This window comes from Solanum pennellii, chromosome 3 (assembly GCF_001406875.1).
Source record: "Solanum pennellii chromosome 3, SPENNV200".
Classification (NCBI taxonomy): Eukaryota; Viridiplantae; Streptophyta; class Magnoliopsida; order Solanales; family Solanaceae; genus Solanum; species Solanum pennellii.
The window spans coordinates 70641048-70707971 of NC_028639.1; the positions used below are offsets into that span (position 1 = coordinate 70641048).

Here is a 66924-nt window from a genome sequence, read left to right on the forward strand (position 1 = left end):
TAACTAATACGAATTCACATGAAAAGAATACTAAAAGGGCAAAATGTTTCTATTAATGATCTATAGTTAACTAAACAACTTTTAGTTAAGCTAGAAATCATATTATCCTTTTTTTCTTAAAAATCATATTATCCTTCTACATCCATCAAATGTTTTTATCATTTAATCAATTGTGTTGTATAAAATCAAGATTAATTTTTCCACCATTTATAGACTATTTTGTCAGAGAGAAGTGGGTACCAAGATAAGAAAAGTATAAGTCTTCTCATTTAATCAATTGTGTTGTATTAGATCACAATGAATATGTCATTGGAATGAACATATTAAAGTTTAGAGTTAAAAAGAGAGAAAAAATTGTTAAAAATTTCAAAAAAAGTATATTAATTATTTTTTTTTTAATCAAAAGGGTAGAAACGCTTTTGACGGACAACTTTATTTTGACAAAATTGATGAGATTACATAAAAATCGCTGTTTTAACAATAATTTTATCAATTTTTTTTCTTTTAAACATCGGTGCCTCTACAGCGCTTTTCAACAACTAAAAAATGTGATTTTTTTTTTGTTAAACCGCTAACCGGGCAGCGATAATCATAACTTTTTTTAAAAATTTTGAACACATTGCTGCCTCGAAGAAAGCAGCAATTTTTGTAAAAAAAATCAGCAATTTTTTTAAAGTAAAAAGCAATTGGACAGACTTGGTACACTTTCTTCGCTTTGGGTGTATATATCGCTGTCATAACGGTGATTTTAAGTAAAAAAAATAATTTGGAAGAAATCGCTGTAAGTGCATCAATTTTCATATTTTTAGTTAAGTAATGGAGTCAACTTTGTCAAAAGAAAATTGTTCATAACGAAGTGTTTTTACTCTTCTGGTTAAAAAAAATTGATGTACCCTTTAAAAATTATTGACATTTTTTTTTGCCCTTTTGACTCCGATTATAACTTCTTAATTTCATGTAAGAAGCGAATCTATCTTAAGTAAAATACTATGATACAAAAATAATTTATAGTCAATTATTCATAAATACTTATTAATTTAAAAATAAATATGAATGGCTATGGATCAAAATTATGAACATAAAAAACTTTTAAATCCGCTGTCATCTAATGTGTTTTATCGAGTTAAGCCATGTGTTAGCGATCTCGTACATGAAAATGTCGAGTTTTTCCTCATGTTGTGTATATAGTATACTCATTAATTATTGATTGAATGAAATTAAGTTAACTAATGAGTATATTTTTTTTTTAAAGTTCATATTTTTTTTCCCTTAATTACTTGTTTAATTTTTTAATTGTTTTTTATTTATTTATTTTGATAAATTATAAAACAAAAAAATTTTCAATTATTATATTTTCAATTAATTAATTTTGAAAAAGGTAGAAGTTCTTAAATCTTAAATTATTAATTCACTTATTTCATATTTAATAAGGATATAATAATAAACTCACTCTGTCAATCATTATTTTCTTAATAGGTCTGTCAATTCAAAAGTGAACAAATTATTTATAACATAGAATGTAAGGATGATGATTAAATTACTAAATTAAGCCCGTACTTAGTGACAAGATTATACTCAACTCCGTTCACTTCTTCACGATTTCTCTTTTAGAATTAAACAATTAGAACTTTGACTTATATTTTGTGATGTATTTTTCATCATATTGATATGCAAAAGAATTATAATTTGTATTTTTTTAGTATAATTTTGAATATACAATTTTTTTTGTTAAAAATATCAAACAAATGTAATCTAATTTAACTTTTAAAATTAATCAAGTTTAATTTTTACAAAATGTAATACGATAATTAAAAGCTTATGGTGGAAGTAGTTAAGATTTTGAATTTTTAACGTTGTCTGTGTTGCGCTGTGTGCTTCATAATTTTGGCTTCATCTGAATATTTTACATAAGCCAAAAATTGACATAATGCATTTAACGGTTATAGACTATAGTCTCTAGTCAAATATATTACTATTCTTTTTTTTAAAATTATTTCTGTACTTGTCTATATTTGACTAAGAACATGTCTTAAAGATATATAATTTATTTTGTTATATTATTTTTAATTATTATAAACTATTTAAACATTAAAAAAGAATAATATTACTACTAATAAAAAAATAATAATTTGTTTCTTGATTTAAAAAAAATAAATATTCATCTCTAGTATGATGAAGTAAAGGTGGACCAGACATAAATACAGAGTGACTAAAATATCTTCACTTTATATTTGTCATTCGTACTCTTTTTAAGAAAAATATCAATTAATTTAATGTTATTGACAAGTAAAATGATTTGAAAGGATTTATTAAGGTATTTTACGAAATTATTTTATTTTATATTTATGGATAACTTATTTCATACTATTTATATTAAAATAATAGAATAAAATAACTATGAAACAAACTCAAAAACAGAAAAAATATATCCTGTTCATTTTTAATTATCATAATTTTCTTTTATAGAGTTAAACAGTACTCTCTCTGTTTAATTGTCATACATTTCATTTTTAGAGTCGAACTATAAAAACTTTGACTTACATTTAGGATATATTTTTTCATCATATTGATATGTAAAAAATTGCTACATAGTACTTTTCATATAGTTTTTGAATAACTAAATTTTTGTTTAAAAATCAAATTAATGTAATCTAATTTAACTTTAAAAATAAGTCAAATTGACTTTCGAAAAGCGTAACATGACAAACAAAAGTGAATAACGGAAGTGATAATTTTGCTAACGTTTAATTATGTATTTTTTCATCATATTATGTCAAAAATTTAGAATCTATAATACTTTTCACGTAATATTTGAATATCCAATTATTTTTCATTTAAAATATCTTAATGATGTAATCTAAGTTAATCAAACTGACTTTTAAAAAAATGCAACATAATATAAAATATTTCAAAATTATTATTTTCATTCCGCGAATCAAATAAAGGACTAATTATCAACGCAACAACCGAGTAGAGAGAGGAAGAATCTAATCTTCTAACAAGTCTTAATTAAAAAAAAAAAAAAAAGAGTATTAAAAGACTTTTCACTTTCTTTTATACTTATAAATAAAGATGGCGAAGAATTTAGGACAAAAAATAAACTAAAGCTCACTAAAAAACTAAAACTCGCGTTTTCTTTCTCTCCTCTCTGCAGCATCAGGTATTTTTTCATTACATTCTTCTCTCAAATTGGTGTTTTTTGCTCATTCTCAGTCATTTTTCAGTTTCGATTTCTCATTGGATCGAAATTCCCCTATTTACAGCCAATTTGTCGATCGAAATTACTATTATTAGTATTTTTTAATGGTTTATAATCAGGTTTTCTCTTGTTCACGTGAACCCATACTCCTCTCTCTAGACCATATATAGTAATGCGATATTTTTTTTTATATAAATAAAATACTTAATTATAAATGAGTGAGGATCTATAAATTTAAAAAAATTTTAAGAATCAACTTTATATGTTAAATCCATCTTTTTTTTTTGGTAATAGTACATTCATTCGGTTGAAATTGTATATATATAGCAGTTGAATATTTTTGTAATAGATGATTTTTACTGTGAAGGGTGAGAAGATGGCGGCGAACTCGTCCCCACAACCGCAGTTTATGACAAGCCCTGCAAATAAGACCCATTCGAATCAGCCATTAATTGATGATATTGAATATGATCAAATTGTTGTACCCGATGTCAGTTTTCTCTCCATCTTTTTTCTCACTCACACTGTATTTTGTGTCCTTTTCTGTTTTTTTTTGTCTTATGTTAATTTAACTTTTTTTATTATTTTATTTGATATAATAAGCTAGTGTATTTGTTTGGCTAAATCTGTCTCCACAACTTCAAGTTTATGAAATCACAATTTAAAAAACTTGTTTCAAACTAGAGCTAAATATAATAAATCTGTCATATACTACTGTCAACTAGAGCTATGAACAGGTAATGTTTATTAGAGAAAATCGAGTTATTATTACTTTTTTTTAATATAGATATATTTTTTTTATTTTATTTTTGTATTGTGAGTTTAATTTTTGATTTCAGATGTTGGATATTTCCTTAATTTTTTAGTTTGCTTAGTTTTGGGAAAAATTGTAGGACTGGTAGATGAAAAATTGGATCAAATTTTAAGTTGGAAAGTTTGGGTTTCGTGATTTTCTTTTAAATACCTGTGTTTTCATGGATCCAACTATTAGGTTCGTGGGTTTGTGGTTCGTGCCTAAAGCAACTACCTTTGGTGTATATATAAGATTTCGAAACCACTTTTGTTATACTATTTCTGAGTTAGCGATTTATTTTCATCTGTTTGTTACTCTGTTTTAGCTATTAGTCAATTACCAGCTCCAAAAGGTTTTACAGTTATCTGACTTCTCTCTCCTATATTATTTTTAAAATGATATTTTACCTCCATAATTCATGTATTATTTTGTAGCTACTAACGATTCGTAGTTATTTATTACTTAGTCGAGGCGGATGAGTTCATTTTTTAAGATTCTTAGTATTTACTCGATATGATTATGAAAGTTTTGAGTTCACATCTATTATTTGTTTATAATTTTATTGAATTTTTATTCAAATTTTATGCTCCGATTTCAAAGTATAGGGTTTAGATGAACCTGGTACCGCAAGGGTGGATGCACCCATGCTACTGAACTCACTGATAAAAGATCTCTCAATTTGATGATGAGCATGTACAAAATCTGGTTCATTGTGACAATGTGTGGCTAGATTTTACTGGAGTATCTGTCATAATTCGTTTGAGCTCGTTTTGAATGTTGAACTTCTGACTTTACTACCCGCCAATGTGATGAGTAATCAGTTGAGTGATTTTGTTTCTTATATAACGGAGAATGAAAGCTGGTAATACTAACTTCTGTAACACGTTGTCTCCCCTCATAACATGTCTAGCTCTTCAAAGTATCTGTGCTACTATTATTCATCAGTTACAGCTGGAATACATTTCTTCATTTTTGTTGGAGTAAGTTTTTATGTGAAATTCCTGATGTGAATTGATTAATGTATGTTCTAATATTTGCAGAAGAAAAGCTGGAAGAACATATTCTCATATATCGGTCCTGGTTTCCTTGTTTCTATTGCCTATATCGATCCTGGAAATTGTAAGTCTTGGTAATGAATTTGGATTTACTGATCACATTTACTTCTGTATGTAACTGTTTTATCTCTGAACAATGTGTCTTGCAGTTCAAACTGATTTACAAGCTGGGGCTCAGTACAAATATGGGGTGTGTATCTGCTTTGCTCTGTTCTTCTTAATCTAGCATGCATGTGTCTAGAGTAAATTTACAATTATCTAACAAAACTTGTACATGTTCCACAGTTGCTTTGGATAATTTTACTGGCGTCCTTTGCCGCTCTTGTGATCCAATCCCTGGCAGCAAATCTTGGGGTTGTTACAGGTTCATGATTTTTGATTATTCGATCTTCTTATCATTCTAAAAAGCATAAGAGTGATGATATTGATGTGCTCCTGGCTTCATTACAGGAAAGCATCTAGCGGAGCATTGTAGAAAGGAGTATGCAAAGGTGCCAAATTTCATCTTATGGGTCATAGCTGAAATTGCTATTGTGGCGTGTGATATTCCTGAGGGTAAGTCATAAGTGTTCCTCGACAAGTGAAGACTTCAAATCTTTCTTGATACTATCTCATAAGAGACATCTATCTTTTCAAAGCAAGCATAGTAGTAAGAGGTTTAATATAGTCCTGTCAGCTCTACCTTGGTTTGTAACAAGTTTGTTCGTCACTTATTATGCAGCATGCACGAGACAATGTGTAATTAGAACGTGCAAACTTCAAATAATCAAGAAAAAGGAGAATACTCTCTCATGTTGAAGTTAATTAAACTATTTTCTTCAGCTATAGCAATGACAGAATTAACTTGCACAACATACGTCGATTCTATACTACCTGTGCTGCAAAATTAGTTGTAGATTATCAAAAGCTAGATAGAACTGAATAGCTTAGGGTTTTCATGTTGAAGTTGAACTTCTGTTGAGTTTTTTCTTAATTCCAATGTTCTTTCAATTGTGCAGTCATTGGGACAGCGTTTGCTTTAAACATGCTCTTCAAAATACCAATATGGTGTGGCGTGCTTATCACAGGGCTGAGTACCTTGACTCTACTTCTATTGCAACAATATGGGGTATGTTTGTATCATTCACTTCGAAAACCTATGCTTGAATAAATTGGTTATGAATGGTCAACAGTTATTGGAACAGAGAGTCTATCTATCTATATATTTAAAAACACGAAGCTCCTAAGAGAAATGTCGTTCGCCTTCTTTACCTTGTCAAAGACAATCTTTTCTTATCGAACTAGGTGTGAATTCTTAATATTTAGTACTTCAAATTGTACATTAACTCTTTTTTAAAATAGTACAGCAAATTTTTTTATTCTCCAAAAGTTGGAACCATTTTTTCAGAAATTAAGTTGACAGTGATCTATCGATTCTAATTACGCGATAATTAGAAAACAGTTTTATATGCCTTTTCTTTTGGCAATAAATTGACATTTATTATAGTCACCAGTAAATATTTACAAAGACAGTCAATCAAACCTGTTTGCTCATCACAAATATCCAGTGCAACTATACAAGTCCACCAATACACTCGGTTTACTATGCTATAGAAGGAATATGAGTAATGAGTTTCGCCTTTCTCCTAACTCGTATGCACATGTTTGTTTTTAGCTCATGTACCACTGCTTCCTTATTCCTGTTCTTTTTGTTGAAAATTCTGGCATTTCTTTCCCCTCATGTACCATGTATCACAGCTGCGAAGCATGCCTTGAGCAGAGCCTTTCTTGGGGTACTTGACTTGCATGCTTGTTGTATCCAGCAGCATTCTTGTTCCCACGTCAGTATGGTCCTTTGCCAGTGCAACCAAAGTAGTATTCCTTCCCACACTTCAGTGTAATACACACAGTCAAAGAATAGGTGAGGCAAGGTCTCAAGGTGACATCCACATAAAACACAATCTCCAGTAATTTGCATGCCCCATTTGAGTAAGACATCCTCGGTCTTAATCTTCCATGAAGTGCTACCCATGATGTAAACACTTGTTTGGGGCAGGCAACCGAGTGACAAACTAGGCTTCTCCATTCTACATTAGCTACATCTCCTCTAATTCTTTTATATGCCTCTGAAATGTGGATGCCCAAAACTTCCTCATATTTAGTATCGTCCTCACCATCCATGATGATTGTTTAGGAAGGTCCACAGTAAAACCATTTCGCCTTTTTATGCAGTACATGTGGATCCAGGTGATCCAGAGTTTTTCCTTCTGTTGACTTAAAGCCCAAAGTAATTTGCAAAGTGCTGCTTGATTCTAGATTCACATATTGATGATGTTCAGTCCTCCCGTTTCTTTGGTAAGCATATTTTATCCCATGCCATAAGAGCTGGCTTGATGATTTGTGCTTCTCCTGACCATAAGTAGCTTCTACATTGTAGCCTCTACTTGTTTAATAATCTTCTGGGGAGCAGAAATAGTTGTGACCAATAAGCTTGCATTCCCATCAAGACTGCTCTAATTAGCTGAATTCTTCTGGCATATAAGACCCTTCTAGCCATCCATGAAGTAATTTTAGCAGTTATCCATCAATTATCTTCGGTGAGTTGTAGATAAAGGCATACCCATGGTGGCAGTACGGTTCAATGTGAACAGGCTGTTCCAAGTTTTCTTCCCATCTGTATTTGCATTTTCCCCCAAATTTAGTTGTTGAGCAACTCCTTTCTTAGGACCTGAAGGTTGGGTTTCTGGCTCATCTTCCTGCACCCCTTGGGTAATTTCCTTCATGTTTCCATAGCTTGTGGACCCAGATTCAATAACAGTTAATATAACTTCTCTGAATACGTACATTCTCAGTACTCATCCCATTTCCTCGATTGTGTATAAGTGATTCCTCATCTACTGGAGTTCCCCTTATTTCGGTCGCAGTGATTGAGGGACTCAACTCGAAACCACTGTCTATCTTTTACCCCGCAGAAGGGGCACATGCTGTAGCCTTTGCATCGATCAGCACATCTTTTCGTGGCCTACCTCGACCTCTTTTCGCCATGAGAATGGGTTTTGGTGCAAGTTAGCAAAGGGAGCTATCGTGCACCGAGAGCATTGTTTCCACGAAATTTTGAAGTTGAGTTACTGTACGCCTAATTTAAGTTAAGTCATCATTATGTTCAAATTAAACATATTAGATTTAGCTACGGTGGCAATATAATGACATTTTCATCATTTGATTTTTTTTTGCATTTATTTTAATTTTAGCATTATTTTTCAAAAGATCAGTTTGTTTTGTTTATCTATTTTTTATTGATTAACGTGGTACACATGTGCAACACATGTAGATTAAAACTAGTTTAAAACAAATGTCTTTGTATCTATCCTTCTGTCATTTATTCATCTGACAGTGAAGTGTACTAACATTACAGGTTCGGACACTTGAATTCTTTATTGCGTTCCTGGTACTTACTGTAGCAATATGCTTCTTTGTGGAGCTTGGATATGCAAAACCGGACTCCTCAGAAGTTCTCCAGGGGCTTTTCGTTCCTCAACTCAAAGGGACTGGTGCTACTAAGCTTGCTATTTCACTTCTGGGTGCTATGGTTATGCCGTAAGTGTATATGGATGTTCTCTGTATTTTTTTTTTTGGATAATCATTTTACTATTGTCATGCTGATAATTTTCACTTTCTGCAGCCACAATCTTTTCCTCCATTCAGCCCTGGTGCTTTCCAGGAAAATTCCTCGATCCGTCAATGGCATCAAAGTATGTTTAATAATGAAAAACCTCCTCATGCACGCATATCAACTAAAGAAAAGAAAACAAAGAGAAAATTTGACTATCCTATGCTTGTTGATGTTAGCTACGAATCAAGTAGCATCATTTTATCGTTGATGCTTATGCTCATACTATGTTACTATAAACTCATGTTGTCATATTGTTTGGAGTATCTTCTCATACCCAAATTTATCTCAATAATTTATTAGTTCAATTATTGTGTGGTTGTCAATCCCGAGTAAGATGGTCAGCAACCTTCGTACACGACGTGGTTGACTTAAAAGATAGTTCATTTCTGGTTCTCCTTTTTCTTTAGTTTCTGTAAAATTAAAGGATTATTTTGGGTTCAGATTGGAACGCCCTAAACTAATTGATGTCCTAATCGTTCCTTTTATTTTGTATTTAGGATTATGTTATAACCTACAGGTGTGCAAGTTTTGACATAATTAGTGAAATAATTTTGCAGGAGGCATGCAGATATTATCTGATCGAAAGTGGTCTGGCTTTGATGGTGGCATTTCTTATTAACGTATCAGTTATCTCAGTAACTGGTGCTGTCTGCAATTCCCCTTCTATGAGCCCAGATGATCAGGAGAAGTGTCAGGACTTAGACTTGAACAAAGCCTCTTTTTTACTCAAAGTAGGTGACACCATACTACAACATCATTGAGGTTCAATTATGCAAAGCTATGTTTTTCATCCATGTTATGATGTTTTAAATCTTAATGACGATGTTCCTTTTTACGTTACTACTTACAGAATGTTTTAGGCAACTGGAGTTCCAAGCTATTTGCAATTGCTTTACTAGCATCAGGACAGAGTTCAACTATAACTGGGACATACGCTGGGCAATACGTTATGCAGGTAATCAAATGCTATCATTTTGTCTTATAATTTCTCATGTTCTTTTTGACATTTAAAAAACATAACTAGATCACCTGTATTCAACTTTGTTAAGATCTAAGACAAAAACATTTGGGATAAACACATTTCATAGAGAGACCAATTTCTTAATTTATCAAAGAACATGAGAATATACTTCTTACTGTTTCCTAAAACTAGGGGTGTAATGAGGTTCTACAGTCTATAATTGTTAGGAAAATCGAATTAGTGTTCTGTTTTGATAATCTGTGTAGGTTTATTCAAAATTGGTTCTTGATTGGTGGACCTTCATGATTAGTTTAGGTTAAATGTAAAACCAAACCTCTTCCTTTATCTGGTTCAAGAGAGCCACAGTGAATGTCAAATATGTTATGATATCAACGATCAGTTATGTTTTAACTTAGGGTAGTAAAGTTAACTATTCAAAGTTGTGCAACTAATATTTGTTTTATTGTTCTGTAGGGTTTTCTTGATTTGCGACTGAAGCCATGGATTAGGAACTTCTTAACTCGATGCTTAGCCATAGTTCCAAGTTTAGTTGTTTCACTCATTGGAGGCTCTGGTGGGGCTGGAAACTTGATCATTATTGCTTCGGTAAAGTATCTGTACCTAAGCTTTTTGTACAGTTATTAGAACACTAGCAGGTAAATTCTTTTGTGGTATGAAATTGGATAATCTAAACTTGACAAGTGGACTGACTGTTGGGGTCTTCCTCTTGCGTGAACTAGGTCTACGTATTCTATACCCCCAAAATGTTAAGAGATNTTAACTATTCAAAGTTGTGCAACTAATATTTGTTTTATTGTTCTGTAGGGTTTTCTTGATTTGCGACTGAAGCCATGGATTAGGAACTTCTTAACTCGATGCTTAGCCATAGTTCCAAGTTTAGTTGTTTCACTCATTGGAGGCTCTGGTGGGGCTGGAAACTTGATCATTATTGCTTCGGTAAAGTATCTGTACCTAAGCTTTTTGTACAGTTATTAGAACACTAGCAGGTAAATTCTTTTGTGGTATGAAATTGGATAATCTAAACTTGACAAGTGGACTGACTGTTGGGGTCTTCCTCTTGCGTGAACTAGGTCTACGTATTCTATACCCCCAAAATGTTAAGAGATCGTTTGAGTCCTCCACCATTTATGCTGAGCTCTTTGTTTATATGTAACAACACTTAAAAATAAATTGACCTTATTATATGGACTATTCATGAGTTTGATAAATAACAATAAAATTGATCTCCTTAAAAGGACCATGGATTGGACTGACCATGGACTTGCTTAGAGGAGTGGAACTAAACACATGCATATTTGAATTGGCACAACCCGGTTGTTCATTTTCTAGATATTTCTAGTCTTACCATACAAATATAGGTGTAGAAACTTATTTGGGATACATAATTGCTATATGGGGGTACACTTGGTACTCAATTTAGTTAAGAACATTGACATTAAAAGTTTATTGCTAATAATACAAACATGATACATAACTGAGGTCTCATATTTAACATGGTTGACAAAATTTTCATGAGAAGTTCTTATTCTAGATTGTTAAATATTAATCCAAATATCTTATCTGTTATTCTGCAGATGATCCTATCTTTTGAGCTCCCCTTTGCTCTGATTCCATTGCTCAAATTCACAAGCAGTAAGACCAAGATGGGTTCACACGCAAATCCAGTTGCGGTGAGAGATCTTCTAGCTTATTTAATTTTTGCACACTATTGTTGCACCAATGAGAATACAGGAGTTTCATGTGTAAAAAACTAAAAAATGAAACAAATGTAGCTTAATGATGCAACAACTAATTCCAAGAGCACCTGATTTTACAGTATCAAGTTTGGGTCAACTGTAGCAGGTCCTTAGTCTCTAATAGTATAGAACTCTTGCTCTCTTGATTAGGATAGTCGACTTTCTGATACAAAACCTGCATGCAAAAAGTTAAATTCATTCTATCAACAGTTGCATAGCATCAAACTGAAACACATTGGGTAACAATAAAGGAGTTTGGGAGTTCAAAAGGTACGACAATGGGCTTCCCTTTCTTTGCATAATTAGCTTAGGCCGTAATACCCAATCACCTTTCTTGTTAGTAGTTTGAAAATCGTTTACGTGTATATTCCATAACATGTTTCTATGCCTATGGCTTGGCCAAAAAGTTCTCTCTGCATTCTTGGTTTGCTTCCTTATCTCGAATACTAGCAACACTGTCCAACCTTTGTTCCACATTGACTGATCAATTTTTTCCGCTTAAAACTTTTTACAGGTTTCAGCAGCTACCTGGGTTATTGGTACACTAATCATGGGAATAAATATATACTATTTAGCAGAAAAGTTGATTACCTCTATCAAGGATAGCCATTTCGGAAAGGCGGCTAAAGTTCTTTGTGGACTATTAGGTGTCTCATGTTTGTTAGGTTATCTGAGCAGTATCTTATACTTGGCTTTCCGGAGAAATAAGGAAGGTACACATCTTCTGGCGCTTACAGGGCAAGAAGGTTTACAAGTTTCTGAATTGAACAATCTACCTAGAGAAGACATTTTACGTATGCAGTTGCCTCAGCAGAGGACCACTAATTGACATGTTTACTGAAGGGTTAAATGTAACAGATACTGTGTGCAATTCAGTTAGAACTCGTATCGTGTTAACCTGTTTTCATAGGCATTATTGCCAATGATCCAGTGTTGTAATGTTAGAATTAGTTTGAAATGATGAGAATCCCATATAGACTTTCTATATAAGAGAGAACTGCTTACGCCTCCTGGAAGGCCATATATGAAAATAAAATTAGCTGTTATCTACATTTCCTTGATCTTTAGTTTCATCTATATTTCCTTAATCTTAGTTGGTTTGATTGCATTGTTAATCATGTTTAGGGAATGTTTACAAATTTAATGTTAGCTCTATCATCTATGTTTCCTTAGCATGTTTGACCAAAACAATCGGTGGATCGTTGGTGTCCATCAGGGGTCCTGACTAATTCAGATTCGAGTCGCGTGTGAAAAAAATTAATTGGATTCCAAAGAGGCCTGAGGAAGTCCCTTTCCCCCAAGTTAATCTTTGGTACGCCATTTCAACTTAGATTAATAGTAATGATGATTGTAACACAAAACAATAAGAGTTAGAAAAGTCCTAATTTCATTTTACTTGTTTGGATTATCTGTGTGTACACAAAAAATTAATCACCATCTTTCATTTTTCTAACAATTAATTGGCCAAAGCTCTGTTTAATATATGAGGCTCTGCTAGTTCTGAGTTTTCAACTTAATTATCTCCTCCTCATGTTAGTTCTTTTTTATTTCATTCCTAAGGTTCTAATAAGTGATTGTCAATTCTGCCTAAAAGTCTTTTTTTTGTGTGTGGTAATTTAATGATGTCTAAAAGTCTTGCTAATGTAGATAAGACTAACTAGAATAGACTGATTAATCCACATAGTGACAAACTCCAATTGAAAGGAACCACATTTAAGCTAGATAGAAATAGGGGTAAGCTCTGTTTGGGTTAAATTGAAAAATCAAATAAGTCAAATCGAATTTTAATTTGGATTGAGTTTTGGATTTATTATTTACTTTGTTTGAATTTTTGGTTTAATATCGGATTTAGAAAAATGAAAATCGAAAAACCAAAAAAACAAATTTATATATGTATAAAAAAGTATACTTTTAATATATGATTAGTTTTTAGTTATTTTTATTATGGTTAGTGTATTTTTGGACATCTATAATTGATATATTTTTAAGTATTGTGTTTTATATTTTACTTGTGATTTATATTAAATAGTATATTAAAAATTGCATATTAACATAACCGATTAACCAAACTGAAAAAACCTAAAATAAAAAGAGAAAAATCAAACCAAATCAAATTTATTTTGATTTGGATTGAGTTACACTTCTTCAAATCAAAAATCAAAAAATCCAAACCAAATAAATATAAAATCAAACTAAAAAACCGAATGCACACCCCATAGCAACCCATTTCTTATTATCATTATTTTCCCTTAACAATAATTTTCCAGCATCAATCACTTAATGATCCTAATGTGTCATGTGTATGTGGAAGTGAGTGATTTTCGTTTTATATAGCATACAAGAGCAAAGAAAAAGTGAAAAAAAGAAACACAATTAGTTTCTTGTAACTTTAAATGTAATAAACAACAAACATTGTAATTTATGGTGTTAATAGGAACTTTAACATATAGTTTTAAGTAGGGGTGTACATGATCGGGTTGGTTCAAATTTTTTAAATATCAAACCAAATTATTTATGTCGGATTTTTGAATTTATAAATCAAACCAAACCAATAAAATTTGAGTTTTTCAATTTCAGGTTTTTCGGATTTTTTCGATAAAGTATTCATACAAATATATAATTTACTTGTACCTCAAATATTTCTTTAATCCTACCAAAATGCAACTATCTAAGTTATTTTTTAAGAAAATAACAAAAAAATATGATATGATTAATGACACTAAAATATTAAACAACAAAAAAAAATCTCGTAAAATAAATATTGCAAATTAATAAGTTATAATGAAATTGATCATAATTCAAAGTACTAAATCATGCTAAATAAGTTTAGTAATTACTAGTTACATGACTAAATATTAAAAGAAAGTAAAATTAGATCATGTATTTTATTGTCTAAATCTATGTAAAACTAAAAAATAAATATTCAATATTATTTTTATTCTTATTGTTGAATTGATTTTCTTTTTTGCATTACTATTAATTTGATTTTTATTTAAACTTCATTATAATTACCAACATGTATGGATTATAATCTTTATTAGATCGTTAAGAATTCTAACTTCCAAACATGAAATAAATATATTAAAAGATAAAAAGTATGAAAAAGTATAAGATATATTTAAAAATTACATCAAAATAAGTATTTTTACATATAAAATAAAATTTTAAAATTATATATATAATGTCGGGTTGGTTTGATTTTGGGTTGTTTTTTTTAAGTTGAAACCAAATTAACCCAAATATAGTTGGGGTTTTTTTTTTTTCAAAACCAAACCAAGTCAAACCAAATAACTAGTCGGATTTTTTTTTCGATTTGACTCGATTTACGATTTGATTCGTTTTTGGTTCGATTTTGTACCCTGTTTTAAGTGTGCACTAACCTAAAACGTGCGGAGGTAGTTTGGTGTATTTATTATTGGCATAATACATAAATATGCCCTTTAACTTGGCTTCGAATCACATAAATGCCCTTCAATTTTGAGTTTGCACAAGTAGACACTTAAACTTGTATAAAATTGAACAAATAGACACACACGTCCTACATGTCATCCTACATGTCAGTTTTTGTCCTCTGTGGTGTCCAACGTGTATTTTGTCATGTAGGACTCATGTGTTTATTTGTTTAAAAGTTGGATAGTTAAAGTGTCTATTTGTGCATTAGGAAAGTTAGAGATAAAAGTTAAAATTTGAAGCCAAGTTTAGGGTTCAATATATGTATTATGCCTTTATTATTTAGCGTAGGAGGATATCACTCACTCACTCAATAGACTATATATAAATGTCACTTTCAAATTTGTTAGGGTAGGTTATATAAATCCATTTTTGTTCTAATATAAAAGTTGGTAATTGCATGCATGTATGATATAATATAAATGCAACGATCGCAATTGAACTTTAAATCTCAATTAGTTGATACTATATGCATAGGGACACATCATAACTGTACTGTATGTAGACTTCAGAGTGATATACATTGACAATATTAAAAAAATAAATAATCTAAAAGCTAACTTCACATTGTTAAAGAAATATGAGAATATATATTGGGATTTTTTTTTCTTTCTAAGTAACACTTTTTTTGAAACACAAAATTAGGAACACTACAAACATTTCATAAGCACACGCAGTAGCTCTTTCTTTATTTTAATTTGGTACAAAAAAGAGGGAAGCCTTTTAACATTAATAATCGTCCCTTAATAGCAGTTAATTAAGAGCTAATTAATTATAATTAAGAGTGAATTTTAATAGGTTCATCATTTTGAGTAGGAATTGGAAGGTGACCCTTCTCCTGCAGACTCTTCACTGTCTCATATAAGCACTGTTTTACTGGAGTAAACTCCAAACCCAAGTCCTTTAGCTTTTGGTTCGTGAATATGTACGGTTTTGCCCTTGGCCTCGTTTCATCCGAACACCTGAACATATAATAACAATAATAATTATTATGATCATCAAACGTGATTAATTACTAATCATTACATATCTATTTCAGTTTAATAATCGTTAGAGATGATTATTAAAATTACTTTAAAAAGCATGTCCCCTCCCACTATTGTTGACACTAAAGTCAAATTCAGATCGAGAAATCTTGCTAGAAACATACTTGGATGTGGGTACTTTTATTATTTTTTCTAGCATCAATACATAGTCAAATTCTTTCATAAAAGTATATATTATACGATTTTGGTTGTCGGGTAATCTACTAACACATCACCCCTTCAAACAAAAGAAATTAAGTTTCCTTTTTAGGCATAAAAAGAACATCATTATCTAAGCGCATTAATTATTAGCTACAAAATTTGTCTAGTTTCTTTTTGTACTGCGTGTGTGTATATATATATGTTCAAATAATGATAGAATTTTGCTGAAAGATTTGGTAAGTAAAATTACTTGGTGGGGATTGGATACTCCGGGAAGAATTTGGCGAGAATTTCAACCACGTCACCGCGATGAAGCACGCTCTCCGCGCAGATATAGCGGCCAGATGCAGAAGGAGCTTCGTAGAGAAGTATGTGGGCTAGTGCCACATCCTTAACATGAACATACGCCTGAATTGAATTGGCATATGTTTTAGCAGATCCAGTTAGGTACTTGAGTATGTGAAGAACACTGGCATTCACTGTTGGTTGAAGCAGTGGTCCAAGCACCAAAACTGGATTAATCACAACCAAATCCACTCCCTTTTCCCTTGCCTCATCCCGCGCTGTCTTTTCCGCCACTGTCTTCCCATAGCAGTACCAATTCTGCATAAACATATCAAGTAAATTAAAATCGACTATATCAATTGTCACTATCAATTTAAGGTACTAGCGGACCTTAGTATTCTTGCAGTAGTCAAGATCACTCCAGCAAGTCTCGTCCACAACTTTATCAGGGGCCCGGTTGGGGTCCATGTATACTGTACCAATTGAAGAAGTAAACACAACTCTTCGAACTTTGGTTTCTGCTGCTGCTGTTATCACATTCTTGGTCCCAATAACTGCTGGCTCCACCATTTGTTCCTTCACCATTTATCAACCAAAAACACCACAAATAGTGTAAAAAAGAATATATTTCAATTTGCATGAGCAAAGTGAGTGGATTTCAAACTATGAATAACTAAACTTTATCAGCCGAAAGAAGGCTTTACCTGATTCTGCCCCGATCCAAATCATATTCAACCAAAAATACGGTTTATGTATAAGATTTAAATTAATTTTACGTGTGTATATATATAGAATATTCTTCGATTCCTTTCGATATTTATTTACTTATTTATTTGCGAAAAATTTAACTCCGGCGCTCGAGGCATGTATTAGTAGTTAGTGGAATTAAAAGCTGAAACAACTTTGCTAGTGCGTCTTCGATGTGTCAGGTGATGATCAATTATGGTTACAGACGTGGGCCCACAAGTAACAGATCGTGATCCTCCCTTTTTCTTTTCTTTATTTAATTTTTTAAAATATACTGTACTCCATATTTCAGTTTCTTCCATCCCTGTTCTTTTCGATAAATCTCAATCAACCACTATCAGAAAATGAAAGGAAGAATCCCAGAGCACTAGAGAGCTAATTGGCTCTAAACGATCCCGTGAAGCAATTCTAATGGCTTTAATTCTAGATAGTAGTATCTTTTGTGATTTTTTTTTTAAATAGAGAATCAACATGAATGCTTATTTTAAATAATAATAATATATCTAGTAAAATCGGATAGTATACGCAGATCTCACCATGACTACTTTGTGCAGGTAAATAGACTGTTTTCAAAAGCTCAAGTGCTTACATTTAACCCCCCCAAAAAAAACATGAATGCTTACTGGATCATCAGTGACAGGGGAGGCGGTGTGGAAAACTCCGTCACAGCCATAAATTGCTTCTCTCAAACTCTGATAGTCTAGAAGATCAGCTCTCAACAGAATCAGTCTCTCCTTTGCACCTTCAAGTTCTTTCAAGTGACCATTTTTGGAGTCATCTGCACATTTTTACAATAATTTTTTTTGAATCAATTGGGAAATGTATCATGAATTTTGTACAAAGTTTAAATGTTATTTTACCAGGGTTTCGAACGGTTCCTCTGACAGTGTAGCCTTTTTCTAGAAGGAGTTTAACGAGCCAAGAGGCAATGAAACCTCCGGCGCCGGTGACACAAACAACTTTGCCGGATTCTGATGGCATGCTTACTTTTACTGCCGGTAGAATAAATTATGAAGGGAAAATAAGAGGAAAAAGAAATAGTGAGTAATCTCAAGTTAATGGAAAGAGAGAAAATTGAGAGTTTATATAGAGTTGGAAAAGCAAAAGCCAAATATTCACAAACGTACCTACTACAGACAGTAAATATTTCTTTTCTTAGCCCCTCAGACAGTTATAAGTTATTTTCGATATATTCTCGATTTAACAGATATATACATACTAAAGCCCTGTTTTCATTAATTGAAATTAATTTAATTTTTAAAATCAGCTGATTAAAGGATAATTAGTTTAAATTCATACAAGGAGACTGTATAATTATTTTTCATTTGACGTGAAACTATTCAAACTACGTCCCATTTTCCAAAGAATATGAGATTTCCAAAGGCTCTTCAGATAACAATCAGTCTCCTCCATGAAACGTCAACGTAAGTCCATTTCTTCGACATGTGAATTCTTTGTCTTAAAATTCTACTCTCTCCGTTTCTAATTAATTATCCATTTTAGAAATGATACATATATTAAGATAACAATAATTAGCATAGTAAAATTATAATTTTAGTCTTATTAATTATGATTTTAAAAATAATAAAATTAAAACTTAAAATTTTTTAACAAATTTAAATGAGAGTACAATAAAAAAAAATTTATCTATTTTTTGATCTGTTAAAATAAACAAGTTAATAGAAACAATTAAAAAAAAAGATTGAGCAAATAAATAGAAACAGTGGAGTATTAATTTTTGGCAAAAAAGTTGTCATGGAAACTTTGAATAGTTTTGTAAGTAGAAGCACAAACATAATTTAGGCCAAGTATAATTTCAAACTCTTATATATCTAAGTTTAAGGTTTTTTTCTTTTATGTTCTAAATTATCATAAAATAGGGAACTAATTAATGAATTCAATATTTCTTCTTTTAGATACCACAACATCAAATCTTTATATAAAAAAACTCCTCCTTTATCAGTGGTTTCAGTTGGTTGCTCAAATTTGTATTTTGTGTCCATTTATATACTTCATCGTTGTTTCTTAACCTACATCTTAAAATTAAATTATTTGTTGTACAAGAATTCTAATAGCTTAATTGATTAACAATCTAAATTTATTTCATTAGTGAAAATTTAATTCCCTTCGTTGTAATCTCCTTCTACCCCATTTTATAAAAATTGCTTTTGTATGCTTTTAAAAAGATATATTTATTAGACAGACGTACTCTTCATTAGTTTTACCAAAGTAGTCTTTCTTCGGAATTATTAGAGTGACGCTAATGGTGGAGAATGATTTTTTAAAATAATAACTATTTTAAACTCATAGTTATTGTTTTTAATAAATCATGATAATTAAAGAGGATCTGAGCACTATCATAAAAAAGAATATATTCAAACGGATAAAATTTATTGGCACAGAGTGTCTATACCAATTCAATTTATGCATGTCGTGAATTTAAATTATAGTTCGTTTTACTTAATTTTAATGAATTGACATGTATTTTACGTCATTAAATTACCTAATTGAAATTGCAATTGAATTGGTTTAAACATCGGCGCGGGTAATTTTGTCAACTTTAAACCAATAGCATTTATGGTTTTGGCACTTGTCTTTGTTTGCATGGCTCATCTTTCAAGCTAAATTTAGAGAAAGCAAGTGAATGAGCTAATTAGTATAATCCTATTTTTTTTCTCTTTCACTTTCTTCATTGAAGAAATATTTGGAAATAAAATATCAAGTACAAAATGTGTTGTTTTTTTTAGTTATTTGTTTAAATTATATTTAATATTTTGAAATTTATTTAGGATTTTTATTGATATATATTATACTGATCAATTATCATATAAAAGTGTAGAACTTACAATTAAAGAAAAAAATTTAATCCAAATGATCAATTATGCTTTTTGGTTACATTTAAAATAGTATAGTATAAACACAGAAAAACATAAATAGTATAAATAGTAAAAGAATGAACGATAAAGAAATAATATACGAGAATACTCTTTCAAATATGGAAAAGAAGAACAATAATAATCGTGTTTCTAGGTTTAATTTTTATGTTTCTTTGTATATCTTTATGGTCAAATAATTTCTCTATGATGACATTATTTATCCAATATTTCTTTCGTGTTATTACTATATAAAACATATAATATAATATATATAACATAATATGGAAATCAATTCCCTAAAAAGAGCTTATGTGTTTAGGTTTCACTTCTCTTACTAATAATTAGATTATTTATTAGAATAAGAAAGGGATTATTGTTCTCTAGAAGATTAATGAGGAATTTAGTTGTAGACGCATCATAAGATATGGGGTTTGACAATTAAGTTTGAACTAATTTAGAGTTATTAATTAATCAAGTATAGATGTAATAATAACATATAATTACATACTCAATATAATTAAATCTAGAAGCATAGTAGTTATTCTTTTGTACTATTTATTATGTACATATCTGATTATATGATAGAATCATTCAACTCTCATTTGAATATATATATATTATAACCTTAGGATCCCAATTCTAAAAATAATGATTTCTCGAGTAGTTAGTAAAAGAACGTTCCATTCTTATAAAAGTTATTTATGTCATTTTATTGACAAATTAATTGAGACAATTATTTTTTGTTTTTTACAATCTATCGATCTAGGTGAGATCGTATCTCAAAGTTAGAATCAAAATTTTGCAGACGAAAATTATAGTCTTTTTCAAGATCCATTATATTAGAATGTAAATTGTTCTTTCTTTCTAACGACCGAATAACTGAAAAAAAAATCTACATCTGATTTGACAACCACAACATTATTATTTATGATAGGAAAAGTTTTATATTTCTATTTTAGTTTATTATTAAACTAAAATTACAACCGAATATCTACACATAATACCTCATTATTTTAGACTCATTAATTTCATACCTTAACATATCACTGTTAATTTGAATCAGTCTTTTAACGATAATATCCGTCATAAAGTTATTTCTAAATATAATAACCTAATCGAAACTGAAATCACAATACGGTAATTATAATTTTACTAGAATCATAATTCACAATCACGCCTCATGTTTAGTTATATTCACGTTACATAAATAACTTGTAATTCGTCTATCACACAATCACCAAGCCCCATAAACTCGATAAGTGTACAAGTTATCTTTTCAGATTTTACTTTGTGTGAACACACTTGATTTATTATATGTATACACAGCTAATTAGAATTAATTTAAATTTGAAAAACTTATAACGTAATTACTCATCGATAATTATAAGCTACAAGTTGGAATCTATTTTCTTGGAATAATTATCAATATCAGAGTTGGTCTAGATGGATACTGGCTATTAAAAAAAAGTAATTAATTACTACAGCATACATCCTCCACATTATAATTTCATCATATTTAAGTCTATAATATTTTGGATCATTGACGGATTTATAGTACATGCAAATTGTCAAGAGACAACAGCAAAGAAAAATCAGTAGTAGATATTGTTTGGAATTAAAATAGAAACCATGTTTTTTTTTTAATTATATTATTATCATAAATCTTAAACGATTATTATTATTACTATTATTATTTATTTATTTTATAACGATATAGTAAGAGTTTGGTATAGTAAAGTCGAAGACGCAAAGACAGATTAATGAACGTACAAATAAAAAAGGCTTTTCTCCTATCAATAATTTTAGTTAAATAAATTAGGTAAAGGGTGATGTGCCCAACATATATTAACATCTACAATTTAAAAAAAAAATTAATATGTAGCAGTTTATAAATAAGGTAATATAACCAACGTTATAAAATGGTATCTCCCTTATATTTATTGTTTAATTCTTTTCACACGTGGACTTGTTTTTATTATGATATTGCTAAATCAATTCAATTTATCATGAAGTTTGTTTTTTGTTTAAAAAAAAAAATTAAATCTTTATTATTTATTGCAGGCTAGGAGCTTTAGCACAAGTATAGTTAAGATTTTCAGTAGGTGAGCCAGGGGCGGAGCTACCCTTAATGAAGGGGGTTCATTCGAATCCCTTTGGCGAAAAATTATATTATTATATATGGTTAACATAAGTTTAGATGTATATATAATGGATGTGGAATTGCCATAACTATTTCTACAGATTTCAAATCTTCTTATTGAAAATCCTAGTTTCGCCTCTGAGGTGAGCACTACACTCAACCATGAATAACATCATCTAATTAAAATGCCGCAACGATTAAATACTATAGTTAGGCAAGAGCGGAGCTAGATAGAGTTAGGGTTCATTTGATTCCCTTTCAGCGAAAAATGTTACTATTTATACGTGGTAAAAATTATTTTTTACGTATATATAGTAGATGTCGAACTCCCTTTGATTAGTTCGTTAGTTTATTTCTTAAGAATTTGACCCCTTTATTAAAAATTCTAGCTCTACCACTATTAAGTTAAGTAAAGTTAAGAAATTCATTCAAATTATTTACGACAGAAAATAATAATATTCTTATATCAATTATTTCTTATAGTGAAACTACGAATTACTTATTATTTTCTCAATTTCAATTTGTTCATCTAGTAATTTGCATAGGAAGACATAGCTCTCAACCTACAACTGACAAATGACAACTCTTTCATTTTGTCTTCTTCTTTTTAACTTGCATTAGCTTCCTGGTTTTATTAATTTAACAAGTTCTAGAAGCATTCTAGACGGAGTTGGTTTATAGAAGTTTCCTGATTGTGCCACACTAATATGTTGTGTTTCACACATAACAATTAAAAAAATCATTAAAAAAAAAAACTGTGTATGTGTATGACTTGAGTCTGACCTCAGCATGATAGACATACTACACTCTACTTACTAGATGCAACTTTTGAGCCAAATAATTCTACGGTTCGACTCTAAAATGGAAACTTTTTAAATTTCAAAATAGATACTTTTTGAACGATAACTTTTTAAACTTTAAAATAGATACTTTTTGAACGGTACAAATCAAAGAGACCCTTCCTAAAGAAAAAAACATACTAAAATGGACACTTTGTTCATTTATGAACGAACTGTGATAAACAAAGTTAACTAAACCCCAAAACTCAACTTCAGGGAAAGAATTTGATATCACTTTGCTTTGTTATGAACACGGAAAGTTCACAACACAACAAAGAGAGAACTTTTCAAAACAAATCAAGTTGCAAAGAGAACAAATAAATCACAGCAAGAAGCAGTTGCATAATCATTCATGTGCTTGAAAAGGCGATGCTCCACCAAAAACTTGGTTGAGCATGGAATCCACCAATTGTACATTCAAATAAACTAAGTTGACAAACTAATAGCTTCCAAAGTTAGAAGAGCTATGAAATTCAATAACAGTACAAAGTTTTCAGATTTGAACTAGTAACGACTAAAAACTACTGACTTTTCCCCAAATAAAAACTTAAAACATCTTTATATTATTTTAGCTTCTTCATTTTGACAAATGCTGTGAGTGCACTGGCGTCAATGAGCTATCTAAGGCAACTTCTAATGCTTAGACTCTGCTTGTGCGAGCATGTCATCTTCATTGTCCACAAGTTGTTTTTTCTCAGTGATCGTTTCACCACCAACATCAGATGCATCCTCCATCTTATCTGGAATGGGAATATCCAGGGACTTACCGTCACTCTTTTGGGTTTTACTTTTGAACCTGAAGATAGAAAGCCTACTCGTCAATACCCTCAAACATTTAAATCAAAGAGCAACACTGCACGGAAAAGTGTACAACAGCAAAATTATAACCTTTTGGATGAAGATGCTCCGTGTTCCTTTTTGGTTGAGGGGGTTCTTCTTGTTCTCTTCTTCTTGGGTCTGCTCAAGTTCAATGAATAACCATATCATATGAAAACAAATAGTTGTGGCTAATCAAGGCGATGCGAAATACAATATCTAACATAAAAGTTGTAGGTAGAAATAAACATGAAAAACAAGAGTCAAGAACAAGTAAAGAACTAGGATATGTCCAAGGTCAGGAAGTTTAGAAATCAATACTTACTGAGAAGATGGAACATCATTGCTTTGAGGACCTGTATCATGATTCTGTACATATTGAATCCAAAAAAGGAATCATATCAGAATGGTGTATAATGCCAATGATGATTTGAAAATATGTTAAGAGATAACAGATGGAGAAAGGACCTTGTCAGATGGTTGGATTTCAAACGCCAGTGAGCTCTCAAAGGCAACTTGTTCCTTGTCCACGAGTTCTTTTATCCCACTGCTTGTTTCGCAACCAACATCAGCAGCATCATTCAACCTACCCAGAGTTGGAGTATCCAGGGATTCAACGCAACTCTCTTTGGGTTTTGTTTTAGACCTGAAGATAGAAAACCAACTTGTCAAAACCGTCAGAACATTCAGTTTAGAGAGCAATACTACAGGCAAAAAAGTACAACGACAAAAGAACCTTTTGGATGACGAGACTCCAGGTTCCTTTTTTGTTAAGGGGGTTCTTCTTATTCTCTTCTTCTTGGATCTGCTCAAGTTCATAACCAATAACCATATCATGTCAAAGCAATGGTAGTGACATATCAAGGTGATGTAGAAAACAATCTTTAACATAAAACTAGTAGGTAGAAATAAACAGAAAAGATGACAGTCCAAGAACATGTAAAGAACTAGGATTATGTTCAAGGTTACAAGTTATGGAGAAAATCAATACTTACGGAACAGATGAAGCATCATTGCTTTGAGGACCTGTCTCGGGATTCTGTACATATTGAATTCAAAAAAGGAATCATATCAGAATGGTGTATAATGCCAATGATGATCTGAAAATATATTAAGAGATAACATAGTATCAGATGGAGAAAGGACCTTGTCAGATGGTTGGCTTTCAAGCCCCAGTGAGCTCTCAAAGGCAACTTGTTCCTTGTCCACGAGTTCTTTTACCCCACTGCTTGTTTCGCAACCAACATCAGCAGCATCATTCAACCTACCCAGAGTTGGAGTATCCAGGGATTCAACGCAACTCTCTTTGGGTTTTGTTTTAGACCTGAAGATAGAAAACCAACTTGTCAAAACCGTCAGAACATTCAGTTTAGAGAGCAATACTACAGGCAAAAAAGTACAACGACAAAAGAACCTTTTGGATGACGAGACTCCAGGTTCCTTTTTTGTTAAGGGGGTTCTTCTTATTCTCTTCTTCTTGGATCTGCTCAAGTTCATAACCAATAACCATATCATGTCAAAGCAATGGTAGTGACATATCAAGGTGATGTAGAAAACAATCTTTAACATAAAACTAGTAGGTAGAAATAAACAGAAAAGATGACAGTCCAAGAACATGTAAAGAACTAGGATTATGTTCAAGGTTACAAGTTATGGAGAAAATCAATACTTACGGAACAGATGAAGCATCATTGCTTTGAGGACCTGTCTCGGGATTCTGTACATATTGAATTCAAAAAAGGAATCATATCAGAATGGTGTATAATGCCAATGATGATCTGAAAATATATTAAGAGATAACATAATATCAGATGGAGAAAGGACCTTGTCAGATGGTTGGCTTTCAAGCCCCAGTGAGCTCTCAAAGGCAACTTGTTCCTTGTCCACGAGTTCTTTTACCCCACTGCTTGTTTCGCAACCAACATCAGCAGCAGCATTCATCTTACCCAGAGTTGGAATATCCAGGGATTCAACGCAAATCCTTTTGGGTTTTCCTTTAGCCCTGAAGATAGAAAACCAACTTGTCAAAACCGTCAGAACATTCAGTTTAGAGAGCAATACCACAGGCAAAAATAAACAACGACAAAAGAACCTTTTGGATGACGAGACTCCAGGTTCCTTTTTTGTTGAGGGGGTTCTTTTAGTTCTCTTCTTCATTGATCTGCTCAAGTTAAATGAATAACCATATCATGTCAAAACAATGGTAGTGACATATCAAGTTGATGTAAAAACAATTTTTAACATAAAACTGGTAGGTAGAAATAAACAGAAAAGATGACAGTCCAAGAACATGTAAAGAACTAGGATTATGTTCAAGGTTACAATTTATGGAGAAAATCAATACTTACGGAACAGATGAAGCATCATTGCTTTGAGGACCTGTATCATGATTCTGTACATATTGAATCCAAAAAAGGAATCATATCAGAATGGTGTATAATGCCAATGATGATTTGAAAATATGTTAAGAGATAACAGATGGAGAAAGGACCTTGTCAGATGGTTGGATTTCAAACGCCAGTGAGCTCTCAAAGGCAACTTGTTCCTTGTCCACGAGTTCTTTTACCCCACTGCTTGTTTCGCAACCAACATCAGCAGCAGCATTCATCTTACCCAGAGTTGGAATATCCAGGGATTCAACGCAAATCCTTTTGGGTTTTCCTTTAGCCCTGAAGATAGAAAACCAACTTGTCAAAACCGTCAGAACATTCAGTTTAGAGAGCAATACCACAGGCAAAAATAAACAACGACAAAAGAACCTTTTGGATGACGAGACTCCAGGTTCCTTTTTTGTTGAGGGGGTTCTTTTAGTTCTCTTCTTCATTGATCTGCTCAAGTTAAATGAATAACCATATCATGTCAAAACAATGGTAGTGACATATCAAGTTGATGTAAAAACAATTTTTAACATAAAACTGGTAGGTAGAAATAAACAGAAAAGATGACAGTCCAAGAACATGTAAAGAACTAGGATTATGTTCAAGGTTACAATTTATGGAGAAAATCAATACTTACGGAACAGATGAAGCATCATTGCTTTGAGGACCTGTCTCGTGATTCTGTACATATTGAATCCAAAAAAGGAATCATATCAGAATGGTGTATAATGCCAATGATGATTTGAAAATATGTTAAGAGATAACAGATGGAGAAAGGACCTTGTCAGATGGTTGGCTTTCAAGCCCCAGTGAGCTCTCAAAGGCAACTTGTTCCTTGTCCACGAGTTCTTTTACCCCACTGCTTGTTTCGCAACCAACATCAGCAGCAGCATTCATCTTACCCAGAGTTGGAATATCCAGGGATTCAACGCAAATCCTTTTGGGTTTTCCTTTAGCCCTGAAGATAGAAAACCAACTTGTCAAAACCGTCAGAACATTCAGTTTAGAGAGCAATACCACAGGCAAAAATAAACAACGACAAAAGAACCTTTTGGATGACGAGACTCCAGGTTCCTTTTTTGTTGAGGGGGTTCTTTTAGTTCTCTTCTTCATTGATCTGCTCAAGTTAAATGAATAACCATATCATGTCAAAACAATGGTAGTGACATATCAAGTTGATGTAAAAACAATTTTTAACATAAAACTGGTAGGTAGAAATAAACAGAAAAGATGACAGTCCAAGAACATGTAAAGAACTAGGATTATGTTCAAGGTTACAAGTTATGGAGAAAATCAATACTTACGGAACAGATGAAGCATCATTGCTTTGAGGACCTGTCTCGTGATTCTGTACATATTGAATCCAAAAAAGGAATCATATCAGAATGGTGTATAATGCCAATGATGATTTGAAAATATGTTAAGAGATAACAGATGGAGAAAGGACCTTGTCAGATGGTTGGCTTTCAAGCCCCAGTGAGCTCTCAAAGGCAACTTGTTCCTTGTCCACGAGTTCTTTTACCCCACTGCTTGTTTCGCAACCAACATCAGCAGCATCATTCAACCTACCCAGAGTTGGAGTATCCAGGGATTCAACGCAACTCTCTTTGGGTTTTGTTTTAGACCTGAAGATAGAAAACCAACTTGTCANGATTTGAAAATATGTTAAGAGATAACAGATGGAGAAAGGACCTTGTCAGATGGTTGGATTTCAATCGCCACTGAGCTCTCAAAGGCAACTTGTTCCTTGTCCACGAGTTCTTTTATCCCTCTGCTTGTTTCGCAACCAACATCAGCAGCATCATTCATCTTACCCAGAATTGGAATATCCAGGGATTCAACGCAACTCTTTTTGGGTTTTGTTTTAGACCTGAAGATAGAAAACCAACTTGTCAAAACCGTCAGAACATTCAGTTTAGAGAGCAATACTACAGGCAAAAAAGTACAACGACAAAAGAACCTTTTGGATGACGAGACTCCAGGTTCCTTTTTTGTTAAGGGGGTNTCTTTTAGTTCTCTTCTTCATTGATCTGCTCAAGTTAAATGAATAACCATATCATGTCAAAACAATGGTAGTGACATATCAAGTTGATGTAAAAACAATTTTTAACATAAAACTGGTAGGTAGAAATAAACAGAAAAGATGACAGTCCAAGAACATGTAAAGAACTAGGATTATGTTCAAGGTTACAAGTTATGGAGAAAATCAATACTTACGGAACAGATGAAGCATCATTGCTTTGAGGACCTGTCTCGTGATTCTGTACATATTGAATCCAAAAAAGGAATCATATCAGAATGGTGTATAATGCCAATGATGATTTGAAAATATGTTAAGAGATAACAGATGGAGAAAGGACCTTGTCAGATGGTTGGATTTCAAACGCCAGTGAGCTCTCAAAGGCAACTTGTTCCTTGTCCACGAGTTCTTTTACCCCACTGCTTGTTTCGCAACCAACATCAGCAGCAGCATTCATCTTACCCAGAGTTGGAATATCCAGGGATTCAACGCAAATCCTTTTGGGTTTTCCTTTAGCCCTGAAGATAGAAAACCAACTTGTCAAAACCGTCAGAACATTCAGTTTAGAGAGCAATACTACAGGCAAAAATAAACAACGACAAAAGAACCTTTTGGATGACGAGACTCCAGGTTCCTTTTTTGTTGAGGGGGTTCTTTTAGTTCTCTTCTTCATTGATCTGCTCAAGTTAAATGAATAACCATATCATGTCAAAACAATGGTAGTGACATATCAAGTTGATGTAAAAACAATTTTTAACATAAAACTGGTAGGTAGAAATAAACAGAAAAGATGACAGTCCAAGAACATGTAAAGAACTAGGATTATGTTCAAGGTTACAAGTTATGGAGAAAATCAATACTTACGGAACAGATGAAGCATCATTGCTTTGAGGACCTGTCTCGTGATTCTGTACATATTGAATCCAAAAAAGGAATCATATCAGAATGGTGTATAATGCCAATGATGATTTGAAAATATGTTAAGAGATAACAGATGGAGAAAGGACCTTGTCAGATGGTTGGCTTTCAAGCCCCAGTGAGCTCTCAAAGGCAACTTGTTCCTTGTCCACGAGTTCTTTTACCCCACTGCTTGTTTCGCAACCAACATCAGCAGCAGCATTCATCTTACCCAGAGTTGGAATATCCAGGGATTCAACGCAAATCCTTTTGGGTTTTCCTTTAGCCCTGAAGATAGAAAACCAACTTGTCAAAACCGTCAGAACATTCAGTTTAGAGAGCAATACCACAGGCAAAAATAAACAACGACAAAAGAACCTTTTGGATGACGAGACTCCAGGTTCCTTTTTTGTTGAGGGGGTTCTTTTAGTTCTCTTCTTCATTGATCTGCTCAAGTTAAATGAATAACCATATCATGTCAAAACAATGGTAGTGACATATCAAGTTGATGTAAAAACAATTTTTAACATAAAACTGNTTCTTCTTATTCTCTTCTTCTTGGATCTGCTCAAGTTCATAACCAATAACCATATCATGTCAAAGCAATGGTAGTGACATATCAAGGTGATGTAGAAAACAATCTTTAACATAAAACTAGTAGGTAGAAATAAACAGAAAAGATGACAGTCCAAGAACATGTAAAGAACTAGGATTATGTTCAAGGTTACAAGTTATGGAGAAAATCAATACTTACGGAACAGATGAAGCATCATTGCTTTGAGGACCTGTCTCGGGATTCTGTACATATTGAATTCAAAAAAGGAATCATATCAGAATGGTGTATAATGCCAATGATGATCTGAAAATATATTAAGAGATAACATAGTATCAGATGGAGAAAGGACCTTGTCAGATGGTTGGCTTTCAAGCCCCAGTGAGCTCTCAAAGGCAACTTGTTCCTTGTCCACGAGTTCTTTTACCCCACTGCTTGTTTCGCAACCAACATCAGCAGCAGCATTCATCTTACCCAGAGTTGGAATATCCAGGGATTCAACGCAAATCCTTTTGGGTTTTCCTTTAGCCCTGAAGATAGAAAACCAACTTGTCAAAACCGTCAGAACATTCAGTTTAGAGAGCAATACCACAGGCAAAAATAAACAACGACAAAAGAACCTTTTGGATGACGAGACTCCAGGTTCCTTTTTTGTTGAGGGGGTTCTTTTAGTTCTCTTCTTCATTGATCTGCTCAAGTTAAATGAATAACCATATCATGTCAAAACAATGGTAGTGACATATCAAGTTGATGTAAAAACAATTTTTAACATAAAACTGGTAGGTAGAAATAAACAGAAAAGATGACAGTCCAAGAACATGTAAAGAACTAGGATTATGTTCAAGGTTACAAGTTATGGAGAAAATCAATACTTACGGAACAGATGAAGCATCATTGCTTTGAGGACCTGTCTCGTGATTCTGTACATATTGAATCCAAAAAAGGAATCATATCAGAATGGTGTATAATGCCAATGATGATTTGAAAATATGTTAAGAGATAACAGATGGAGAAAGGACCTTGTCAGATGGTTGGATTTCAAGCCCCAGTGAGCTCTCAAAGGCAACTTGTTCCTTGTCCACGAGTTCTTTTACCCCACTGCTTGTTTCGCAACCAACATCAGCAGCAGCATTCATCTTACCCAGAGTTGGAATATCCAGGGATTCAACGCAAATCCTTTTGGGTTTTCCTTTAGCCCTGAAGATAGAAAACCAACTTGTCAAAACCGTCAGAACATTCAGTTTAGAGAGCAATACCACAGGCAAAAATAAACAACGACAAAAGAACCTTTTGGATGACGAGACTCCAGGTTCCTTTTTTGTTGAGGGGGTTCTTTTAGTTCTCTTCTTCATTGATCTGCTCAAGTTAAATGAATAACCATATCATGTCAAAACAATGGTAGTGACATATCAAGTTGATGTAAAAACAATTTTTAACATAAAACTGGTAGGTAGAAATAAACAGAAAAGATGACAGTCCAAGAACATGTAAAGAACTAGGATTATGTTCAAGGTTACAAGTTATGGAGAAAATCAATACTTACGGAACAGATGAAGCATCATTGCTTTGAGGACCTGTCTCGTGATTCTGTACATATTGAATCCAAAAAAGGAATCATATCAGAATGGTGTATAATGCCAATGATGATTTGAAAATATGTTAAGAGATAACAGATGGAGAAAGGACCTTGTCAGATGGTTGGCTTTCAAGCCCCAGTGAGCTCTCAAAGGCAACTTGTTCCTTGTCCACGAGTTCTTTTACCCCACTGCTTGTTTCGCAACCAACATCAGCAGCAGCATTCATCTTACCCAGAGTTGGAATATCCAGGGATTCAACGCAAATCCTTTTGGGTTTTCCTTTAGCCCTGAAGATAGAAAACCAACTTGTCAAAACCGTCAGAACATTCAGTTTAGAGAGCAATACCACAGGCAAAAATAAACAACGACAAAAGAACCTTTTGGATGACGAGACTCCAGGTTCCTTTTTTGTTGAGGGGGTTCTTTTAGTTCTCTTCTTCATTGATCTGCTCAAGTTAAATGAATAACCATATCATGTCAAAACAATGGTAGTGACATATCAAGTTGATGTAAAAACAATTTTTAACATAAAACTGGTAGGTAGAAATAAACAGAAAAGATGACAGTCCAAGAACATGTAAAGAACTAGGATTATGTTCAAGGTTACAAGTTATGGAGAAAATCAATACTTACGGAACAGATGAAGCATCATTGCTTTGAGGACCTGTCTCGTGATTCTGTACTTATTGAATCCAAAAAAGGAATCATATCAGAATGGTGTATAATGCCAATGATGATTTGAAAATATGTTAAGAGATAACAGATGGAGAAAGGACCTTGTCAGATGGTTGGATTTCAATCGCCACTGAGCTCTCAAAGGCAACTTGTTCCTTGTCCACGAGTTCTTTTATCCCTCTGCTTGTTTCGCAACCAACATCAGCAGCATCATTCATCTTACCCAGAATTGGAATATCCAGGGATTCAACGCAACTCTTTTTGGGTTTTGTTTTAGACCTGAAGATAGAAAACCAACTTGTCCAAACCGTCAGAACATTCAGTTTAGAGAGCAATACTACAGGCAAAAAAGTACAACGACAAAAGAACCTTTTGGATGACGAGACTCCAGGTTCCTTTTTTGTTAAGGGGGTTCTTCTTATTCTCTTCTTCTTGGATCTGCTCAAGTTCATAACCAATAACCATATCATGTCAAAACAATGGTAGTGACATATCAAGTTGATGTAAAAAACAATCTTTAACATAAAACTAGTAGGTAGAAATAAACAGAAAAGATGTCAGTCCAAGAACATGTAAAGAACTAGGATTATGTTCAAGGTTACAAGTTATGGAGAAATCAATACTTACGGAACAGATGAAGCATCATTGCTTTGAAGATCTAGTTCATGCGTCTGTAAATATTGCATCCAAAAGAATTTGTATCACAAAGATATATAATGTGAAAAAATGTTAAAAGATAACACAGTATCAGATGGAGAAAGGACCTTGTCAGATGAATGGACTCCAAACGCCGATGAGCTCTCAACAGAAACTTTGGAAGTCTTGGATCTCCCTTTCTGTGTGATATCATTATCTTCCTTCTGCACAAGTTCTTTTTTCCCACTGCTCGTTTCACAACCAACGTCATCAGCATCATTCATCTTATCTGGAATTGGAATACCCATGGAACCAATGTCACCCTTTTGGGGATTTCTTTTGGACCTGAAGATAGAAAAACTGCTTGTCAAAACCTTCAGAGCATTCAGTTCAGAGAGAAATAATACAGGGAAAAGTGGCAACAACAAAAGAACAACCTTTTGGATGATGAGACTCCGGGTTCCTTTTTTATTAAGGAGGTTCCTTTTGCCTTCTTTTTCATGGATCTGCTCAAGTTCATGAATTAATAACCATATCATGTCAAAACAATAGTAGTGAAAAACAACAGCCAAAAACATGAAAGAGGACAGTCAAGAATATGTAAAGAGCTAGGATTATGTCCAAGGTTACAAGGAAATTGAGAAATCAATACTTACAGAATAGCTGAAACATCATGGCTTTGAAGATCTGTTTCATGCTTCTGTACATATTGCACCAAAAGAAATGTTTCATAACGATATATAACGCCAATTATAATTTCAAAACATGTTAAGAAATAACACAGTATCAGATGATGAAAGGACCTCGTCAGATGGATGGTCTTCAAGCGTCAATGAGCTCTCTAAGGCAATTTTGCTAGTCTCGAGTCTCTGATTCTGTGTGGTATCTTTATCTTCCTTGTCCACAAGTTCTTTTTTCCCACTGCTTGTTTCACAACCAACTTCAGCATTCATCTTATCTGGAATTGGAATATCCATGGACCCAAAGTCACACTTTTGGGGATTACTTTTAGACCTGAAAACAGAAAACGTGCTTGTTAAAACCCTAGGAAAATTCAGCTCAGAGAGCAGTACTGCAAGGAAAAGTGTAGAACAACAAAAGAACAAATGACGAGATTCCGGGTTCCTTTTTCATTGAGGAGGTTCTTTTGGCTGTCTTCTTTGTGGATCTGCTCAAGTTCATCAACCAATAACCATATCATATCCCGACAATAGTGTTGGCATATCAAGGTGATGCAAAATACAATCTCTATCATAAAAGTAGGAGCTAGGTAGAAGTAAACACGACTGTCAAGAATATGTAGAGTCTAGGTTATGTACAAATTTTTTTTATTGGAAATCAATACTTACGGAACAGATGAAACAGCATTGCATTGAAGATCTGCTTCATGTTTCTGCACAGAATGCATCCAAAAGAATCATATCACAAAGATGTAATGCCAATAATATCTTGAAGTTGTTAAGAAATACAGTACCAAATGGGGAAAATACCTTGTCAGATGGATTGTCTTCAAGAAACTCAAACTGCTCCTTATTCAGATTCAAGATTTCCGTTTCACCATCATCATATGCGATCTCAAAAGGAAAAACAGCAAATAGCATCAGTCAACTAAAAACTTCAGTTAAATACACTACTTCCCTTCCATGATATATTTCCCTTGTTTGCAGTTTTAGCACGACGACAGTTTTCCAGAAAGATGTCTTTTAGGCTGTGTAAGGCCATTATATCAATAGGTAAAAGGGACTTCTGTTGCAGTGATTATATTTGGTTTGAAAATAGTTTTGCCTCTAGTTATCAGGAAGATGGAGTCAACCTCAGTATATAGTTTGCCTCAACATTACTTAGCAGGAAGATGGAATCAGCTAGACTTGCAGATATTTTGGAAGTTTTAGAAGAATAGTAACAAATATAGCATTTGAAAGTAGTCTCAAGTTGAATTGATAAGGAATATGGATTCATACTGACTACTGATGATGAATTTTTTGAGACTTGGGAATGGTGTATAAATTCTTGTCATTATTAAAAGAAATATCAGAAAATTGCAAAGTGAAACATATATGATATGCTGGGAAGAAAACTGTACAGAGACTAATTAAAAAACAGTGCAGGAAGCTTGATAATAACGTCACTACCTGATGCCTCTTGTTCACATGATCAAATCCAGAAACTGCACCCTCATAGAACCTGCAAAGGGAAACTTAAAATCAAAAACTTCAGCTAGATTCTTTATTTTTTTCTTCTTTTTCTCCTTTTTTTTTTTTTTTGAGAGAGAGAGAGATGGTAAGTGTGCTATTAATATAAGTACCAAGAAGGTGCAGGCAAAAGTATTTACAAGATACTAAAAGAACATCCTTGCTATTCTTAGAGGAATTCTATGAGATCTATCACTGTTTAGCTAGAATTCTTTCTTCCATTTGCAAGACACGATAAAAGTCAATTTAGTAGAAGCAATTGAAGATGTGCTCTGATACTCCACAAATCAAAGGAATGAAGCAGACCCTTGGTGACAGCCTAGCAGGCAAGCCAATTTTAGAGATGATAAACTTAACAATAGAAGGAATCAAGGATGAAAAATGCTGGGATGAGAGTGGATCTGTAATTAGTACCACAAATTTACAATAGTATGATAGTCCTGACAACATTCTGTACAACTTACATTTTGTCCAATGGCCACCAAACTCTTATTCTGGTACCAACTATTTCTTCTCCATATTTTTTGGTGAACTGACGCCTTTTAAAATCCTGAATGAAGCAATTAAGAACCATAAACTTCTCAGACATGAAAATACTCTTAGACAACAGGTAAATTAAAAGCAAAAGGGCTTAAACAAATACTAGTTTCAGTCCTTTGAACTGTATTGAAAAGAGGTAAGCATAGCGTTTTCCGAATTCAAGGAGAATAAAGCAGCTTATAACAATCCTTTGAAAAAGTAATGAAGTCACAGAATTTGGAAACATACTACATTCAACAAATACTACGTGAACACAAGAAAACTCGGGAAATATTGCAGATATGGAAACAAAAAATTACAGTTTACTTCAAAAGTTGCTATATTAGTACCTGATTCTTTCTTGCGGTAAGCTTCCTCCGAAGCTTTGTCTTGGAAAGTTGGCCGGAGAGATTTCCATCCCCAATTGATGGTTTAGTCTCCTGTAAAACCCACAAGCACAAAGGGAAAAGTAAAAAAGAATAGTGATTGTCAAATTTGTGCTTGAAAAAAATTATAAGCACAGATCGAGAGATAGCAACTTCTAAGAAGTCGTCCTTTCAACCTCATTTCCTGATTCTTCTATATCAAGAATCTCTTTCTTCTGTTTCTGTTCATCAATTTGTTGCACTGATGACTCCTCAGCGTGAGTAAGGTTCTCTTCTCTTTTTACAATGTTAAGACCAGAAGTGGTGTCCACATCACCTTCCGGAACAGATCCTCTCTTCCTTGAGCTCTGACGTGGTTTTCTTTTGCTACCGGATTTGACCTTACAATTGCTAACACCAATATTCTTTGGCTGCTCCATCTGACTGCAAGGCTGTAATGTTTTTGAAGAGGTGCCATTATTATTAGAAGGCGGCCCATCCTCCAGCAGTGTCTCACAGATAACAGCAGCAGATGGACCAACTTTTTCAGTAGTCACATTTTCATTTTCCTTCTGACCATAAAACTAATGTTAGCAAAAAAGGAAAAGAACAGCTGCATACAAAAAGATGTCATAAGTAGGACACACCATTTGTTCTCCCTTGGGCGTTTCATTGCAAATAGAGGCAATGATTTCCGCATGATCATTAAGATCCATGCTTCTTGATTTGAGGGCTTTGAGAAGACAAGGTCTAACGGTGGAAGCACATTTTTTCAAGACCTTCTCTCCCAACTTTGACGAAATAGGTGACAAAATCTGTACAGTATAAAAGATTGAGTAAAGCACTAAAGAAACATGATTAACAGAAGATCAATAGGATGAGCTTTACTACCTGATTTTCCTTTCTGAGGCTATCAAGAAGGGGCTGAAGAAGCTCCATATTGATTTCATCACTTTCTTCAATGAGCAGAACCATGATTATTTCCATGCTTGTGAATACAATATCAGGATGGTCGGCCCTTGAAAAAAATACAGCATCAAACATAAGCATTCATCAGAGGAAACTTATGCATGACAATCTTATAATCATTTGCTGGGGGAAATGGCATAGTTGTATGATGCCAAACAATTTCCAACATGCATAAATGTGTCAAACAAAGATGTGCAAGAACTAAAGTATCAAAAATAGTTAAATATTTTCCTTGTTACCTGATGATCCTGAGAAACATCCGGATTATCTCTACAACCAATGCATGACAGTCAAGGTCCAGCATTATTAAGCAGGCCTTGACTTCTGCCACAGTTTCCAGTACATTCACAGCCTTCTGATAACGGCGGCCTGAATGAGACAGCTCTTCAAATGTTCTTACTGTAAGCTGGAAAATCTCCTGAGATTTTTCAAAATACAAGTGTGTGAAAAACAAATGGAAATGGATATAAAGTTTGAGCAAGAGGCATTAGCAATCTAGTTTCTCTCTCTCTCTCTTTAGCGCGTGTGTGTTATGTGTTTTAGGAAAATAGAACAACAAACTAGAATGTTATATCCTGGATACCTTCATTAGTTCATCATCATAAGGCTGCTGCGGAGCAGATATTCTAGAGATCTCGTAGATACAAGATACGACAGAAACTATGACATCTGCATCAGTGTGCTTTAGAAGCTCACTTCTGACTACAGCTTCCATTACTGGTAGAAGGGCATCCTTAATTGAATCGGCAGGGGCTTGAGCTACCCTTATCAACAGAGATTCTAATTCCTAAAAGATACAAGAAGTAAAAGTGAGTCAACTTGCAGCTTCCATAAATTACTGAAAATGAGCAAACAGCTTTAGGAAATTACAATCCCAGTGAATAAAGATTAAGTCGTGAAGATGTAGAAATTGCTCTATGGTGGAATTCATGTACTTCCCTTTTTATTTTAATTCCAAAATCATTACACCAAAACCACATTTTCCACTTCCATTCCTCCATTTCTGGTTCAACACCATGTCATTTATAAAGTTAAGAACAAAAAAACCTTCTATTTGGAGATAAACATTCATCCTGATATATAAGGAAAACCGGCATCAAATTTATCCAACAAACAACCCTTCCCCTAAAAAGCTTTTTGTTATCAAGATAGAATCAATCTACTATAATAGGGCACAAAAAGAGGCAAAAACACACAGATTTATTAGATTAAGAACAAAAGGCTTCTATTTGGAAACAAAAAAGCATCCTGATACATAAAAGAAAACCAGGCGTCAAATTTATCTAACAGACAATCCTTCCCCTAAAAAATTCTTATAGTTATCAAGAAAAAATCAATCTAATATATAGGGCACAAAAAGAGGCAAAACACACAGATTTACTAGATTAAGAACAAAAGGCTTCAATTTGGAGACAAAAAAGCATCCTGATACATGAGGAAAATCAAGCATCAAATGTATCTAACAAACAACCCTTCCCCTAAAAAATTCTTATGGTTATCAAGATAAAATCAATCTAATATATAGGGCACAAAAAGAGGCAAAAACACACAGATTTACTAGATCAAGAACAAAAGGCTTCTATTTGGAAACAAAAAAGCATCCTGATACATAAAAGAAAACCAGGCGTCAAATATATCTAACAGACAATCCTTCCCCTAAAAAATTCTTACAGTTATCAAGATAAAATCAATCTAATATATAGGGCACAAAAAGAGGCAAAACACACAGATTTACTAGATTAAGAACAAAAAGCTTCAATTTGGAAACAAATCAAGCATCCTGATACATGAGGAAAACCAGGCATCAAATGTATCTAACAAACAACCCTTCCCCTAAAAAATTCTTATAGTTATCAAGATAAAATCAATCTAATATATAGGGCACAACAAGAGGCAAAACACACAGATTCACTAGATTAAGAACAAAAAGCTTCAATTTGGAAACAAAAAAAGCATCCTGATACATGAGGAAAATCAGGCATCAAATGTATCTAACAAACAACCCTTCCTTCCCCTAAAAAGCTCTTCCTGTTATCAAGATAAAACCAATCAAAACTAATAGGGCACAAAAACACACAGATAAAACTGGTACTTTATAAGTAAAGAACATGAAAAAAGATAAAAAGTTAAAAACTTTACATCAAGAAGAGTGATGAGCTCTTCAGTAGAATGAGGAATGTTGATGAGACTATTGGCACAATCTTTTAGCCCATCTTCAATTTCTTTCTGGGTAGGAGAATCAGCCATTTTCACAACAGCATTCACTCTCACTGAAGAAAATCTTGTATAAAAATTTGCCCTTTCAAGAACCCCAAAAATTAAACAAACACCCTATGAAGAAAATGGAACCTCAGACACACCAAATGCTGATTATATACAAGTTTGGAAGGACAAAATTGGCATACAAAAAACTGTAATCTCCACTGGATTCACTCACATTAAATTGGATTTTCCCCTCAAATTCACAACTTTTTTCAGGGGGGTGTTGCGTTTTTCTCGTGTTCAGACCTTCAGTTTTGCTTAATTTGTCATTTCCGCTCTACGTGTCTCTATAAAACCAAAACTAAAACTGCACAAAGACACCAAATTCGTTGTTTCAAGAAACAACCTTTTTAAGACACAGACAAAAACACACACACTTTATTTATTGGACAGTTTTGTCCTTCCAACATGGAACTTATATTACTTGTACTAGAGGTCTTTTTCTATTTTTAAAATGTCTAAAATTGGAAAAAGAAAAGTTGAAAGTTTTATTGCATATACATTTTAGCGGCAAAACTCAAACTTTGATTTCTTTGTATTTTGTTTTCCCCTTTTTTATTTTAATTGGAAAATTTTGCTTTGACTATTAAATTGGAATTACTTTTACTTTCATTACATACACATTAATATGAAAGGTAAAAAAATCAACACATTTTAATGGCATATTAAATGTGATAAAATAATTTATTATTATAAAAATCTATTATTTTTCTTCATAAAATAAAAATCTATTATTTTCTTAATAAAATAATTTCAATGGAACTTATTATTATAGAGTAATTGTTATTCTAAATAAAACAATTCCAATGGAATTTACAATAAATTGTATTTTTCGCTTGGCATTTCACATTAAATTTTCAATTAGTTTGTATTCGTAGAGGGATCCATTTCCTATTAAGATTCTTTTAAATTCAAGACTCAAATTCGAAACATCTGATTAATGATTGAAGAATCATATACATCACGTCACAATACTCTTATTTATACTAATATAAAAAGACTAAATTTATTGAGGTCATAGTTGTTTATATTAAAATTGACTAAATTTATTGACATAATCCTATTATTTAATTTTTTTTATAGATGTTGATTTTCTTGTTTATACTAATATAAAAAGACTAAATTTATTGAGGTAATAGGTGTTTATATTAATATTGACTAAATTTATTGAGATAATTCTATTATTTTTTTATTTTTTTTATAGATGTTGATGTTCTTGTTTATACTAATATAAAAAGACTAAATTTATTGAGGTAATAGGTGTTTATATTAATATTGACTAAATTTATTGAGATAATTTTTTTTTTTTTTTTTATAGATGTTGATGTTTTTGTTTATACTAATATAAAAAGACTAAATTTATTGAGGTAATAGGTATTTATATTAAAATTGACTAAATTTATTGAGATAATCCTATTATTTAATTTTTTTTTATAGATGTTGATGTGAGTAGTCAATGAGTTAATAAATATGTCATTTCAATTTTTTTGGATATTTTATAACGTATAACAAAAAGTTACATTTTTTTAAAATCATCCCAACATATCGATTTCTCTTCGATATAGGTCCGATTCATTTTTTTTAAATATCATCTCAATATATACTATTATCAAAATATTTTTTCCCATGTATATTCTTTAAGAAACACTTCAATTCTTCACTAAGAAGTGAAGAATGTAAAACTTTGTTACCGTATTGTTTGATCTTAAACATTTAGTAGGATTGCTTGCATAGATTTTGTCGTATTGTTTGATGGAGTATCTGTTATAGTCTATTTTAATTTTAAACATAATTAAATAAATGCTAATTAAAGAGTAAAGATCTAAAGTCGTCCAGTCACCATAGACCTAACACTTATATTATATTTATATTTGAAAAATATCATAAAACATGTTTATATATTAAATTAAACATATTGGTAATATATTTTATATATTTACATATTATTTGTTTCAGTTTGAAAATTTTTTGATTCTTTTTTATAGAATAAAAAGATCACTTCTATTGTTCGAAAAATTATACACTTAAATAAGAATTCACGATCTTATTAAAAACATATAAATTGATTCGATTAGATTTGAACGATACAACGTCAGTTATCAATTCTAATTAAAAAAAATCATAAATCATAAATCATAAAGATTAGTAATTCTAAAATTTTAAACTTCGTCTTCTTCATCAATTCCTTCATTTGAATCTTCAATTTTCAAGTTTGTTCTTTTTTTTCTTTTGCAAAATGGCGAACGGCACAATATTATTGAAAAAATATCTCATAATTTTATAACGTGTATTTGGAATAAATAATGTATACGTCATTGTTAAAATTAACGATATGGTGTTTAAAAGTAATAATTTGCGTAACATGTATAATTTGTTATGCATGTATCTCGAAATCGTTGGACGTATTTGTATATATATAGAATTCAGGATAATGTTAAATGCATAAGTTGTATCTTATATACTTAAGCATGTATCTCACAGCCTCAACGATTATAACTAAGTCAGTAGAATACATGACAAAACTGATACATCTAAAAAATCATGTACAAGATCTATCACTTAAATAATAGATGAATAATACATAGATACCTCACAATCACATTTTATCTTCCACAGTTGAAGAAAAAACACAATTGAATGATTAAAATATTGTTTACAATTTTTTTGAATCATCGTGTTGTTCGAATTGTGCACTTGTGGTTGTTGTATTCATTCTAGCAACAATGGAGAATCAGTAATGATGGTGAAGAACGTGGTTGGTGAGAAGGGAGGAAGATGAGAATTGAATTGTTAATATTGCCTTTACTTTAAATTTTAAGATTTTGTATCTAATTATACTTTATAAAATATATGGTATAATTTTTAAAAAGTTTATTATGAGTAATATTTTTAAACTATAGGTAAAAATATGCATATGATAGTTAAGTATGTCTAATTATGTAGTTTATCTTTTAGCATAAATATCATTGGAGTAAAAGATCATTAAAACCTTATGTATTAATAAAAGAATTCATTTTGTTAAGAAATCAATGTGTTGCTCTACAATTTGAAAGGCTTCCATACAGTTTGATGGAGGAGGATTGATATCGATATGGTATTGTGATTTTACTTTATATAAATATCATTTTGTACAATCTTAAATGTAAACAATTAATGATTAAGAATAATATTTAAATGTAATATTCTAGCCAGATAGAAAATGTAAATATAATTATCTCAAGCACTACAACAAAACAAAGAAAAGCAGACTATGCTCAGCTTTGAACTTGATATTCACTCAAAATATTAAGGCATCGACTGTCAGTCAAGCCCAGGATCAAGGCTCGGGGCATGACAACCGACCAGATACATGTGCTTTAACAATATTGTTTTTAACTCGTCATATTTAAATATTTACCTACCTTCTGCAATTGACATATCATAACTGAGGCTCATGCATATGCATTATTCATATTCAGAAAATTATGACAAAGCAATTCATTAAGAGTTACTCAGATGAAAAAATTTCCACACACTCAGTTAAAGAGCAAGCCAACACTAAAAATAAAATAAAAGTAAATCAATTCATCTATGTTGTTTGGACTCTTCACAAATGTAAACGGGTGCATTTCTGGAGAATGTGACACGGATGCAACCTTAACAGTGAAGAGTCTGCGAACTTTGCAATTCAGTGAAATCACACACACTTGATCAATTGGCCTTACTTAGCGGCCAACCAGCTCCTTGCCATGCTCTCTGACAACCTTATCCGCGGCATCCTAAGGAAAAGATGATAGAGATGCTCATAAATCAAGAGAGCAAACGCTGACACATACAGAGACGACGAGGAAGCATGAAAAAGATGCACATCAGATTCTTCATTGGTCAAAAGTCTTAACTTCAGTTACAACTGATAATAGTCCAAAACTAAGGGGTAGAACAAACAGTTCACTTGAATCGACAAAAATTCCTAAACAAGTACGTTCACTTAAGCAAGCACGTACTGAAGGTTGACAATATTATTAAACTATACGCCAGATCAAATTAATGATAATAGATGTATACCTTTTCCTGTGATGACCAGTAGGGAAATTGATTTCTTTGGTGTTTGAGACACAACTCAGTGCCTGCAAAGACCAATATATGTACATAACAAGCCCAAATTAAGGGGTAAATTAAATACTTTACTTGACTAATATTGCTTTCAAAATGAGTCCTGTCCACCAATTGAGCAAGAAACCAAACCACGAGAATGTATAAATGCTATGCATATATCCAAGAAAATCATAGAAAACTGTATGAGTTGTACTTGCCTTAAGTATGCTATCATTATATGGTTGATCTGGAGCTGTAATTCTCATACTGATGCACTTCACATCCATGTCAGAATGTCGTAGAAGTCATCTGCAACTAGTGCTTCCATTGCAAGGCGAAAAGTATACCACCTCGATACGGAGGGGATTTGCTTCACCAGTGACAAAAGATGCTCTAACTTCTGAAAATTGCATATACCAAAAAGAAGTGATTGAACCATGTCAAATACATTGAAAATACTTCTCTAGATAACAAATGAAGTCTAGATCAGGATAGTTTGTAAAAAATAAAGATTAAAGTTCGAAACTACATCACAAGGTCAAACATCTCTATCTTTCTCTCCACATTTTAATTTCCTTTTATCCAACATGAAGCCTGATTATGTCCTTTACACAACAAAAAGTAAACAAAGACATAGACAATTGACTTCCAGGACCAATAAATAAGCAATGGAACAAGGAAATCGTAAGTTATATGATAGCAGATATCACAAGTGATGCAATCATAGACAGATCTTTTAATTACTAGAATGTCCTTAAAAAGAAATGGACCTCTTATAGGAGATGATCTTTCACTAGAATTGCTTATAGGATTATTTTTTACAAGACGGGGATCAAAACCACACTTCTAAGGTGAAAAATTAGGCAATAAACCAACTAAACTACTAGAATTTTTCAAATAACGTGATTATTTTATCCTAAGATTAAGTAACAATTGTTGATCAGAACCAAAAATAAATTTCAACCATTTTAGGAAGTCATTTATAATTTTTCAGAATCTCATAGATAAAATTGATCCCCCTTGGCTACTATGTACTTTTCACTTTGTAGGTTTAAGCAGATGGAAAGAGAAAATAGTCTCAGCAACTTTGTACCATCAGTACTTGTACAAAAGGACAAGAGAAAAAAGAGGGATTATATGAAAATTTGAGGTATTAGGAATTAACCCTTTGCAAGGTTACCGAAATTTTTTCAAAGTGTGTGAGTATAATTGAGGCTGTCTTAACTGCGTAATTTTCAGGTTTTCCTCTTAAAATTCTTTTCAATAAAGGGAATTCGCTTCTAAGGGTATACTTAAAAAGTTCTGCTTAGATTACAGTGATCTTTTTGATAAAAATAAAAATAAAAAAAATAGATAAAATATCACAGTAATCTGAACAGATTAACTTTTCTTTGACCTTTTTGTTATTTCATTTTAATCTTTCCTCCCTATTTTTTCTTGGACACATCTGCTATGAATGAATACACCCAAAAGTCAAAAGAAATATAAAGACGATGATAACAAAATGAAACGATCAGTCTTAGATCATTCATTTTTATTTTGAACTGGAGAGAGTAATGTTCATGGGAGTAACTATATCAACCTTTTTTTTTAATAAAAAAATGAGATCTCTTGGCTACAATTGAATGGAAGAAAATGACTTTTTCATATTTCTTAAGTGTAAAAATGATGATTTCTATAGAAAGACGATAAAACTAAAATAATTTATAAGTGACTTACGAAACTAATTCTCCCTAAACTTCAAGGCTTCTAATAGGAAATGTTATCGAAGAAGAAAACTAGATTTTGTAATGTAATCTATCTCTGGGTATCTGAATACCCATATATATTTGCATCGGGTCTTTTTGAAATAGAGTAGTGGAATGTCATCAAAACTGTTACAGCCCATTAAATTGAAATCTGCGTATGTAAATAAAAGATTTTATTCTAAAAAGTGAATATGAAAGGAGAAACTAAGCAAAACAATTTTGTCGCTACCTAGAACTGAGAGGGTCCCCCGTATTAAAAGGTATAAAAAGATCGAGGAATAGAGCCTCGACTCTTGTTCATAGACAAATTTCTTCAGGCGGGTTTAGCCAAAACCATCACTTCGAATTTGAAGCATGTGTAAATCGACAAAAATTATCTTTTACATGGACATGCATATATAATAAACTTACGATTGCAAATATATTACTCACATGCATGTACGCATAAGTTGCCTTTCTTGTACACATTTTTCACGAACAGGTGGAAATACCACACACATAATGATCATGTTGTATCATCCCATGCTTCCCTGATATCTCAAGATTGACAGACTCTGCATCTGAGATAGTGTTATACATTGGCTTTAAGGTCATACTATTGTACCAACTCAACAGTATTGTAGCTACTGAGTATAGTCACAGCATTCTGAATCTGGTTCAGAGAGTCCCTATGCCATATGACCGTCCCTGAAGATCAACAAATTATTAGAAATGATTAGTCCAAACGTATAAGATCCTATACAGAAATATGAAAAGGCAGCGAGCTAAACAAATAGTTTAGACCTAATAAGCAGCAAAGAGTGTTTAAATCAAAAATAGAATATACTGAACTTAAAATTTTATATCTCTCGGCTATACAAGGTCGATAAGCATAATATCTCTACAAATTTGGTCCGGCGTTGCATCCTTAGCACAATTCCGTTCTGAATAGATAAACATCATTTCTTTATAGCTTCTTCCATTGTTATAACTAAATCAACTCTTCCTCAGCTGTCTAACGTTCACTAGGTGCAGAAACCTCAAATGTTTTAACGTTCAAACTAACAAATATAATCTTAAAAATATATATGAAACAAGAACCAGAGAGAAAATGTTTCCCAACAACATGTTCAATATTAGAGGGGCCAGGTAAGTGATTTTGAGATATGTAATGATCAAATCCAAGACAACAGGTTCAGCTATCGAAGGATAGTAGTTTAAGGCCACTAAAGCACATACACAAACCAGTCACATAATAGCACCATATCCCCCCAAGTACTGCTCAGCAACATGGCATGCCTTCAACCTTATTAGGAAAAAAAGACAAACTCAACACAGCAAAACGCAGTAGAACACATTAATGACACTATCAATTTGGGGATCCAGGAATCACCTACAAATGGACCGTTATTTGAGGAACAGAGCAAGCGTGAAAATATGGGCATTCTTTTGCATCTCTTTGCTGCCATACAAGGGTAGCACATGTCACAACCCGTTCTCTAAACAACGCCGTGACTGGCACCGGTGCCTTACTTGACCTAGTGAACCGGCTTGATTATTCTAACTTGTAATATCCCTCATGCATATAAAATAAATAACTAATCTCTTTGTTAGAACCTTCGATTCAACAGTTCTTATAAAAATTGAAATCTATAAATACTGAAATGTACTTAATATAATCCAAAGTGAAGTGATCAACCAAACTAAAAATATGTCTATACTGGAGTGCTAAAAGGAAAGCACAAGACAGAGATTTCCTGGCAAACAAATTGTCTAACTGAAAGAAAAGAAGCTCCACGGTCAATGACAGAGCTCAGCAAATAAACTTCTAGAATAAAGCAACCTATCTCATAATGTGCTCGTCTATGACACCACATCTACATTGACATAGGTCATTTCACAAAGAGAATGTCAGTACACCACCAGTGATACTCAGTGCGTCTCAACATTCTCCTCACTAAAGTCGCAAGTAGACCTTGAATAAAAAAACGAGGGTAATGAAGGGATAAGAGAGGAGGTATGCCACAATTCATTCTAAAGTATTATACAACGATGAAGCAGGAAACAATCACCAGGAACTCCAATGGTTGCAGCTACCTGTCATAAATACATGTCACACTGGACTGGAGAGAATGGTTGGAGCTGTTATATGTTGTTTTCAAGGAACACTACTGAAGAGCTTTGCCGTATCCAAAATCAAGAATCACATTAGTCTAGAGAAGTGGGACATTATGGCTTGGTCACGATAAGTAAATGGGAGCTTACTCGTTCCAATTAAACTCAAATTAACCTTAAGAAACATTTAATCAAACACTTCATAGACATAACTTTGAAAGGAAAGAACTTTAATAAGAACAAGTGCTCTTACCTTCTTCTTTTTCCTTATATGACGAGATGAATCAATAATGTAACCAATGTGCCTGCACATTTACAATTTCTGTAAAATACTTATCACACACTGATAATTGAGAAAGAAATAACTTCGGAGTATGTTATCCCAAAGCTCATAAGAAAACATACTACTTTTAATGACTTTGTTTTTGCATTCCCAGTAGTCTGCTGATGCATTAGAAAAATATACTGAAATCAGAACCATTATTGATTGTACAATTAACACGGAATACATTCAGCAAAAATATCAAACGCCCACCAAAATTGCATGGACATTCTTCTTTTACTGGGTTTTGTTTCCGAAGTTCATTAATACTTCAAAACGGAAAAAAAAAGAAGAACTTCAGTACAAACATAAAACTATTTTGTTGATTTACTGTTCACATACATCGGTGCTTGACTTTTAATTGTTTTCAAATTTACCATATAAGGAAATCCCCTATCAACAAAAATGCTAGAAAGGAACTGTAAATAACTTGAAATGAAGTATTAACTATTCATGCCTATTATTATTTTTTCAATAAAAAGCAAATGAAAAGATCAACTCCCAACCACATTTTGAAAACGGATGCTTCTTTGTCAGTAAATAAGGCACACGACGAAAAGGGAAAGATCTCTATAAGCTATCAGCTTGACGAACCTTTTATTGCACACATCCAATTATGTTGATTCTCTAAAATCTGAATATCATCATTGCAAGGTTTCTTGTTTAAGGGAGTGACGATGTTGCAACCAAAGATCCTCAACTAGCTCTTGATAATAACAAATCCAAATCTCCCCAAAATCAGGCTGAGCAATGACATCTTGCAGCAGTAGCGATAAAAAAACTAAGTGAACTTTGACAAACTAAGAGAACCAGTCACCACATACACAGTAGCACCCATGGACAATATGCCCAAAGCCCAACGCAAGAGTCCAATTTAAACTGTCCCCTGAAATGGTTCAGGAGATATCAATATTTTTTCCTACAGAAGGAAAATTGCATAACATACTTCACCCAAGGAGTAACAGAAGTAACTGGAAATCCTCATGAGTTACCTACTCCTTCTTTAAATTTCAAGAATAGAAGAAAGCGTTCTCATCTGTTTGGAAAAAAACTGAATGGCGGGAACGTACCTTTTGGCTTCATAATTTAGTTATCTTTGTTTGGTACGACATGGTTATTTGGTTGGGAACAAGTTATCCCTAAATTAGCTGTACTGGATAACTTATTCCACCAGGTAACTTATCCTATTACTATGATATAAATGGTATTTTATCCCGACGATTGTTTGGTTGGGAGCATTTTGTTGTTTATTGTATGTCGCTTATAATTAATGATAAGGATATATTAGGAACTAATAAGTGTGAATTTGTCCATTATATGAAAATTTATCCACAAATTTCATATAATAGACAAGTATTGTTGGACGGATGGAGTAACATATATCTTCTTTCTTGGGTTTTGCAAGCCCGATAGCTAGTCTCATGTAACTTTCTTTGATGCTCAATGATGTTATTGTGGGTTTTGAGCTATACAATTCGTATTTGAGCGATGAAATTGATTGTGGATTATTGTTCTCTGCGTCATGGATTATTAAAAAAACACAAGTAATGAATGTGCACAAAAGATTTTATGTGTAACGCTATGCAATATACATGTATGTGTTCAAGGAATCCTAAATATTGGTGGAGGAGGATATTCAACAAAAACTTTATGTGTTAGGTAAAAAGAATGTTAATGAACTCATTTTACTGAGAGATTAATGTTTTGCTCCACAATTCAATAAAAAAGACTATCTAGATCTACACGGACAAACTTACTTGTATACATCATTCCAGAAATCAAATTTAAGAAGTTCATCTAATACATGTTATAGATTTACTTGGCAATAGTGTTCAAGAAAAGTAGCAAGGATAAAACAGCTTTACAAAAGCTTATTTAACCTACTTACTCGATACTGTGCTTGATCCTAAACCTCCTTTATGTCCTGCTAAACTTTTTCACACACTGTTTCAAGAACTCTGACAGACCTTTCCACCTGTCCTGCTCGGCTTCGGGCCTCTTGCAAGCGCTTTTCAGCCTTTTTTGAGCCGTTCCTCTGCAGCGAAGACCTTCCTATTCCTTTCTAATACGTCCTTTTCAGCTGCTATAGACACTAGCATGGTAGTCTTGTTCACCTCCATCAAATCCGATAACTTCTTCTCCATATCTCCCTCTTCTGAAATCTGATCCAGATACTGCTGCAGCCAAGTTACATCAAGTTTGACCCTCGCTGCAGCAGAAAGCAAAATTCTCATATCGTTGATGGAAGTAGAGCCAACGTCACCGGTTTTCAGCCTCCTTACAACATCACAAACTATATCAAGAACGGAAGCTCTGAAAGCCAGTGATTTATAATAACAATTGACTGCAATGTCACCATACTTGGCAAAAATGGCAGTGAGTATGGGACCACTGCTCACTTTTACTTTATAGCCATGCACATCAACCCTGACCCCTTTATTTTCGTGCACTCCTTTTGGAGTTAAATTATGTTGCATGGTCCTACCAAAAAAAAAAAAAACTTCGTTCAGCTCGAATTACATTCATTGCAATGCAAATGGGGCCTAAATGCAATATAAATAACTTACATTGTTGAAGGAGTTGGATCATCAGTTGCTTCCCCCTGCCAAATTTTCGAGCATAGACAAGTGTTATGAACTAAATATACTAAGATTATGTTTTTAGATTTCTGTCACTTCGCATGCATGCTTTCTAGGTTTACTTTCTCATCTAAACTTCTGCTGCAGTTTGCCATTCACAATGACACATTAAACACTTTAAGAGACCAAAATGGTTGTCGTGTAGGGTGAAAAAGAGTAATTTAAAAGGATATAACAAGAACCAATTATCATAAATTAATGCCTAGGAGAACTCACATTTAGAATCAGTTTGAGCATCCAACAAGGTTGAGGAAAAATAAGGGGTAGAACAAACACTTCATTTGAATTGACATGATATTCCAAAACAAATACATTCATTCACTTTACTAAGCACTTATAGAAAGAAAGTAGACTAATATTAATAGCTAAAAGCCAGATAAAATTAATGATAACAAATGTTTACCTCTTCTTGTGATAGAAAGTACTTCCTTTTACGTTGTTTACGTTGTCTTTTACAGGCTTTAGGGAAATTGATTTCTTTGGTGTTTGAGGCGAAACCCAGTGCCTGCAGAGGAAGTCCAAATTAAGGATAAATTAAATACTTTAATTGAGTAAACATAACTTTCGAGATGAGAACATTCACTTTAGTGTAAATAAGAAATGTCACATGGAAATCCTAATCTATAATAAAACTTAAGTTGAAGCACAAGAGAGAAAGCTAGGCCAAGTTCCTTCAGAATAAAAGAAGAATAAACATAATAAGAAGATGGATCGTGTTGACTGATCCTTAATCCCTAGTTATATTCAATGAACATGTTGATAATAGTAGATATCACAATCTAGGCCCAGCTTTAGGTTAGATAAAAACATTTACCCTTAAAAGATCAGAAAGTAACCCAACGAACAATCAACAAACTTAAAAAACTTATGAACCATCAGATGTGGTATAGTATTCATTGAACAATAAGGTATCACATTATCTGGATGTACAAGCCCCGCAATTCAATCCCAAACTAGAGGGTGTCAGCTGTATGATGTATCCTTCTGCAATTTCAGCCCCATTGAGAGAATCAGTGAATCAACCTAACACATCCCTTGTCTGGACTTTGCCCCTATTTGCTAACATAGACAAGTTTTTAATTACTAGAATGTCTAGATAAAGAAATAAACCTCTTATACGAATGATACTTCACTAGGGGTTCTTATAAGAATTTCACCTTATGCAAACCATGACAAATCTACATTACATACATAAAAAAAGGATCATTGGTCGTTATGTACTTTGAATTATCAGATAAATAATCATGTATTTTGCAAATAAATGCAGCAATCAATTGGAATTATCAGATAGACCTGTAGAGAATAGCAGAAGAAAAGTATAATTAGGAAACTTTCTGCTAGCCCAAGATCGTTAACTAAGATTGGAAGATTCAACTAAAGAAGAGGAAGCTAGAAAGGAGAATTTCTTTATGGAAGAACACTCTTTTATTAGGTTGATTACAAATGACTATGGCCACCCCTATTTTTACTAGTATAGGGATGCTTCTAGAAATTATTGTAGAAAGATCTACCAGAAAATCTAGATACTTATCTTCTAAATATCTACCAAAAACTAGATTATTCTATACTTTACTCTAAGTATCTAATTATCTAGATTTTTCTTTAAGTATAATATCAAAGATATTTATTCTACTAAATTTTAGAAAGTTCTAATAAATATCTAAGATATTTTTGTACCTTCAAAAAATCATCTTTATTTTTCACAAGACCCACCGTAGCTTTACATTTCATTGCCTCTCTCCATGTCAATTCAACAACTTCGGAATAGTTTTTAAAGGAAATGTTGAGGGCCGCCACTGCTTTTGGAAGATATGGATGAAGTTTGACAGCACTTTCTTGAAGAACTTCCTCTCCCAGCACATAAGAACGAGGCGAAACATTCTAAACCAAAATAAGACGTAATTAAAAACAATGAGAAAGATAGATGAATAAAGTTGCAGAGGAAAAGCAATACCTGATTTTCCTTCTTAACACTATTTATGAGGATGTTTGCAAGGATGCTCATAAATTGCATTGGAATGTTTTCACTCTCTTTTATTATCATGGTCATTATTTCCTTGATGTCCGTGAATACTTTATCAGGGTGGTCCGGCCTTAAAATAGGGGAAGAGACAAAACAGTTGTCAGCCATTCTCCACAAGAAAAAATTGGCATACTGAGAAACTGTTAGTCTTTGAACTTTATGAAGGAAAAAAGAATCCGGTAGATTTTGACATGCTATGTACCTTACCATATAAGTTTATTTATGCTGAATTCAACATATGAAGGTACAACAGTGAATATACTGCTAAAACTGTCATATAATTGATTTGTGATTAATTAGTGATAGTCGAATAATCATCATATATTATTATAAGCAGAAAGCTCAAAACTTAAAAGTTGAATTACCATTTTTCTCCTCTAATAAATTAAAACTTTTATAATTTTCATATATATATATATATATATATATATATATATATATATAATCTTCTTATTCTCATTTCATAATCTTGACCTTTCAAATTTCTAACACAAATGTATATAAAAATAAAAATGAGTAATTATTCCTTATAGACAAGAAATTAAAGTAGATTGATGTATCTTTAAAATTAAATTTCATCTCTATCTTTTTTATATTTATTTTAACAATAATTTATGTGACTTTTCATGTTTCCATAACTTTGTTCTATAAATTTAACTTTTTCAAGAAAAACTTTTATTTACCACTCCTACAATTTTTGTGTGTAGGAACTCTAAACATGTGAAATAATGTCACAATTTGAGGTGAAAGTTGTGAGATTCCCTTCTGCAATCACGAGAATAGACAAGAATTCAATTACTGAAGCACCGAAGCTTGATGTGTTAGTTTTATACTTATTTGTAGTAAGAATTATAATAAGACTTTTTTGTCTCTCTTCATATAGTTGAATTCTTGTTTTATTAGCAAGTTGCTCTAAATTCATATTTGTATTTTGTATGCTCAAATGTCCAGTTTCACTATAGAGACAAAAACAAAACAAAATGCCTAATTATCTTGCTCATCTGTACCTTTTTTTTTCTTTTTGCTTCGTACTTATAATTTTACATATACATTAATTTTCATCTTTAAGAAAGAATGTGATAAAATAGGATGTTTACTCTTTTCTTTTCTTTTTATGGAAAAAAAAAGGTGAAACATATAATATTAGATTAATGGTGGATAAGTTAAGTATGAAGAGAAAATTAAATTTTATATAAAAATAGTAGTTATTCATAAATATTCTGATTTTCAAAATATAAATAATAAGACTTTTTACATCATAGTTTTAAATATTTATAGTTAACTAATTAGTTTAAAGTGTTTGTGGATAAAATTTAATACAATACTTTAAACACATTCATTATAATTATCATGAGATTCAAAAGGCAAAGTAAAAAAGTTGAAAGGTTTTGTTTTCCTTTCACTCAAAGTTAATCTTACACTATTTTTTCTAACATTATTCTACCAATAAAACGGAACTATCGAGAAATTTAATTTAGGTTATTTTTCCTTTTTGCTTTGCAAACTTATTTTTTGATTATAAACAAAGTTTATTTTATTAATCTCTCATATCATTATCTCGATGCATTCACTTGGAGGTCAGAAAATTGGAGTGTCACAATTAGTAGTAAAACAAAGTAAGAAATCTTAATTAGACATATTTTATTATTTAGTAGTATTATCTTTTAAGAAATAATACACTCATGGGTTAGACGCGCAAAATGCGTGCCCGAAAACTAGTATCTAATTAAGAGTCAAAGAGTGATAGTTTGATAAATAAAATATCATACTTATCAGATTTCAAATCTGAATAGTCATTAACATAGAATGTTTAAGAAATTTCACATAGAATATTTAATCAGAATAGCAGCCGGTTGTTGAGAAATTTCAGAAAAAAATAGCACACAAGAAAGAATATATACAAAGGGAGGGAAGATAACAATATTTATATAAACTCTCTTTAGTTGGTGCCAGCAATGAGACGGTTTCTATGCATAACAAAATTGAAAATATACCTTATACCATTGAGAAAATGTTGAAACATCTGAACAATCAATGTATCCAACATGAGATCCAACATGAGCACGCCTGTTCGGTACTTTGCCATAACTTTAATAATTGAGACAGCCTTTGAATAACAGTGACCATCCAAGCAAGACAATTTCCCAAACGCCAAAACTGCAAGCTCAAAAAAGTCCTGTCCACCAATTGAGCAGGAAACCAAACTATGAGAATGTATAAATGATATGCATGTATCCAAGAAAATCATAGATGCATAAATACTACAGAATTTGAACTGTCAATTACATAGCAAAACAGTTTTGTTAGAAGAAAGACTTGCAACAAGTCTGATTTCCCATTTTGGGTAAAGAAAATTGTATGAGTTGTACTTGCCTTAAGTATGCTATCCTTATATGGTTGATCTGGAGCTGTAATTCTCATGATCTCGCTGATGCAAGATGCAACTGACACCTTCACATCCATGTCAGAATGTCGTAGAAGTCCATCAGCAACTAGTGCTTCCATTGCAGGCCGAAAAGCATCTCGCGTCGATATGGAGGGGATTTGCTTCACCAGTGACAAAAGATGCTCTAACTTCTGAAAATTGCATATACCAAAAAGAGGTGATTGAACCATGTCAAATACATTGAAAATACTTCTTTAGATAACAAATGAAGTCTAGATCAAAATATCTTGTAGAAAATAAAGAAGAAAGTTTGAAACGCATCACAAGGTCAAACATCTCTCTCTTTCTCTCCTCAATTTTATTTCCTTTCATCCAAAACACGAAGCCTGATTATGTCCTTTACACAGCAAAAAGTAAACATAATTGACTTTCAGGACCAGTAAATAAGTAATGGCACAAGGAAATCTAATGTATGATAAACTTAAGTTGAAGGAAAGCTAGTCCTAGAATTAACTAACAATTGTTGACCAGAACCAGAAATAAATTTCAACCATTGTAGGAAGTCAGTTATAATTTTTCGAAATCTCATAGATAAAATTGATCCCCCTTGGTTGTTACGTACTTTTCACTTCATAGGTTTAAGAAGATGAAAAGAAAAGAGAGAAGATTCTCACATCCAGTTTCTCCAGAAGCTCCTCTTTAGAAGATGGAGGCTGCTGAAGCAGCTCACTCCCAACTTCAAGAAGGCTTTTGTTGTGTTCCTCCTCAGAATCAGAAGCACGAGACAGGTAAACCATTTCCTTTTCTCACAGCACTTTGAAACCAGGACTTAAGTTTCAAATCCCAAAAGTAATCACCAAAAGGACAACAGAGAAAAGAGGGATTTTATGGAAATTTGAGGCATTATGAATTAACTCTTTGGGCAGTTACGGAAAATTTTTCAAAGTGTGGGAGTAAAATTGAGGTCGTCTTAACTGCTTATTTCAATAATAGGAATTCGCTTCCAAGGTTATACTTATAATGTTCTGCTTAGATTACAGTAATCTTTTTGATAATTTTTTTATATAAATATTATAGTAATCTGAACAGATTAATTTCTTCTTTGACCTTCTTATGTTTCATTTAATCCTTCCTCCCTATCTTTTCTTGGACACTTTGCTATAAATGAATACAGCCACACGCCCACACCCGAAGGTCAAAAGAAGATAAAGACGGTGATAACAATAACAAGCTATCAGTCTTGGACCATTAATTTTATTTTGAAACTGGAAAGAGTAGTATTTATGGTAGTAACTATTTCAACCTTTTTTTAATATAAAATATTCCAGTTCTGAACAGATTAACTTTTTCTTTGACCTTATTATTGTTTCATTTAATCTTTCCTCCCTATCTTATTCTTGGACACTTCTGCTACGAATGAATACAGCCACACCCAAAGGTCAAAAGAACATAAAGACGACGATAACAATATCAAGCTATCAGTCTTGGACCATTAATTTTATTTTGAAACTGGGAAGAGTAGTGTTTATGGTAGTAACTATTTCAACCTTTTTATTAATATAAAATATTACAGTTCTGAACAGATTAACTTTTTCTTTGACCTTCTTATTGTTTCATTTAATCTTTCCTCCCTATCTTTTTCTTGGACACTTCTGCTATGAATGAATACAGCCACACCCAAAGGTCAAAAGAACATAAAGACGATGATAACAATATCAAGCTATCAGTCTTGGACCATTAATTTTATTTTGAAAATGGGAAGAGTAGTGTTTATGGTAGTAACTATATCAACCTTTTTTTTATACAAAAAAATGAGATCTCTTGGCTACAAATTGAATAGAAGAAAATGATCTTTTCATATATATTATGTGTAAAAATGAAGATTTCTATAGAGAGATAATAAATCTAAAATAATTTATAAGTGACTTACGAAACTAATTCTCCCTAAACTTCTAATAGGAAATGTTATCGAAGAATAAAACTAGACTTTGTACTACAATCTAACTCTAAGTATCTGAATACCCAAATATATTTGCATCACGTCTTTTGAAATAAAGTAGTGGAATGTCATCGAAACTATTACAGCCCATTGAATAAAAGATTTTATTCTAAAAAGTGAATATGAAAGGAGAAACTGAGTAAAACAATTATGTCGCTACCTAGAACTGAGAGGGTCCCCCGTATTAAAAGGTATAAAGCAAAGAGTGTTTATATCAAATATAGAATATACTGAACTAAGAAAGGTAAGAGAGAGAAAGCCAGTTAACTTAAAATTTTACATCGCCCGGCTATACAAGGTCGATAAGCATAATTATCTCCACAGATTTTGTCCGGCGTTGCATCCTTAAAGCAATTTAAGTTGTTCCCTAAAAAATGTTCAATAAAGTAGGAGAAGCACATAGCATATATAGTTTATGCAAACTTATGATTTCTTCCCAGGTGAGAGTACTAACCCAGTCTGCATCACAGGTCAGAGATCATGAGAGACTTAACAGTTCCATCAGGCAGATAGTATTTGTGACCATAATCTTATTTTAATAGAAATACCGCCAACTAGAAGTTGTATGTATCAATTGGAAATCCTCAGTTACCTTCCCCTTTGTTTAAATTTTAAGAAAATATGATGGCAACATGAAATTCCATCCATTATGATACTGATACGGAACCCTAAGAATGAATAGACGCAGTTGCGAACAAACATATTCATGTTCTTTAAATTTCAAGAATTATTAAATCACTTGTTGGTTGCATTGATGCACTAGATAGTCATAAGGAGAGAACTGATAAGAAGATGAATAAATGAGGATGACTCCCGGGAGCGGTGTTTTATATGGAAAAAACTACCACGCATTAAAAAAAAAACCACAACTAGCACGCGTTTTTTGTCTTCTGTGTTTGTTAAGCAGTAAAGGTTGTTAATTAATAGACATTTCTCATCTTATTAGGATTAGTAAGGTAATTTATGATTTTAGTAGTGCATTGACAAGGTGTTTTCACTCTGCGTGCAATTTATTAATTTGTTTGCAAAATCAATTTTGGTGCGAATTATTGAATTGATTTGAAATTCATCACTAAACTTCCTTTTTTCACTAGGCTAATTACGAGGGGAGTGATCCATGGCGGAGAATCTATGGAAGAGAAAGATTACAAGAGTTAGTTTGTGTTACATGCGCAAAGATTCAGTAATAGATGTGAACTTATTCTGCCTCTGTCTCGTCATTACATATATAAACTATTCTGCTTCTTTTTTATAAAATTTGCCATAAGAACAATCAACATTATTCAGTAGCAATGTGAACTCTCTTGCTGGTTTAATTAGTATCGGCTCTCTTACTTGAAAACATCAAAGATAATCTACTGCTGCAGCATAAAGAAAACTACAAAATAGGGGCCTGTCAACAACCCCAGCCAAACCCTGAAAAACAAACTACAAAAGGAGAGAATGGTTGGAGTTGTTATATGTGGTTTTCAAGGAACGCTACTGAAGAGCTTTGCCGTATATATCCAAAATCAAGAATCACATTAGTCTAGAGAAGTGGGACATTATGGCTTGGTCTCGTTCCAATTAAACTCAAATTAACATTAAGAAACATTTAATCAAACACTTCATAGACATAACTTTGTAAGGAAATAACTTTAATAAGAACAAGTACTCTGACCTTCTTCTTTTTCCTTATATGACGAGATGAAGCAATAATGCAACCAAGGCGCCTGCACATTCACAATTTATATAAAATACTTATCAATCACTAATATTGTTTCACATCTATAATTGAGAAGGTTTCTTGTTAAAGGGAGTGACGATGTTGCAACCAAAGATCCTCAACCAGCTCCTGACAATAACAAATCCAAATCTCCCCAAAATCAGGCTGAGCAAAGAGAAACATCATTCCTAAATATAAAAGTAACCAATTAGAGAACTATAGAAAGTACTAGATACTACAATAACTGAGGCTGATGCATTATTCATATTCAGAAATTTATGACAAAGCAATTCATTCTAACAAACAAACCCTTCCCCTAAAAAGTTCTTACTGTTAACAAGATAAAATCAATCTAATATATTAGGGCACAAAAAGAGGCAAAAACAGAGATTAAGAACAAAAAGCTTTAATTTACAGAAAAAAATGCATCTTGATACATAAGAAAAACCAGGCATCAAATTTATCTAACAAACAACCCTTTCCGTAAAAAGTTCATAAAACCCATCTAAATAATAGAGCACAAAAACACACACATAAAACTAGTACTTAATATTTAAAGAAGATGAGAAAGATAATGCAACAAATGGTATTTATATACAAAATTGGCATACATAAACCACTTGCGTTAATTGCATTTTTTTCTCACAGCTTTTTTGAGGATGATTGTGCTTTTCTCGTGTACACAGTTTGCTTAATTTTGGCATTTACACTCTACGTGTCTCTCTAAACACCAAATTCTTTGTTTCAAGAAAGTGCCTTTTTAAGACACAGAAACAGAGAGACACTTTATTTATTGGACTCTTTTGTCCGTCGAACAGTGAACTTAAATTACTTGAATGATGGTATTTTTCTATTTTACTAGATTATGAGCACGTGTTTCGCACGTGAGTGAATTTTTATAGACACGTTAGGATGACTAAAATTTCATAAAAATATATATGTAAATTGTTATGAATAATAAAATGTAATAATGACAAAATAATCATACAAAACTAAAACTAAATTACGAAATCTAATAGAGAAAAAGAAAAAGACAAAAAGAAATAAATTAAAGAAAAAATACAATATAGACATTATTCTTATAAGACTGATATATGTATAGATGAAAAAATAAGTACAAAATTAGTGCATAACTCTCTGAGTTCTTATCAACTCCTTCATATCGTATCAAAATTTAAGAGTCTTCTTAAAATAATAGCCTAATAGTCTTGATAAATATATAAACATATACCTAAGATTATTCATTCTGGTTCGGGAATTTTTCAATTTTTTTTTATAAATTAAACAGACCATTTCTATTGTTTGGGACTGCTATACATTTAAATAATAATTCACGATTTTCTTTTAAAAATAATATAAATCGATTCGGTTAAGTTCGATAAGATTTTTCATATTCTTTTGACACCCCAAGTGTGAGCGCAGTTTATGTTTCATGATGACATGTTGGATTTATGACATGGTAGCTTTGGGGAAATCGATTTCTTTGGTGTTTGAGACAGAAACCAGTGCCTGCAGAGGAAGTCCAAATTAAGGGGTAAATTAAATACTTTAATTATTAGCCTAAGTTGGGCGTAGAAAAGCACGAGTAAGTAACATTACTCTATCTGCATGAGCAAACCTATAAGGTAAAATGTCTAAGGGGAAGATATGCATATGCCATTGCATCAGTACAAAGATTCCAATTTCAGTCGCAAAACTCAAACTTCGATTTCTTTGTATTTTCTTTTCTCTTTTTTTTTTAATTGGAAAAATTTTGCTTTGACTATTAAATTGGAATTACTTTTACTTTCATTGTATACACATTTGACTAGGTGTTGTGATTAATAATGAAGGGTAAAAAGAATCAACACATTTTAATGGCATATTAAATGTGATAAAATAATTTTATTATTATAAAAATCTATTATTTTTCTAAATAAAATAATTTCTATGGAAATTATTATTATAGAACTAGTTTCTGAACACGTGCTTTGCACGTGTATCCCATCTATTTTTTTTAATAAATTCGTTGGAATGATTAAAATTTTTTGAAAAACATGTGTGTAATGATTAGTAAAAAAATACAATAATCTCAAACAAATGTTATGACGATAATCTTTTCATAAAAAATTAAATTAAAGTAGAATGAGAGAGAGAAAATATAAACAATAAACTTAGAAGGAAAAGACAACATACAATAATGTTTGCATAACAAATTTATTTTTGATATGATATTGAAGCTTCCCATATATAATAATATATGATATGATAATTATTCTTCTAAATAAAACAATTCCAATGTAAAAACTTTTACTTTCATTGCATACACATTTGACTAGGTGTTGTTGTAATAAAGAAAGGTAAGAAAATCAACACATTTTAATGGCATATTAAATGTGATAAAATTATTTATTATTATACAAATCTATTATTTTTCGAAATAATAGAATTTATTTCACTCAAACATCTGGCATTTCACATTAAATTCTAAATTAGTTTGTATTCGTAGAGGAACCATTTTCTATTAAGTTTTTTTCAAATTCAAGACTCCAATTCAAAACATTTGATTAATGATTGAAGAATCATATACATCATGTCACAATACTCTTGTTTATACTAATACTAGTTTCCGGACACGTGCTTTGCACGTTTGTTCCATTTGAATTTTTATAGATATGTTAGATTACAGTAATCTTTTTGATAAAAATAAAAATAAAAAAATAGATAAAATATTACAGTAATCTGAACATATTAACTTTTCATTGACCTTTTGTTATTTCATTTTAATCGCTCCTCCCAATTTTTCTTGGACACATCTGCTATGAATGAATACACCCAAAGGTCAAAAGAAATATAAAGATGATAATAACAATATGAAACGATCAGTTAGATCATTCATTTTTATTTTGAACTCGAAAGAGTAATGTTTATGGGAGTAACCATATCAAACTTTTATTTATAAAAAAAAATGAGATCTCTTGGCTACACATTAAATAGAAGAAAATGACTTTTTCATATTTCTTTAAGTGTAAAAGTGATTTCTTCAATTTCTTTGTATTTTCTTTTCTCTTCTTTTTAAGTTGGAAAAATTTTGCTTTGACAATTAAATTGGAATCACTTTTACTTTCATTGCATACACATTTGACTAGGTGCTGTATAATTAATATGAAAGGTAAAAAAATCTAACACATTTTAATGGCATATTAAATGTGATAAAATAATTTATTATTATAAAAATCTATTATTTTTCTAATAAAATAATTTTGATGGAAATTAATATTATAGAACTAGTTTCTGGACACATGTCTTGCACGTGTATTCCATCTATTTTTTTAATAAATTCGTTAGGACGATTAAAATTTTATGAATATATGTGTGTAATGATTAGTACAAAAATGCAACAATCTCAAATAAATATTACGACAATAATTTTTTCATAGAAAATTAAATTAAAGTAGAATGATAGAGAGAAAATATAAAAAATAAACATAGAAGAAAAAGACAACATACAATAATCTTTGCATACCAAATTTATTTTTGATATGATATTTAAACTTCCCACATATAATAATATATGATATGATATGATAATTATTCTTCTAAAAAAAACAATTCCAATGTAAAAACTTTTACTTTCATTGCATACACATTTGACTAGGTGTTGTTGTAATAAAGAAAGGTAAGAAAATCAACACATTTTAATGGCATATTAAATGTGATAAAATTATTTATTATTATAGAAATCTATTATTTTTCTAAATAATATAATTTATTTTACTCAAACATCTGGCATTTCATATTAAATTCTAAATTAGTTTGTATTCGTAGAGGAACCATTTTCTATTAAGTTTTTTCAAATTCAAGACTCCAATTCAAAACATTTGATTAATGATTGAAGAATCATATACATCATGTCACAATACTCTTGTTTATACTAATATTAGTTTCTGGACACGTGCTTTGCACGTTTGTTCCATTTGAATTTTTATAGATATGTTAGATTACAGTAATCTTTTTGATAAAAATAAAAATAAAAAAATAGATAAAATATTATAGTAATCTGAACATATTAACTTTTCATTGACCTTTTGTTATTTCATTTTAATCGCTCCTCCCAATTTTTCTTGGACACATCTGTTATGAATGAATACACCCAAAGGTCAAAAGAAATATAAAGATGATGATTACAATATGAAACGATCAGTTAGATCATTCATTTTTATTTTGAACTCGAAAGAGTAATGTTTATGGGAGTAACCATATCAAACTTTTATTTATAAAAAAAAATGAAATCTCTTGGCTACAAATTGAATAGAAGAAAATGACTTTTCCATATTTGTTAAGTGTAAAAGTGATTTCTTTGATTTCTTTGTATTTTCTTTTCTCTTTTTTTTTATTGGAAAAATTTTGCTTTGACTATTAAATTGGAATCACTTTTACTTTCACTGTATACACATTTGACTAGTGCTGTATAATTAATATGAAAGGTAAAAAAATCTAACACATTTTAATGGCATATTAAATGTGATAAAATAATTTATTATTATAAAAATCTATTATTTTTTTAATAAAATAATTTTGATGGAAATTATTATTATAGAACTAGTTTCTGGACACATGCCTTGCACGTGTATTCCATCTATTTTTTTAATAAATTCGTTAGGACGATTAAAATTTTATGAATACATGTGTGTAATGATTAGAACAAAAATGCAACAATCTCAAACAAATATTACGACAATATTCTTTTCATAGAAAATTAAATTAAAGTAGAATGATAGAGAGAAAATATAAAAAATAAACATAGAAGAAAAAGACAACATACAATAATCTTTTGCATACCAAATTTATTTTTGATATGATATTGAAACTTCCCACATATAATAATATATGATATGATATGATAATTATTCTTCTAAAAAAAACAATTCCAATGTAAAAACTTTTACTTTCATTGCATACACATTTGACTAGGTGTTGTTGTAATAAAGAAAGGTAAGAAAATCAACACATTTTAATGGCTTATTAAATGTGATAAAATTATTTATTATTATAGAAATCTATTATTTTTCTAAATAAAATAATTTATTTCACTCAAACATCTGACATTTCACATTAAATTCTAAATTAGTTTGTATTCGTAGAGGGAACCTTTTTCTATTAAGATTTTTTCAAATTCAATACTCAAATTTAAAATATTTGATTAATGATTGAAGAATCATATATATCACGTCACAATACTTTTGTTTATACTTATACTAGTTTCTAGACACGTACTTTGCACGTTTGTTTCATTTTAATTTTTATAGATATATTAGAATGATTAAAATGCTATGTAAACATATATGTGAACAACGGGTAATCATATATACATATATATATATATATATATATAAGAAAATCTTAGGTCCGCCTACGTGGCGTTCCCGCAAATAAGAATTCCCTTTCAAATTTATCTATTTCCAAAACTAGTCTTCTTCTTTCATTAAAAGTTGTGTCTTTTGAAAAAATGTCGACTTTTATGAAGAGTTGCGACTTTCATAAAAACAATAGTAATGAATATACCCGAATACAGTAGTCTTTTTGATTTAAAAAAAATGATAAAATATTGCAGTAATCTGAACAGATTAACTTCTTCTTTGACCTTTGTGTTGTTTCATTTAATTTTTCCTCCCTATTTTTCTTGGACACATCTGCTATGAATGAATACACCCAAAGATCAAAAGAAATATAAAGACGATGATAACAATAGGAAGGGATTGGTCTTAGACCATTCATTTTGTATTTTGAACTGGAAAGAGTAATGTTAATGAGAGTAACTATATCAAACCTTGTAGAGCGACGACATCTTCCAACAACAAATGAACCTGGACATATAGCAAGAGACTTTTAAGATTACAGTTGACCCTCCTATTACCCCTTCTCTGCGCTGTCCAGTTAATTGGGGGTCCAATGTATGCCAGTATGTCTTCATGATTCAAACAAAGCAAAGTGTTTCTTTAAAGGAGTTATCTAGTTCCTATAATTGACAAAATGTTTACCTACTTCTATGATTGACATGATAACTGAGGCTGATGCATTATTCATATGAAATTTATGACAAAGCAATTCATTCAATGTATAAGGAAAACCAGGCATCAAATTTGTCTAACAAACAACCCTTCCTCTAAAAAGTTCTTTTTGCTATCAAGATAAAATCAATCTAATATAATAGGGCACAAAAAGAGGCAAAAACACGCAGATTTACTAGATTAAGAACAAAAAGTTTCTATTTGGAGGCAAAAAGCATCTCGATACATAAGGAAAACCAAGCATCAAATTTATCTTACAAACAACCCTTCCCCTAAAAAAAGTTCTTACCGTTTATCACTAATATTAGGGCACAAAAAGAGGCAAAAGCACACGCATTTACTTGATTAAGAACAAAAGGCTTCAATTCAGTGACAAAAATGCATCTGGATACATAAGGAAAACCAGGCATCAGATTTATCTAACTAACAATCCTTCCCCTGAAAAGTTCTTACTGCTATAACCAATCTAAAATAGTAGGGCACAAAAACAGACAGATAAAATTAGTAAATTTATAATTGAAGAAGATGAGAAAGATAATGCAACAAATGGTATTTATGTACAATTTTAGGGACAAAATTGGCATATACATAAACCACTCACGCTAATTGCATTTTCTTTGAAATTCACAACTTTTTTCATATCTGGTTTAGAGAGTCCCTAGGCTATATCATCGACCCTGAAGATCAGCGAGTTATTAGAAATGATTGGTCCAAACTTATAAGATCCTAAACTGAAATAGGAAAAAGGTTAGACCTTATAGGCGGCAAATGAGTGTTTATATCAAATCTAGAATATACTGAGCCAAGTAAGGTAAGAAGAGAGAAAGAAAGCTAGTTAACTTTTAATTTAGCATCCTTCAGCTATACAAGGTCGATAAAACATTATCACCACAGATTTGTTCCGGCATTGCCTCCTTGGTGTAATTCCGTTCTAAATAGATAGATATCATTTGTTTACAGTTTCTTTCATTTAATACAATAGTAAGAATTTTTCTCGTCATTGGTTTTATTGAACCAACCTTTCTTCTATATATTAATCACAATTCCTACCGTTCTTAGCATAATAAATCCTTACTCTACAGTGTTGTTTCAACGTCCATTGAATCTCTTGATCATATATGAAAGTCATTACAAGTTTCCAAAGGCCATAATGAAAATTTTCATAAATTAGGAGAACTGCATTAATAGTGATAACTTTAAATTATAAGAAATTTCGCGACCTTTAGGTACCGCCATAGAAGCGAGTCTGTGTAGAGTGGAAGCCAAAGCGATTATTCTAAACTATGAAGTTTAATTACAAATTATCCTTTTCTCAAATGACTAGTATTATTTTATTTTTCCTCCGTATTTCTGAAATGTTTTAATTTTTATCCATGCAGTTCATTAAATAAAAAAAGAATTGTGAATTAAAGATTTGAAGTGTCCTTATTTATTCAGACCTTAAAAGTTCAGACGGCTCGTTAGTTTAAAAAAAAAGTCATTCGCCTCAAGTCCTCAATTTTAGGGAGTCCCATTTTTTATTTAATTAGGTTAAATTAAAAAAAAATCTCATATAATAAATGCAAACGGATTAAAAAAAATTAAATTAAGTGGAAATGTTAAAAGACCGAAGTGATTGACTTTTCAACTTTTCAATAAAAAGTTGTGTACTTTTTTTTAATGTACACGTTATCTTATTTTTTTAAATTTTGTTTTTATATATTTTATCCTCCTTTCCTCTATTTCTTCTCACTTTCTCCTTTCTAATATTATATCTCTCTTAGTCTCTTATTCAAAGCTTAGGAACTTACTTGCTCTTAATGATAGTTTATATTTAAATTTGGAGAAAAAATATATTGCAGCAGCTTCATTCATTTTCGGAAATCAAGTCTTCATAGCTTTTGAATACGATAATATCATTCTAATTTCTAGTATTATTGTTTTGTGTCTTATGTTTATTATATTTTTTTATTTGATATTCTAAATAGTGTTTAAAATCGTCAATGTCTCAAGAAATATTAAGTGGTTTGACTATATTATCGATTGAAAAAGAATTATTAGAAAAGATTAACTACACAAAAATTATTAACAACTTTGCATCTCAAAAAGCTTGAAAATAGGTTTAAAATAAAATCATTTATAACTTTTTTTAAGGCCTCTAGTTTGATTTTGGCCCTTAGGCCACCAACGGATTTGAAGAAACCTAAATATCGTTGGACCAAAGGATCGGTAACAAAAATGTTATGTGTTTGATAAAACGAATTTTAATAAACTCATTTCACAGAGAAATTGATGTCTTGCTCCACAATTCAACGAAGAAGGATATCGATATCCATATGCAACCTTTTCTCCATATTCTCTTCTTTTGAAATCTCATCCAGATACTGCTGCAGCCAAGCTACATCAAGCTCAACTTCCACGGCAGTAGAGACAAAAGATTTCATCTGTTTGATTGATGAAGAACCAACATCACCAGCTTTCAGCCTCTTTACGACATCACAAACTAGATCAAGAAGGGAAGCTCTGGTAGCCAATGATTTGTAGTGACAATTGACTGCAATGTCACCATACTTGGCAAAAATGGCAGTCAATATGGGAGCACTGCTAACTTCTACTTTATAGCCATGCACATCCACCTTGACCCCTTTATTTCGGCGCCCTCCTTTTGGAGTTAAATTATCCTGCTTGGTCCTACAGCAACACAAAAAGAATACGTTGTTCAGCTCGAATTACATTCATTATTATGCAAATGGGGTCTAAATGTGATATTAATAACTTACGTTGTTGGAGGAGCCAGAACATCAGCTGCTTTCCCCTGCCAAATTTTAGAGCATAGAAAGGTGTTATGAGATAAATACTAAGTTTTTAGATATCTATCGATTCGCCATGCATGCTTTCTAGGTTCTCTCCCTCATCTAAACTTCTGCAGCAGTTTTCCATTCACAATGACACACTTGAACACTTTTAGAGACCAAAATGGTTGTCGTGCAGGGTGAAAATGACTAATAACTCACATTTAGAACCAGTTTGAGCTTCAAACAAGGTAGAGGAAGAATAAGGGGTAGAACAAACACTTTACTTGAATTTACATTTTATTCCAAAACA

The 66924-nt window shown here is 31.9% G+C and overlaps 5 protein-coding genes and 1 long non-coding RNA gene across 12 annotated transcripts in view; 1 reads left to right on the forward strand and 5 right to left on the reverse strand.

Annotated features, from left to right (window-relative positions):
• Positions 1 to 3008: 3008 nt before the first annotated feature.
• On the forward strand, positions 3009 to 12469 carry LOC107015280 (metal transporter Nramp6). The gene is made up of 14 exons (XM_015215498.2): positions 3009 to 3160; positions 3567 to 3689; positions 5033 to 5111; positions 5197 to 5237; positions 5333 to 5411; positions 5498 to 5602; positions 6046 to 6155; positions 8442 to 8623; positions 8709 to 8778; positions 9257 to 9430; positions 9550 to 9654; positions 10135 to 10266; positions 11256 to 11351; positions 11932 to 12469. Exons 2-14 carry the CDS (start codon positions 3576 to 3578, stop codon positions 12244 to 12246), a joined length of 1602 nt encoding a protein of 533 aa, XP_015070984.1. The 5' UTR covers positions 3009 to 3160; positions 3567 to 3575; the 3' UTR covers positions 12247 to 12469.
• A 2977-nt stretch (positions 12470 to 15446) lies between these two features.
• On the reverse strand, positions 15447 to 18151 carry LOC107012453 (cinnamoyl-CoA reductase 1). The gene is made up of 5 exons (XM_015212305.2): positions 17947 to 18151; positions 17710 to 17864; positions 16730 to 16915; positions 16305 to 16657; positions 15447 to 15829 (listed from the first exon to the last, which is right to left on the reverse strand). The coding sequence occupies exons 1-5, from the start codon at positions 18065 to 18067 to the stop codon at positions 15646 to 15648; spliced, it is 999 nt and encodes a 332-aa protein (XP_015067791.1). The 5' UTR covers positions 18068 to 18151; the 3' UTR covers positions 15447 to 15645.
• Positions 18152 to 23263: 5112 nt separating this feature from the next.
• On the reverse strand, positions 23264 to 39113 carry LOC107012099. Of its 5 annotated transcripts, none has more exons than XM_027915867.1 (49): positions 38678 to 39113; positions 37122 to 37325; positions 36778 to 36956; positions 36461 to 36587; positions 36217 to 36384; positions 35767 to 36138; positions 35555 to 35644; positions 35150 to 35235; positions 34626 to 34677; positions 33984 to 34067; positions 33843 to 33886; positions 33297 to 33507; positions 33150 to 33193; positions 32931 to 32999; positions 32622 to 32838; positions 32485 to 32528; positions 32227 to 32295; positions 31959 to 32136; positions 31816 to 31859; positions 31560 to 31628; positions 31292 to 31469; positions 31149 to 31192; positions 30893 to 30961; positions 30625 to 30802; positions 30482 to 30525; positions 30226 to 30294; positions 29958 to 30135; positions 29807 to 29850; positions 29592 to 29616; positions 28096 to 28139; positions 27583 to 27760; positions 27440 to 27483; positions 27184 to 27252; positions 26916 to 27093; positions 26773 to 26816; positions 26517 to 26585; positions 26249 to 26426; positions 26106 to 26149; positions 25850 to 25918; positions 25582 to 25759; positions 25431 to 25474; positions 25172 to 25240; positions 24904 to 25081; positions 24753 to 24796; positions 24494 to 24562; positions 24226 to 24403; positions 24083 to 24126; positions 23830 to 23898; positions 23264 to 23737 (listed from the first exon to the last, which is right to left on the reverse strand). In XM_027915867.1, the coding sequence occupies exons 1-49, from the start codon at positions 38783 to 38785 to the stop codon at positions 23575 to 23577; spliced, it is 5241 nt and encodes a 1746-aa protein (XP_027771668.1). In that variant the 5' UTR covers positions 38786 to 39113; the 3' UTR covers positions 23264 to 23574. The 5 variants fall into 5 exon arrangements, with proteins under 5 accessions (XP_027771668.1, XP_015067321.1, XP_015067320.1 ...); XM_015211835.2 differs by having other exon boundaries at positions 35767 to 36141; XM_015211834.2 differs by lacking the exon at positions 27583 to 27760 and adding an exon at positions 27828 to 28005 and having other exon boundaries at positions 35767 to 36141.
• A 3163-nt stretch (positions 39114 to 42276) lies between these two features.
• Positions 42277 to 47968, reverse strand: LOC107014032. 2 transcript variants are annotated; one of them, XR_003577562.1, is made up of 6 exons: positions 47633 to 47968; positions 47122 to 47160; positions 46970 to 47021; positions 45055 to 45309; positions 42845 to 43274; positions 42277 to 42558 (listed from the first exon to the last, which is right to left on the reverse strand). It is a non-coding gene; the product is annotated as an uncharacterized LOC107014032 (long non-coding RNA). The 2 variants fall into 2 exon arrangements; XR_003577561.1 differs by lacking the exon at positions 47122 to 47160 and having other exon boundaries at positions 47633 to 47943.
• Positions 47969 to 48709: 741 nt separating this feature from the next.
• On the reverse strand, positions 48710 to 58574 carry LOC107012321. 2 transcript variants are annotated; one of them, XM_015212129.2, is made up of 11 exons: positions 58402 to 58574; positions 57900 to 57978; positions 57746 to 57797; positions 54074 to 54277; positions 53695 to 53876; positions 51632 to 51770; positions 51355 to 51558; positions 50081 to 50182; positions 49606 to 49640; positions 49400 to 49519; positions 48710 to 49315 (listed from the first exon to the last, which is right to left on the reverse strand). In XM_015212129.2, exons 2-11 carry the CDS (start codon positions 57974 to 57976, stop codon positions 49051 to 49053), a joined length of 1380 nt encoding a protein of 459 aa, XP_015067615.1. In that variant the 5' UTR covers positions 57977 to 57978; positions 58402 to 58574; the 3' UTR covers positions 48710 to 49050. The 2 variants fall into 2 exon arrangements, with proteins under 2 accessions (XP_015067615.1, XP_015067614.1); XM_015212128.2 differs by having other exon boundaries at positions 48710 to 49519; positions 58402 to 58573.
• A 7363-nt stretch (positions 58575 to 65937) lies between these two features.
• Positions 65938 to 66924, reverse strand: part of LOC107013637 (sister chromatid cohesion protein pds5-like) — a 7851-nt gene continuing 6864 nt past the window's right edge. Inside the window, exons 8-9 of the mRNA XM_027915650.1 lie at positions 66600 to 66634; positions 65938 to 66510 (exon numbers count right to left, since the gene is read on the reverse strand). Coding sequence (XP_027771451.1) covers positions 66129 to 66510; positions 66600 to 66634 — 417 coding nt within the window. The 3' untranslated portion in view covers positions 65938 to 66128. The remainder of the gene's footprint in view (positions 66511 to 66599; positions 66635 to 66924) is intronic.

What these genes read in the sequence shown, in the direction of transcription:
- LOC107012453 (XM_015212305.2), bottom strand. Translation starts at nt 18,067, where the DNA reads ATGCCATCAGAATCCGGCAAAGTTGTTTGTGTCACCGGCGCCGGAGGT. An exon ending in AGGAACCGTTCGAAACCCTG is followed by an intron (nt 17,865 to 17,946) that starts GTAAAATAACAT and finishes AAAAATGTGCAG; the next exon opens with ATGACTCCAAAAATGGTCAC. An exon ending in ACTACTGCAAGAATACTAAG is followed by an intron (nt 16,658 to 16,729) that starts GTCCGCTAGTAC and finishes ATGTTTATGCAG; the next exon opens with AATTGGTACTGCTATGGGAA.
- LOC107015280 (XM_015215498.2), top strand. Translation starts at nt 3,576, where the DNA reads ATGGCGGCGAACTCGTCCCCACAACCGCAGTTTATGACAAGCCCTGCA. An exon ending in CTATATCGATCCTGGAAATT is followed by an intron (nt 5,112 to 5,196) that starts GTAAGTCTTGGT and finishes TGTGTCTTGCAG; the next exon opens with TTCAAACTGATTTACAAGCT. An exon ending in CTGGGTGCTATGGTTATGCC is followed by an intron (nt 8,624 to 8,708) that starts GTAAGTGTATAT and finishes CACTTTCTGCAG; the next exon opens with CCACAATCTTTTCCTCCATT.
- LOC107012321 (XM_015212128.2), bottom strand. Translation starts at nt 57,976, where the DNA reads ATGATGTTTCTCTTTGCTCAGCCTGATTTTGGGGAGATTTGGATTTGT. An exon ending in ATATAAGGAAAAAGAAGAAG is followed by an intron (nt 54,278 to 57,745) that starts GTCAGAGTACTT and finishes TGCAATTTTCAG; the next exon opens with AAGTTAGAGCATCTTTTGTC. An exon ending in GATCCAACTCCTTCAACAAT is followed by an intron (nt 49,520 to 49,605) that starts GTAAGTTATTTA and finishes TTTTTTTGGTAG; the next exon opens with GACCATGCAACATAATTTAA.
- LOC107012099 (XM_015211835.2), bottom strand. Translation starts at nt 38,785, where the DNA reads ATGGCTGATTCTCCTACCCAGAAAGAAATTGAAGATGGGCTAAAAGAT. An exon ending in GGAGTCTCGTCATCCAAAAG is followed by an intron (nt 24,404 to 24,493) that starts GTTCTTTTGTCG and finishes TTCTATCTTCAG; the next exon opens with GTCTAAAACAAAACCCAAAG. An exon ending in AAATCCAACCATCTGACAAG is followed by an intron (nt 24,127 to 24,225) that starts GTCCTTTCTCCA and finishes CAATATGTACAG; the next exon opens with AATCATGATACAGGTCCTCA.